The 58,446-nt window shown below is 42.9% G+C and overlaps 2 protein-coding genes across 5 annotated transcripts in view; both read right to left on the bottom strand.

Moving 5' to 3' along the window:
* Positions 1-3,289, bottom strand: part of LOC129811777 (protein LBH-like) — a 5,356-nt gene extending 2,067 nt beyond the window's left edge. Inside the window, exons 1-3 of the mRNA XM_055863377.1 lie at positions 2,694-3,289; positions 967-1,057; positions 79-277 (exon numbers count right to left, since the gene is read on the bottom strand). Coding sequence (XP_055719352.1) covers positions 79-277; positions 967-1,056 — 289 coding nt within the window. The 5' untranslated portion in view covers position 1,057; positions 2,694-3,289. The remainder of the gene's footprint in view (positions 1-78; positions 278-966; positions 1,058-2,693) is intronic.
* Positions 3,290-17,361: 14,072 nt separating this feature from the next.
* Positions 17,362-44,987, bottom strand: LOC129811778 (neuroblast differentiation-associated protein AHNAK-like). Of its 4 annotated transcripts, none has more exons than XM_055863381.1 (8): positions 44,638-44,987; positions 36,225-36,274; positions 35,961-36,071; positions 35,788-35,874; positions 35,529-35,673; positions 31,115-31,278; positions 26,027-31,007; positions 17,362-25,624 (listed from the first exon to the last, which is right to left on the bottom strand). In XM_055863381.1, the coding sequence occupies exons 1-8, from the start codon at positions 44,690-44,692 to the stop codon at positions 18,237-18,239; spliced, it is 12,981 nt and encodes a 4,326-aa protein (XP_055719356.1). In that variant the 5' UTR covers positions 44,693-44,987; the 3' UTR covers positions 17,362-18,236. The 4 variants fall into 4 exon arrangements, with proteins under 4 accessions (XP_055719356.1, XP_055719357.1, XP_055719355.1 ...); XM_055863382.1 differs by having other exon boundaries at positions 17,362-24,712; positions 25,115-31,007; XM_055863380.1 differs by having other exon boundaries at positions 17,362-22,888; positions 23,291-31,007.
* Positions 44,988-58,446: the final 13,459 nt, after the last annotated feature.

Below are 58,446 nucleotides of genomic sequence, written 5' to 3' on the forward strand. Positions count from 1 at the left end.
GTGTCACACTCAGATAGGGAAAGAGTTACACACACACTTTGAATTGGGGTAATAGAATATCATGCCAGGTTATCCTACCTGCAGTCTGATCCTGTGTGGTCTGAAGAGTTGTGTGTTTGTAGGGCTGTATCCCACTTGGGACCTCAGCAGAGTTGGGATCCTTAGGGGGCCAGCGTAGTTCCCCACTCTCCACATTGCCCCCATCAGAGGGCTCCACCACAATAGAGGGAAGTCTCTTGGACAGCTTGGGATTCCGCTCATGGGTATCTGGGAAAATCTGGACACAAGAAGTATTACAATTTAGTAATTTAGCAGACACTCTTATTCAGAGCGACTTACAGTTAGTGCATTAATCTTAAGATAGCTAGGTGAGACGACCACATCAAATCAAATTTTATTTGCCACATGCGCAGAATACAACAGGTGTAGGTAGACCTTACCGTGAAATCCTTACTGACAAGTCCTTAACCAACAATGCAGTTAAGAAAATAGAGTTAAGAAAATACTTACTAAATAAATAAACTTAAGTAATAAATAAAAAGTAACACAATAAAATAACAATAAACAGGGGTCCAGGTTAGTCAAGGAATTTGTAAATTTAGGTAGGGGTAAAGTGGCTATGCATAGATAATAAACAGTGAGTAGCAGCAGTGTAATAACAAGGGCAGGGGGGGGGGTGTCAATGCAAATAGTCCGGGTGGCCAATTGATTAATGGTTCAGCAGTCTTATGGCTTAGGGGTAGAAGCTGTATCTCAGTATGGTGTATTTATTCTTTATTAGAGTGTTTTACTGTTTTTAATAGGGATTTGAAATCCTTGCAATGAGAGCTCATACAACATTTTACAAGAAAGATCCGAAATGAAAGGCACATTTGTAATTGTTTCATTGGTAGGATGTCAATTAATCTCTTGGTTGAGTGACTGGTGGATTGATGGATGGATGGATTGAGGCAATAGTAGACTCACCTGAAAGGATCTGCCCTGATCCCCTGACACAGCTCCAGCTACACTGAAGTCCTCCATCACAGGTTCCTGTGTGTTAATCACCTTAGTCATCCTATGAACAACAAGGCAATACCATTGTTGTACACATTTCCATGTAAATAAACGGATGTGGTTTATGTCTACCTATAATACATTCACATAGTGCTACTCACTGATACTCATACTTTTATAATCTCCCCTCTTGGTTGCTCTCTCCTCCCTCCCTCGCTCAGCTCTTGCTTATTTTTTGACAACCTTGATCAGAAAGACACGTGAAGTGCAAAGCCAGCCTGTGGTCCAACGAGACAGCCAATCATTGCCCTTGAAGTTGAAACTAAGTACAGTGTACTGTACTTAGTCTCATATGCAAATAGGCATAAAGCAAGCTGGCACTTCAAAAACAACAAATTCACAAAATATTAAGACTGTGTAGAAGAAACTTATCTGAACCAGGATTATTTTGACAGAGTTTTCATGAGAACGTAAGCAGCATACTAAATGGATATCATGATGTCTAAACCCTGTTTTCATGACTGTTGAAGACTCACTCTCACTCATTATTTATGTATGCAGTTGTCCTTGAAATCTGATGTAGTGCTAGAGCAACAGCTGGCACAGGGAAACGGAGCAGACGCAGGCCATCTAATATAAAGGCATTCATGAAGTGCCACTGCCAACTCAACAGAATCAACAGAACATATTTAAACAGACAGACCTTGCTACACTCGGAGTCCAAGATATTCTGGTGAGCATTAGTTCACAAATTACCCCAGTCAGGCGGTTGGATTGACAGCTATGGCTTCCATGGATACATGAGGAGATGTAATCTCTGTGTGATTGTCTGAGTATTGGCAGTGTGGAAAAGGACAGCTGATTTGGGTGTTTTCATTTATGCATTATAGCAATTACTGATGATTACTACTTGTAACCTTGATGTGTTTTTTTATTTATTCCTTGTACTGTGGTACATTTTTAAGACAATTGCTCCTTTATTCCTACTCAAAAGCACATCTTGTCCCTAGACGTAATTCCAGTGGTCACTTTGTGTCTTGACCTCTTGGCCATACTAGGTCCAAGGGAAAGGCTTCTCTTACTCATTACCAGTTGTGAAGTCATCTTTACCATGGTTCAATGCGATTGTGAAAGCTTGGGTAGGCCAACACATTGCTGAGGGTTAAGATATGGTATGTAGTGTTACTCCATACAAACACACCTACCTAATTATGGCATGAGTGTGAAACTGTGAATCACATCCTGTGAAAATAAAATATCACAGCCTGATGTAACTAGGAGGAAGGGTGTGTGTGCAGGATGAACGCAGATGAAAAGAATGTCATCAAGGTGCATCCAACTATTCAAAAGAAAAGTCTGCATACCATTCCAACCCAATAAAGTGTTTATCCTGTCACTCAGAGACACAGGCTCAAAAACAGTTGGTGTTAGTTATATTTGTCCTATTTGAGGCCCAAGCAATATTGTTTAGCTGGAGTGACTGATAAAATGCACTCACTTATAACCAATCCTTTCATATTAGTGAGGCCTACGAAATAAGACATAGGAAAGGAGGCGAGTCTGGTATTGAGATACACCCACGTCCATCTATGACACAATATGGTTGCAATAATTGTCCTAAACCATTTGTTGTTAATTAAACAAACTTTTTACAGGCTATTAACTGTAACTGTGCGCACTTTAATAATCATGCCTACCTGTTTGGAGCGTTAATAAACGTATTATGTCCTTTCAAACTGAGTTGAGGTAGGCTAGATGTCCAGTGAAAACACTGCAACAAAATATATTTTCTTCAGAATGGCTTTTTTTTCAGAACAGTGATAGAAATCCGGTAGACATGTGTCCGTATACACCGTGACGTCCCCAATGAAGTTTCCCACGCACGCTAGTGCTGGAGCATGCGCACTTTCGCACTCGGTCGAGTCGACTTCACACCAAAGCCTACTTCAAATCAAAATAAAATAAAATTGTATTAGTCGCATACACATATTTAGCAGATGTTATTGCGGGTGTAGCGAAATGTTTGTACTGAGACAACGGGTAGGATAGAGAGAGCCGAGCAATTGATTATTCTGACTGTACACTATGACTATATGCAAAATTATGTACTGAGTAATTTGAGCCATGAATGCTGATTGGCTGGCAAATTCATGAAAACACAAATGTGTTTTTCTTTGTCTTAATCTAAGGTTAGACATAAGGATAGCAGTGTGGTTAAGGTTAGTGTTACAGTTAGGTAATAAATCACATTTTAGAGAGTAAAATTGTAGAAAAGTGTGATTTAGCCAAAATTATGACTTGGTGGCAGTGATCACTACAAACCAGGTTTCCAACCTTTTTATGTGAGTAAAGTAGCCTACATGTTGGATAAAACAGTAATGACAGGCCTGGTGGAAACTTTTTGGTAAACTTTCCAAATGTCGACAAACAAAATTTGCTGGAGGAGATTGTAATTTTTGTTTAGATACAGTTCTTGATAGGTCCTCTGATAAACTCTCCCTTCTTACCAAAGCCGTCAAGCTCAACATGTTATTCATGAAGGATTTCAATTCACTAGACATTAGGAGACAGATGCACCCACAGGATAGGGACAACTCTTTTTATTCACACCCACACAGCACACACACATACCTTTTTTTTTTGTTGCTATCAACCCAACTGTTTCATAAAGTGTTAGATACCGATTATCTCCCCAGATTGCTTTGTGACCATTCTCCTCTGGTATTATCAATCTCCATTCCTACCAAGGCAAATGGAGCATATAGATGGAGAATATATTCTATACTCTTAAAGCAACCTGAATTGTGTGCATTTATCAAAGAGCAGATCAATATTTTTACTTTGACAAACTGCTCCTGACAGTTTCATTCTTTGGGACGCATTGAAAGCCTATCTGAGGGGACAGATCATTGCCTATAATAAAGGGTTGAAGAGAAAACACAGTGCTGAACTGAATGTCCTTTCTCTGATCTAGAGAAAACCTACCAAGAGGCCCGACTAAAGACCTAGAAGAAAAAGTACTCAATTGTCAAACTTGAGTAAAAGTAAAGATACCTTAATAGAAAATGACACAAGTAAAAGTGAGTCACCCAGTAAAATACTATTTAAGTAAAAGTCTAAAAGTATTTGGTTTTAAATATACTTAAGTATCAAACGTAAATGGAATTGCTAAAATGTACTTAAGTATCAAAAGTAAACGTAAAAGTATGAACCATTTAAAATTCCTTATATTAAGCAAACCAGACAGCACAATTGTATTTTCTATTTTTATTGACGGATAGCCAGGGGCACACTCCAACACTCAGACATAATTTACAAACGATGCATTTGTGTTTAGTGAGTCTGCCAGATCAGAGGCAGTAGGGATGACCAGGGATGTTCTCTTGATAAGTGTGTGAATTGAACCATTTTCCTGTCAAAAAGTACTTTTGGGTGTCAGGGAAAATATATGGAGTAAAAGGTACATTTTTTTCTCTCGGAATGTAGTGAATTAAAAGTAAAAGTTGGCAAAAATATAAATAGTAAAGTAAGTACAGATACCCCAAAAATCGACCTAAGTACTACTTTAAAGTATTTTTACTTAAGTACTTTACATCACTACCCACGTATTTTCCAGAAGTTGAAAATGTGTATTTTCCAGATGTTGAAATTAGGCTCATTTTTGGTTCTGAATTAAAGTTGAAAATAAATAATTTATAGACGTCTATGTTTGGGCGAAATCAAGGCTGGTCCAGACCGGACAAAATCTGAACCAAACATAGAAGTCTCTGATTGGTTCAGATTTGGTCTGGACCTGACCAAAAAATTATATCCGTGGATGTGGAAATCAAGGCCGGTCCGGGAGTAGCCTACAGTGTTGCCTGAAATTGGATTTTATGAATGCCCATCTATGTGGTAAGCCTACCGTTTGCAAAACACAAAAAAAGACTTCCGGACAGGACCAAAAAAAGTATTGTGCTTACTGGGGTGCAACCTACCATGTTGGCCCACAATGGAATTTTATGAATGACCATCCATGTGGTAGGCTCACCGTTTGTAAAACAGGCCATAGCATTGGCTTTATTAGTCCTGACTAATCAATTTGGCTATTTAAGCTCTGAATATCAGATACCCAACTTTATCAGGAGTTATCATGTGCCTATTTGCAATGTGTTTACACAACAAGAAATGCAGAGTATTTTCTTTTTGGCTATGATCAGCTTGTCAAAAATGTACGGATTCAAACTTGAATCCACTGATCATGACAATGGGGTGAAACACCTGGACAACAGTTGTGATTGTCTATTCCATATTGTCCATTTTACTTTGACCTGTCCTATTTTTAGGATATGTTGTTTATTAACATGACAGCACATTTTTTATTTGATTGAGGGCCATTTAGGTTAAGATATTTGATCTGAGAATCTGGCATTATGTAAAAATTGTCCGTCTCATTAAATTGTCATACATTTATCTCCAGCCTATAGGCTATAGAAAAGGTCACACACTATTTGTACCATATCCTATTTGCTACATGATTTATGTTAGATCATTTTTGGGACGTAACATTGGGAAGCGTTGCGATGCGTCTCTCCAACAGCACCCTGGAGAGGCGCACTAGGAATGGAATTTTGCGCCCCTGCCTTTGACAAAGTGGGCTCACCTAAAAAGCCCATATGCCACTGGTTGAATGAAATTGTCATTGTTTTGGGGTAGAATTATGTGAGGTTTTATGTGTTGTTGTTGGAGATGCGTCTTGGTCAGTTTATCTCATAAAATGCCGCCCTTGTCAATCTGCCACCAAAAGCGGCCGCTTAATCCTGCTTAATGAGACGGCCGACTGTGTGTGTGTATCTATCTATCCATCAAAAAAACACAAAAGCCCCCCCAAAGCAACAAAAAAGTTTAAAAAAAAGGGTTAATATGGGCTATGAAGGGCCAAGATGTTTCTAATCCGGTAACATGTTGTTGTTTTTTTAACTAGGCCAATGTTGTCTAGTCAGCCCAAGTTTAAATATAAACCAAATTTGATCCCGTTCACGTTTTCTAACAAACAAATTGGATATAAATACACAATGTTACTGCTTCATTTACCCTGACCAGTGGGACAGGGCGCATAGTAGGCTGGAGTCAGACTATGCAGCTGCTGTTGTTAGTAGTCTACAGTTGATCAGACAAAAAAAAATAGTATGGCAGATTGCTAATGTTCAGGTGTATAGGCTGCTAAATTTCTGTAAGAGTTTTTGCTTGTGTCTGTCAGGACGCGGAGTGATGCGTTATCACCAATACTTTATATATACACTAGATGACTCTCAAGGGGCTCTGTTTTGAAGCCCCATGCCGCCATCTTGGCACTTCCCCGTCGTTGTAAAAAAATATATTTTGGAAGCTATAGAAATGCATTTATCAATGTCTACATTTGTTTTTGCCACGTTTATTATATTACAGACACCTTAATGCATACTTTTACATTATATTACGTGAGCTAAACATACAAATAAAAAATACAAAAATATATAAAAAGATTTTCCTTAATTAAAGTATAATTTTTTGAAAGTTCTAATGTTACTGTCCCCACTATAGCAAAATAATACCTAAATACATGTAATTATGTCCTTGAAAATTTAATTGAAATACTGTAGAATTCCATCCATTCCGATGGAAGACTGCTCCTTCTGTGGTGAGCCAATATGGTCAACCAGTGGCTTCAAAGGCTCTCATTGGCCAGAACATAGCTCCAGCAATCCAGGGTTTATATACATAATTGGTTATCATGCTTGCTAAATAAATACAAGAAAGTAGGGAGCACGCCTTGAGCTTTGTGTGTTGTGCCCGGCCCCGACCTGCGATTTCCGTGAATCTGATTGGTAAAGAGAATGTTACAGCACTACGATGTGAAGGACAGAGAAATTGTGTGCAAATCGAACCTTTTAAGACCTTGCGTCAATATATTTCATTAAACTAAAACAAACTGATTGAATAGTGCTGTGGCAAATGCCGCCTCGCTACACAATTTCCGGCAGCCCTGATACGATGTGTGAATTCAATAGGCCTACTCGATTTTTTTTTTCTTCATAGGTAGGTTTCCATTGACCCAGTTTCAGTGGTGATTTTAGCATGTACATCTTGTAGGGGGAAAAAAAAGTGGGATGCATGCCAGAAAAGCCACTACACAACACAACACTAAACAATACATTAATTGCACTATAATGGTGACAAACGGTGCCCACAAACTGTTAGGGCCTACATAAAGCTGTACCAACAGCAGAGTCCCAACAGCAGTCCCAACATCTTACCACTGTTACACCTGGCTATCAGCGGAGCCTTGTCTGGCAGCAAAACAGTTCATCCAGCCTCATTTACTGCCTTTTTAAAAAACATAGCTTTATTTAACTAGACAAGTCAGTTAAGAACAAATTATTATTTACAATGACGGCCTACATACACTTACTATTACTTTCTTAGCTACAGTATACATATCTCCCTGGCATGTTACATCATTTATGTAGCAACATACAAGCCATTTTTGGACTCACATTGTTGTGCTGTGCTCACTTGAACAGGAAGGTGGTGCGGGATAAGAGGCAATCCGTAATATCGATAAAGACATTAATGAGAGAGCTAGGACGGACGTAGTCAAAATAACTATTTGTTCAGCACTTTTGAAATGTACCGCTACATAGTTCAGAACATGGGCCGTTCTTACAGTATTCTTGCTGTACAACAAGTCAGAACCGTAGAATAAATAAAGGTGGCATATAAGCAGACAATGAAAGCTCTTACAATATTTGATAATTACATTTCTCAAAAACAGGTTATAGGCTACATGTGCACCACCAAGTCAGAACAGTAGGCGAAATGAAGAGGTGAGAATTGACCAAATTATTAGGGTGAGCCACATGGGCTACTAACAGCTTACTACACAACATACACTTTGTATTACTTGTATTACTTTCTTAGCTACAGTATACATATCTCCCTGGCATGTTACATCATTTATGCAGCAGCATACAAAACATTTTTGGACCTTGTTGTGCTGTGCTCACTTGAACAGGAAGGTGGCACGGTGGTCCTTCGTGGGCAAATTTTGTCATCAAACTTTGTCATCAAAGTCTGCCATTCTCTGGATGTATGGTGTTTTCAAGACAACTGGGAACAAAACAAAAAAAGCTTGACTCTTGATGACATCAGTGATCTTCATGTCATAGCTCTAGAAAGAGGATTGAGTTCCAGATTTACAATTCCGAGTTGGATGAAAGTTCAAAACGTATTTCCCCAGTCGTAGCTCGTTCTTCCCGAGTTCCCAGTTGTCTTGAACTTACTAAAGTCAGATTTTGCAGTTCCGAGTTAACAGTTGTTTTGCTTCATTGACACCATGGCCAATGTTGAATGTTTATAATATTAAACTAGGAAAACAGACCTTAAATCTTAGACTTGGGACTACACAGCCATTCCACTGAATATCAGGCTAATGATTACTATGCAGTACTTGCAGTTAGCCACTGATTCCTTGCAAACCGCTCATTGTTGAATTTGCGATTTCCAGCTTGTTGTGTAATGTTTATGTCCAATGGTCTATGAGTACCGATACGTTTTATCAATTATTTCTCTTCATATGACAAGGATTAAAAAGGATTTGCCAGTAGATTGTCGACTTGATTCATGATAATGATTGCTAGCTAAGATTTTGACATGATCAGTCCAATCAAAGCTACTGTAAGTATAACGTGATTTGATGTCCTTATATCTGTGGCCAATGACCTTGAGTCTTCTTGGATGGGCACTTCTAACGTAACTGTAATAGGTCCTAGGTGTAGCTGGTGTAGAAAGTCAGGCGCAGGACAGCAGATATGAGTAATCAACATACTTTTCCTCAAAATGTCAAAAATACAAAGTAACAAATACACGCACACCATGACAGACTGAAAATACAATAAATAATCACTCACAAATACAACATGGGGAACAGAGGGTTAAATAATAAACAAGTAATTAGTTGAGTGAAGCCAGGTGTGAAAAGACAGACAGAACAAATGGAAAATGGAATAGTGGATCGGCGGTGGCTAGAAAGCCAGATACGTCGCCCGAACGCCGCCCGAACAAGGAGAGGAACCGACTTCGGCGGAAGTCGTGACAGTAACTCTATGGCAGTACCCAAGGGGCTTGAATTTTTTAGCTCTACCCTTATACTTGGCGGTGACGTAGTGTCCCCATGAGTGACAGAATACTGAGCCAATCGTGGCACAATGCTCCATATTTTCTGCTGGCTTGCCCCACCACCACCACGGAAGGCATTGAGCTAGGCTGAAACACCTTCATTTGGAGCTGCGTTACTCAAGAAAACAAAAAAGAGACCATGTTTGCATGATAATAATGACATACAGTATATATATTTTTACATTGTTTGCAAACTGATATGTGACATGTACTGATGCCAAAATAACATTCAAAACAGGCAAGCCCCCATTGGGGCTCAAAACCCTGAATGACATGTCACCACTGCCCAAGTTTACTCAAAAAAATCAATGTTGCATAAAAAAAAACATTGTGACGTGTAATGGAAACGGTAGAGAAATGTTCTAAAGATCACCAACATGTTATCCATTTGACAGGGCTGTATTTTTCTTTTGTCTAACTTTCTTTATTGCTTCAAATTATTATGGAAACAGTGTTTTTCGAATAAATTATGATTGCCTAATCATTTTGAAGGTACATGAGGAATTTGATGTCATCATGTAACTATAAAGCTACACTCCATATTTAATTCTAAATGCCTACTGCTTGCTAAATCTATTTTCAACTCTAAAAATAATGTTTTATTGCAGGAAAAGGATTGTCTTGACTTTCAAGAATGCCTGAAGAACGCCTTGCTTTTCTGGTTGGCTGGTTGTAAATTTCACAATCCAATCATTTCAGATTAATAGGAGTGCAAATCTCACACGGACCATGGCGATATTGTGGCACATGAGAAGGATTAGAATATGGCATATATCCGTCCATTCTTGCATTCTATCCATACTGGTTTTTGCGGGCTACCTGAGACATGAGAATAGAATAGGGTATTGGAAACAGCTAGTGGCGCAGGTGTTCTGTTGTGGCGGCATGGTCGACATGGCGCATTCTTTAGGCCACAGGTGTCAAACTCATTCCATGGAGGGCCGAGTGTCTGCGGGTTTTCGCTCCACCCTTGTACTTGATTGATGAATTAACATCACTAATTAGTTAGGAACTCCCCACACCTGGTTGTCTAGGGCATTATTGAAAGGAAAGACCAAAAACCTGCAGACACAAGGCCCTCCGTGGAATGAGTTTGACACCCCTGCTTTAGGCTATAGGCTACACATGTTTTATGGTCGTCACTAGCTAGGTTTCTATCAAAATGGCGACAGATTTTCATGCGAATATTCTAAAATCCACATAAAAACAATATGCACATTTCCCACCCAAAATGTGTTTCCGTCAAATTGACTTGTTGCAGATAAAATACTGTGCGTGATAACATATTTCAAATAAGAAAATACCCTTTGCGGTTAAATTCCCATGTACCAAAATAAACTCAAGTCAAATGGGTTTCCATCATATTTTCAACTGTACTGATGGTTTTCTCACAAAAAAAATTACGTTATATACAGCAGTGTGTGCCCACTCTGATACTGGCGCTATTGGTTAGAGCAGGGTTTCCCAAACTCGGTCCTGGGGCCCTCCCTGGGTGCACGTTTTTGTTTTTGCCCTAGCACTACACAGCTGGTTCAAATAATCAAAGCTTGATGATGATTTATTTGAATCAGCTGTGGTGTGCTAGGGCAAAAAAACTAAAATGTGCACCCGGGTGACCAGGACCGAGTTTGGGATTCCCTGGGCTAGAGAGCATGTGTAGCCTACATGATGAGATTGTTATGGACAAAGAGCGACATCATTTTTATTTGACAAAACACAGCCAAGCATTGATGATCATGCCACCAGAATAAGACCTTCACTATTTATTGGAAAGGAGCATCAAGCTCATCACTTTGCACTTTCACCACCCTGTGAATGAACATAAATGATTTAATCTGTAGCCTAATAAACTGCATGAGTTGTAGTGGGAGGACCACAGTACATGTCATTGCATGACTCCAAGTTTACTTCCATATGATAGTTATTATATCAATATTTGCACATAAAAGGGTTTCCAACAACATTTGTTGCATAATTCCATTTACCAACACTAAAAGATCCCACCTTGTCTAGCCAGTAGCCACCCTGGTGGTGCTTGAGCAACCTGAAGGAAGACATTCTGAAAAAACATATGGTCATCGAATTTAGGAGCATAAATATTCAATAGGGTCCAAGACTCCGAATACATATGCCCCTGCACCAAAACAAACCTGCCTGAGGGATCAGACATGGTGTTGCTGACACAGAAGGGGATATGTCTACTTATAAAAATTGCAGTTCCTTTTGCTTTGGAGTTAAAAGAGGACGCAAAAACATTCCCTCTTTAATTTCTTGTGTTCACTGGCTGTAACATGTGTTTCTTGTAAAAACACAATGTCAGCCTTTAATTTGTTAACTCTTTTGTTAACTCTAGACTCTTTTCCTCTTAACCGGGCTGTTAAGACCTTTTACGTTGAATGTGACATTTTTATGTGGATTAAGCATGGGTTGGGTTTCAAATATATAACTGAATGGTCAGGTAATGTTTCAACTTTAGTTTGAACACTGAAGTAACCTATGTGTCCCTAGGAAGGAAACGACATTAAACATAGAAAGAAAAAAACATAAACAAAAAACATCCTGATTGTCGGACTAAAACCACAATCCTGACAGTCAAACATGAAAACATTTGTAGAAATACGTTGTTGCTCGCAAGTATCTATGACAAATCAGGACAGGTTGTTTCACTGAGCAGCCATTACGAACACTGGCTGTAAAACAGGGATCACTAAGGTCATTACAGAAAACACCAGACTGATACCTATCAGGATTACTTGTGAGGATAACATTGAGGGGAGTAGCCTTTTCTGGGTGTTTGGAGTCATACCTTGTGGGATTGGTGATAATCTGGGAAAGATTTAGGGAGTCCCATTGCTTTAGGACTTAGTCAGGTGGTTTAAGCATGTCCCAGTTTAGGTCACCTATCAGGACAAATTCAGACTTAGTGTAAGGGGCCAAGAGAGAGCTTAGGGCAGGTAGGGTGCAAGCCGGTCCTGATGGAGGACGATAGCACCCAGCAACTGTCAACAAAGAGCTATTTGAAAGTGTAATGCTTAAAACCAGCAAATCAAATTGTTTGGGGACAGACTTGGTGGAGACAACCGAGCACTGAAGGTGATCCTTGGTAAAGATTGCCACTCCTCCACCTTTGGAATACCTGTCTTGCCAAAAAAGGTTATAACCTGGTTAACATCAGTATTCAAAACACTCTTTCTTAACCACGTCTCAGTAATAACCAACACATCTGGAGCTGTGTACCCACACTTTCAATTGATCCATTTTAGGTAATAAGCTTCTAGTGTTAACGTGCAGAAAACCCAGGCTTTTACGAGAGCAGAAATCAGTGAAGCAGATATCAGAGCACAAGTCAGAATTGGGGCTAGCAACAGTAGGTGGGCCAGGGTGTACATGCACATTTTCAGATATCATCAACAGTAATACAATCAAGGCACGGCATAGTATAGGGAGAGCTCTGCAGTTGTCACGACTTCCCCCAAAGGTGGCTCCTCTTCCTGTTCGGGCGGCGCTCGGCGGTCGTCGTCACCGGTCGACTAGCTGCCACCGATTCCCTTTTCTTTTTTCTGTTGGTTATGTTTTAATTGGTTTCACCTGTTTCATGTTTCGGTGTTATTGCAGGGCTATTTAAGCCTTTTATGCCCGCCTACTTTTGTGCGGGCTTGTTCTCTGTTTTGTTCGTGGATCGTTATGTTTGTGTATTTTTCCGGACTGTTTGGTGTCCTGTTTTGAGTCGGTCTTTATTTTTCACCTGTTGCTTTTGGCGTGAGCATTTCAACTGAATAAATACGTTTTTCCCCGAAACCTCTGCTCTCTGCGCCTGATTCCACACCCACCACTCCTAGATACTTGACAGCAGTGCTGATTTTGACATCTGAATGTGCATCAGATGGCAACAAGATCATATTGTACAGCAATTCCATCAGGTAACATGAATACAAAGCCGGCGAGAGGTGGTTAGAATGGGATGGGAGGCCAAAGGTCTGTGTAACCAATAGAGAGTCAGAGTCCCGAGTGTGGGAACAAACATAGTCTGTCCCATGGTTGGGTAAAGAAAGTTTGTAGTCAACAAAGTATGCAGGAGTCATGAGGCAAATAGCATAATAACAAAATGCACAATAACAAAATAAAATATACAACGACTTGGGGCTAGCCATTGAAAGTTCAGAGTCACTCGCACCAACAGTGTATGTGTGCTGGAGGCGAGCGAAAGCTCGGGAGAGAGGGGTGAGTGTGGCGGAGGTACATGTACCAGACAGGGGGAGACAGGCCAGGGCAAACAGTGAACAGATTTCTAGGTGGAATCCAAGCAGCAGTGCAGCAGGCAATGGGAGTAGGTGTCACACCCATTTGGATAGACATAATACTGGGGGGTCATTGACAACACACACACATGTTAGGTTCTTCTATCCTCGTGGGGACCTACAATTTATTTCCATTCAAAATCCTATTTTCCCTAACCCCTAACCCCAACCCGTACCTTTTACCCTAACCCTAATTATAACCCTAATTATAACCCTTATTATAACCCTAATTATAACCCTTATTATAACCCTAACCCCTAATCTTAAAATAGCCTCTGTCCTCATGAGGATGTGAGAAATGTCCCTGAGGTAGAATTTTACTTGTTTTACTATCCTTGTGGGGATTTTGGGGGATTTTAGGTCCCCCAAATAAAACTGTTGTCAATCTTTAGAACATTTCACCAATAGCTGCCGTTTGCATTACACATGTCACAATGTTTTTTTTAAAATAAACCTGGGATGAATGGAAACCTGCCTAGTCTCTGGTAGGCTATCCTACGTACTTCAAGTTTCAAGTCATGCTAATTGCAATTTAAAGGCCAGACATTCTTCAGTTGCAACACCACATATCTGGAGCTCATGAGATTTCCTTATCTGATCTTAAATTCAAATTTGATCATCTCACTTTTAATTTAAACAGATCTCAGAAATGGAGATGACATCACATTATTGGACATCACATACAGCCTGCACTGTGTGCTGCACCATTCATCTTGGTATTACATGATGAAGCTCACTCAATTCCCCTCAGAGCAGGTGAAGAGTTAGTTGACAATCTACCTCTTTTTATGTTATATGGAAAGAGTAGGGTACATTAGGCTACTGTAGGCCTACAGTTACAACACTTCAGGTATTTGTTTATGTTGTGTGTAGATTGAACGGGTAAACGGTCGGACTGTCTGACTGATTCATTGTGGAGCCACAGATGTAGCTTGGAGATATCACTCACTGCCATCCCTGATGCCATCCTCTCAGGCACTTTACTGACACTGCTCTTACACAGCTGAGAGTTGTATTCATTCTGAGCTGTGTGAGTAGAACACTACCAACCTCTAGTGACAGCATTCAGGTACTACTGCATCTGTGGTTACCTGCAACATGCCTGCAACACTTGAACTTCAAGGGCGTTCCCCAAACATACAGCTTTGCACATTTTGTGTGTGGGTTCTCCAGGCCATCAGACGGTTAAATAATCACCACTAGCCGGCCTCCGCCCAGTACCCTGAACTTAGTCACTGTTACTAGCCATCTACCACACACTACTCTACCCTGCACCTTAGAGACTGCTGCCCAATGTACATAGTCATTGAACATTTGTCACTTTAATAATGTTTACATACTGTTTTACCCACAGCATACTCTATGTATATACTGTATTCTAGTCAAGACTTATCCTACATGACTACTGCTGTACACACCTTTTATATTCATATACATGTCCATGATGTATATACACATCATCATATACACTACCGTTCAAATGTTTGGGGTCACTCAGAAATGTCCTTGTTTTTGAAAGAAAAGCACATTTTCTGTCCATTAAAATAACATCAAATTGATCAGAAATACAGTGTAGACATTGTTAATGTTGTAAATGACTATTGTAGCTGGAAACTGCAGATGTTTTATGGAATATCTACATAGGCGTACAGAGGCCCGTTATCAGCAACCATCCCTCCTGTGTTCCAATGGCACGTTGTGTTAGCTAATACAAATTTGTCATTTTAAAAGGCTAATTGATCATTAGAAAACCCTTTTGCAATCATGTTAGCACAGCTGAAAACTGTTGTCCTGATTAAAGAAGCAATAAAACCGTCCTTCTTTAGATTAGTTGAGAATTTGGAGCATCAGCATTTGTGGGTTCGATTACAGGCTCAAAATGGCCAGAAACAAAGTGCTTTCTTCTGAAACTCGTCAGTCTACTCTTGTTCTGAGAAATGAAGGCTATTCCATGCGAAAAATTGCCAAGAATCTGAAGATCTCGTACAACGCTGTGTGCTACTCACTTCACAAAACAAAGAAAACTGGCTCTAGAATAGAAAGAGGAGTGGGAGGCCCCGGTGCACAACTGAGCAAGAGGACAAGTACATTAGTATGTAGTTTGAGAAACAGACGCCTCACAAGTCCTCAACTGGCAGCTTCATTAAATAGTACTCGCAAACACCAGTCTCAACGTCAACTGTGAAGAGGCGACTCCGGGATGCTGGCCTTGTAAATTAAATTGATTGGGCATGATTTGGAAAGGTGCACACCTGCCTATATAAGGTCCCACATTTGACAGTGCATGTCAGAGCAAAAAACAAGCCATGAGGTCGAAGGAATTGTCCGTAGAGCTCTGAGGCAGGATTGGGTCAAGGCACAGATCTGGGGAAGGGTACCAAAAATGTTCTGCAGCATTGAATGTCCCCAAGAACATAGTGGCCTCAAATCATTCTTAAATGGAAGAAGTTTGGAACCACCAAGACTCTTGCTAGATCTGGCCGCCCAGCCAAACTGAGCAATCGGGGGAGAAGGGCCTTGGTCATGGAGGTGAAACCCAATGGTCACTCTGACAGAGCTCCAGAGTTCCTCTGTGGCGATGGGAGAAGCTTCCAGAAGGACAACCATCTCTGCAGCACTCCACCAATCAGGCCTTTATGGTAGAGTGGCAAGACGAAAGCCACTCCTTAGTAAAAGGCCAAAATGCACCTAAAGATTCTCAGACCATGAGAAACAAGATTCTCTGGTCTGATGCAAACAAGATGGAATTCTTTGGAGGAAAGCTGGTACCATCCCTATGGTGAAGCACGGTGGTGGCAGCATCATGCTGTGGGGATGTTTTTTAGCGGCAGGGACTGGGAGACTAGTCAGGATCGAGGGAAAGATGAACGGAGCAAAGTACAAAGAGATCCTTGATGAAACCGTCTCCAGAGCTCTCAGGAGCTCAGACTGGGATGATGTTCACCTTCCAACAAGACAACGACCCAAAGCACACAGCCAAGACAACGCAGGAGTGGCTTTGGGCCAAGTCTCTGAATGAGTGGCCCAGCCAGAGCCCGGACTTGAAGCCGATCGAACATCCCTGGAGAGACCTGAAAATAGCTGTGCAGCAACGCTCCCCAACCATCCTGACAGAGCTTGAGAGTATCTGCAGAGAAGAATGGAAGAAACTCCCAAATAAAGGTGTGCCAAGCTTGTAGCGTCATACCCAAGAAGACTCGAAGCTGTAATCGCTTTCAAAGGTGCTTCAACAAAGTACTGAGTAAAGGGTCTGAATACTTATGTAAATATAATATTTACGTTATTTATTTTTAATACATTTGCATATAATTCTAAAATCCTGTTTTTGCTTTGTCATTATGGGGTTTTGTATGTAGATTGATAAGGGGGGAAACAATTCAATCCATTTTAAAATAAGGCTGTCACGTAACAAAACTTAGAAAATGTAAAGGGGTCTGAATACTTTCCGAATGCCCTGTGTATAGGGTTGGCTACACTTCCAGAATGTCAACCTAGCTAGCTAGTTACCTTGGAGGTTTCTCAGATGATCTGATGAGAACCTGAGGAAGATATGTAACTTGTCACTCTGATCTTAAAAGCGTGTCTCGAAAGAAATAAAGAATAAAATAAAATAAATTAATATAGGGGAAACACTATGCACTCTGTAATATGTGCACACATACCACCAAGAGTGGGCCTACCGCTGTAATGAAGTTGAATTATTCATAGATAGTCTGTAGCTAGCCAGCATACATGATCCACTATAATGCCCAGAAGCCTGCTATAGAAACTAGCTAACGACTAGGTTGCAGGATATGATATGTCTGTGGAGAAGGTACCAGAAATCTGAGTGGCATTTAATGTAGATACATATTGCAGTAAGGAAATGCACTTCTTAATATTTTAGAAGATTTATTATGTGTAGTTTTGCTAATACATTGATTACATCAGTGGAGAATAAGAGCAACAATCAAAGTAACTCTGCAAAAGAAGTGATCAAAATCAAGTACAGTATATACATAGGCATTTTATATTTTCCTACTATACACAAATCCAGAAATGTTTTCGTTAGGTACAGTATACATTATGGAAAATTAAATCTATGCATAATTCTAATCAAAATATAGTTGCATCAATATATTTTTCTTTCTTTTTTACTATGATTACAAGCATTACATTTTAGCAACATATATTTATTTCATGGTAATAAGTGTTCAGATTGCAATTCTTCCTTAAGTGTTCTGTGTTTTTGTTCTATTAATGTTGCATGGTTTGTATTTATATCACTACGTATTCATTAAGTATTTTGTATGGTTTTACAGTGAAATAATTGTAAACATATTTTCAGAGTCATAATCATTGATTCCTTATATTTATACATTGCTGCCCAGAAGTGGAATAAAGAGCAGAAATCGGAGGTAATTTATCAATGTATATGGCAGTGGATTAACAAGTTTCTCTCCATTATATGTACAGCAGGACAACCTGCAGATATGTGTTAAAACAGCAAATTCAGTCAAATGGTCTCAATGGTAGTAATTACAATAAAGTGACAATTTTGGCATTAATATCCCTACCTGTATCATAGGCGTGTACACAAACTTGTGTATATATATATATATAGTGTGTACTAAGTAAACAATCAAAACGTTTAACTGTGTATATTCAAACTCTGTCATAAATTAAAGCACAATTAATTATTAAGAGCACAATAATAATCTGACTGATATTACTTCTCAATTGAGGGATTTATCATATTCCTCCAAGTCACTCCAATTCAGCCCCATCGAAGAATTTCATTTTTTCAGAATGCATAGTTTCTTTCATCTGTTTGATAGATGAGGCTGTTTCATCTGAGATGGGCTCAGCCCCAAACACATGTGTAACTCTTCGAGTTAGGACAACCGTTTCCTTGTCAGTGCCTGACATTTCCCTAACTACATGCCTCTTAATAACTGTTTGCCCATCACTCTGTGTTTTGTTGGTGTCGTCCACTGACCTAGATGCAGAGGAAGCTCCGGCTGTCCCTGTCTGCAATCCAAAATCTGTTAAGAGCGTGGCTTTCTGTGTGTCTGGTATTGCTTGTATATTGGATGTGATGACATGTGTACCAGACTCCAGTTTTAGGGTGTCCACTGATGAGGAGGAAGTTCCAGAGGACATTGGAATGGTGACCTTCTCTGCCAAGTAGGGTTCAAAAGAGATCATTTTTGTCCTTGCTGTGGAGGTAATGATATTACCTTGTATCTCAGTGGCAATAGGGTCAGAGTATTTCACTGTGACTTTGGTTGGAGAGGCCAATGATGGAGCAACTTGTTCGCTTGTGACTGTAGAACTAATATCTGCAAAAGCATCCGATGACTGCACTGAGAAGGTCAAGCTGGAGTCTTGTGCCACAGAGTCACCTGCAGGGCTTTTCTCACTTGCTTCTTTCTCAGAAGCTTCTTTTTCTAAAATCTTAGAATATTCTGAAGGAGAAGATGGTCCAAATGTGGGAAACTTAAACCAAACAAATTTAGATTTTTCTTTCACTTCTTCCTCTTCTTGGACAGACTGGGTTTCAGCACTGGGTTGAGCATTTAATTTAGTTTTTCTTGAGGCTGTTATTTCTTCCCTTGAGCCGGTGAGCTTTTCTTCCACTTCCTCTAATGCAGGGACATAAAATTCAACATCAATGCTTCTTAATACCTCCCCAAATGTTGTCAAAGTCAACTTTGGTGAAATCTCTGGTCTTTGTGGTTCCACATGAATTTCATAATTCTCCAAAATAATATTTGGACTTATATCATCATGTTCATGTTCATTCTGAGGTTTGGATTTTGAAATGCTCAATTTGGGCATTTTGAAGGTCGGAAGTTTGAATTTACTTGGTGAGCCTTGACCTTTGATGGGTAAGCCATGGCCTTTATCATCAATTGTCAGTTCTGAACTGTCAACATCATGAACATCCACATCGGCTATTGTCATTCCTTCTTCAACTGAGGGCCCTTCAGATCCAGCAACATGTAGCTGAAGTTCACTACATCCTTTAATGTCAACTCTATCCCCGGGTTCTGTTAAATCAACTGGAATGGAAGCTCCTAGTGTTTGATCTATAATTTCTACACCAGGCACTTCAATATCCTTCTCTTTATCAGAGACATCTACTGCCACCTTTGAAGTTGTACCAAAGGTAGGCAATTTGAATGTTGGCATTTTGAATCTTGAGGGGGAGCCAACAGCGTCTTTAACGTCAACTTCAATCTCTGGAGCTTTCATTTTCACTTCAGGCACTTTGAACTCTTTTCCCTCTGGGAGTGAAATGTCTACATTTGGAGGAATCACAACAATCTCAGGAGCCGTAATTTCAGATCTTGAAAAAACACTTTTTGGAAAGGTTATCAGTGGTTTCTTCACCCCCATTTCAAATATTTTATCCTCTATGTCTGGTGTTTGTAGTTTTCCATCAACTGAAAAACCTTCATTTTTCATTTCAACTTGACTCTCTGGAGCTTTAATTTCTACATATGACTCTTTGACCACCTTTCCTTCTGGAAGAGAAAATTCCACCTTTGTAAGACTGACATCAACCTCAAGTGCTTTCGCTTCTGGTTTTGAAAACCATCCAAATGACATCCTGGGCTTTTTCATTTTTACATCCATTTCTGTAGCAGCTCCCTCAGGCATTTCAACTTCACTAGAAGGCACTTTGAGTTCAATGCTAGGTGGTTGGACGTTCATCTTGACCTCTGGTAAAGTGACATTTTCAATTTTTTTACGATTGATATCTATAGATGGACCTTTAAGGTCAACATTTGGCTTTTCGATGTTAATTGCTGATATTGTCAGCTTGGGTTCAGGTATTTCAGTTCCATGAACCTTGATATCCTTGTCCAAATCAGGTACCTCCATTGTGACATTTGGAGAAGGTGCTCCAAATTTAGGGAATTTTAAAGTTGGCATTTTGAATCTTGAGGGGGAGCCTACGGTATCTTTCACATCAACTTGAACCTCTGAAGTTTTCATTTCCACCTCTGGCTCTTTGAGCTCCACATTTCCTTCTGGAAGCGAAATATCCACGTTTGTAAGACTGATATCAACCTCAGGTGCTTTCGCTTCTGGTTTTGAAAACCATCCAAATGACATCCTGGGCTTTTTCATTTTTACATCCATTTCTGTAGCAGCTCCCTCAGGCATTTCAACTTCACTAGAAGGCACTTTGAGTTCAATGCTAGGTGGTTGGACGTTCATCTTGACCTCTGGTAAAGTGACATTTTCAATTTTTTTACGATTGATATCTATAGATGGACCTTTAAGGTCAACATTTGGCTTTTCGATGTTAATTGCTGATATTGTCAGCTTGGGTTCAGGTATTTCAGTTCCATGAACCTTGATGTCCTTGTCCAAATCAGGTACCTCCATTGTGACATTTGGAGAAGGTGCTCCAAATTTAGGGAATTTTAAAGTTGGCATTTTGAATCTTGAGGGGGAGCCTACGGTATCTTTCACATCAACTTGAATCTCTGGAGTTTTCATTTCCACCTCTGGCTCTTTGACCTCCACATTTCCCTCTGGAAGAGAAATATCCACCTCTGGAAGACTGATATCAACCTCTGGTGCTTTCACTTCAGGTTTTGAAAATCCAAATTTGGGGAATGACATTCTTGGCTTTCTCATTTTCACATCAATATCTTTAGAACCTGCTTCTGGTATTTGGACTTCAACAGAGGGCACTCCGACTTCCACATCAGGTAGTTGGAGGTCTGCTTTTCCCTCTGGTAAGTCGACATCTACATCTGTCTTTGACAGACTTAAGACAATTTCAGGACCTTTACCTCTTGGTAATGAGAGTCCAAATTTTGGTAATTTAAATTGACTTCCTTGTCCCTCAAGCTCAATATCATGTTTCATTTCAATTTGAACTTCTGGAGATTTCATTTCCATGTCTGGCTCTTTGACCTCCACCTTTCCTTCTGGAAGCGAAATATCCACGTTTGTAAGACTGATATCAACCTCAGGTGCTTTCGCTTCTGGTTTTGAAAACCATCCAAATGACATCCTGGGCTTTTTCATTTTTACATCCATTTCTGTAGCAGCTCCCTCAGGCATTTCAACTTCACTAGAAGGCACTTTGAGTTCAATGCTAGGTGGTTGGACGTTCATCTTGACCTCTGGTAAAGTGACATTTTCAATTTTTTTACGATTGATATCTATAGACGGACCTTTAACGTCAACATTTGGCTTTTCGATGTTAATTGCTGATATTGTCAGCTTGGGTTCAGGTATTTCAGTTCCATGAACCTTGATGTCCTTGTCCAAATCAGGTACCTCCATTGTGACATTTGGAGAAGGTGCTCCAAATTTAGGGAATTTTAAAGTTGGCATTTTGAATCTTGAGGGGGAGCCTACGGTATCTTTCACATCAACTTGAATCTCTGAAGTTTTCATTTCCACCTCTGGCTCTTTGACCTCCACATTTCCCTCTGGTAGAGAAATATCCACCTCTGGAAGACTGATATCAACCTCTGGTGCTTTCACTTCAGGTTTTGAAAATCCAAATTTGGGGAATGACATTCTTGGCTTTCTCATTTTCACATCAATATCTTTAGAACCTGCTTCTGGTATTTGAACTTCAACAGAGGGCACTCCGACTTCCACATCAGGTAGTTGGAGGTCTGCTTTTCCCTCTGGTAAGTCGACATCTACATCTGTCTTTGACAGACTTAAGCCAACTGCAGGACCTTTACCTCTTGGTAATGAGAGTCCAAATTTTGGTAATTTAAATTGACTTCCTTGTCCCTCAAGCTCAATATCATGTTTCATTTCAATTTGAACTTCTGGAGATTTAATTTCCATGTCTGGCTCTTTGACCTCCACCTTTCCTTCTGGAAGTGAAATATCCACGTTTGTAAGACTGATATCAACCTCAAGTGCTTTCGCTTCTGGTTTTGAAAACCATCCAAATGACATCCTGGGCTTTTTCATTTTTACATCCATTTCTGTAGCAGCTCCCTCAGGCATTTCAACTTCACTAGAAGGCACTTTGAGTTCAATGCTAGGTGGTTGGACGTTCATCTTGACCTCTGGTAAAGTGACATTTTCAATTTTTTTACGATTGATATCTATAGATGGACCTTTAAGGTCAATATTTGGCTTTTCGATGTTAATTGCTGATATTGTCAGCTTGGGTTCAGGTATTTCAGTTCCATGAACCTTGATATCCTTGTCCAAATCAGGTACCTCCATTGTGACATTTGGAGAAGGTGCTCCAAATTTAGGGAATTTTAAAGTTGGCATTTTGAATCTTGAGGGGGAGCCTACGGTATCTTTCACATCAACTTGAATCTCTGAAGTTTTCATTTCCACCTCTGGCTCTTTGACCTCCACATTTCCCTCTGGAAGAGAAATATCCACCTCTGGAAGACTGATATCAACCTCTGGTGCTTTCACTTCAGGTTTTGAAAATCCAAATTTGGGGAATGACATTCTTGGCTTTCTCATTTTCACATCAATATCTTTAGAACCTGCTTCTGGTATTTGGACTTCAACAGAGGGCACTCCGACTTCCACATCAGGTAGTTGGAGGTCTGCTTTTCCCTCTGGTAAGTCGACATCTACATCTGTCTTTGACAGACTTAAGCCAATTTCAGGACCTTTACCTCTTGGTAATGAGAGTCCAAATTTTGGTAATTTAAATTGACTTCCTTGTCCCTCAAGCTCAATATCATGTTTCATTTCAATTTGAACTTCTGGAGATTTCATTTCCATGTCTGGCTCTTTGACCTCCACCTTTCCTTCTGGAAGCGAAATATCCACGTTTGTAAGACTGATATCAACCTCAGGTGCTTTCGCTTCTGGTTTTGAAAACCATCCAAATGACATCCTGGGCTTTTTCATTTTTACATCCATTTCTGTAGCAGCTCCCTCAGGCATTTCAACTTCACTAGAAGGCACTTTGAGTTCAATGCTAGGTGGTTGGACGTTCATCTTGACCTCTGGTAAAGTGACATTTTCAATTTTTTTACGATTGATATCTATAGATGGACCTTTAAGGTCAACATTTGGCTTTTCGATGTTAATTGCTGATATTGTCAGCTTGGGTTCAGGTATTTCAGTTCCATGAACCTTGATGTCCTTGTCCAAATCAGGTACCTCCATTGTGACATTTGGAGAAGGTGCTCCAAATTTAGGGAATTTTAAAGTTGGCATTTTGAATCTTGAGGGGGAGCCTACGGTATCTTTCACATCAACTTGAATCTCTGAAGTTTTAATTTCCACCTCTGGCTCTTTGACCTCCACATTTCCCTCTGGAAGAGAAATATCCACCTCTGGAAGACTGATATCAACCTCTGGTGCTTTCACTTCAGGTTTTGAAAATCCAAATTTGGGGAATGACATTCTTGGCTTTCTCATTTTCACATCAATATCTTTAGAACCTGCTTCTGGTATTTGAACTTCAACAGAGGGCACTCCGACTTCCACATCAGGTAGTTGGAGGTCTGCTTTTCCCTCTGGTAAGTCGACATCTACATCTGTCTTTGACAGACTTAAGCCAACTGCAGGACCTTTACCTCTTGGTAATGAGAGTCCAAATTTTGGTAATTTAAATTGACTTCCTTGTCCCTCAAGCTCAATATCATGTTTCATTTCAATTTGAACTTCTGGAGATTTCATTTCCATGTCTGGCTCTTTGACCTCCACCTTTCCTTCTGGAAGCGAAATATCCACGTTTGTAAGACTGATATCAACCTCAGGTGCTTTCGCTTCTGGTTTTGAAAACCATCCAAATGACATCCTGGGCTTTTTCATTTTTACATCCATTTCTGTAGCAGCTCCCTCAGGCATTTCAACTTCACTAGAAGGCACTTTGAGTTCAATGCTAGGTGGTTGGACGTTCATCTTGACCTCTGGTAAAGTGACATTTTCAATTTTTTTACGATTGATATCTATAGATGGACCTTTAAGGTCAATATTTGGCTTTTCGATGTTAATTGCTGATATTGTCAGCTTGGGTTCAGGTATTTCAGTTCCATGAACCTTGATGTCCTTGTCCAAATCAGGTACCTCCATTGTGACATTTGGAGAAGGTGCTCCAAATTTAGGGAATTTTAAAGTTGGCATTTTGAATCTTGAGGGGGAGCCTACGGTATCTTTCACATCAACTTGAATCTCTGAAGTTTTCATTTCCACCTCTGGCTCTTTGACCTCCACATTTCCCTCTGGAAGAGAAATATCCACCTCTGGAAGACTGATATCAACCTCTGGTGCTTTCACTTCAGGTTTTGAAAATCCAAATTTGGGGAATGACATTCTTGGCTTTCTCATTTTCACATCAATATCTTTAGAACCTGCTTCTGGTATTTGGACTTCAACAGAGGGCACTCCGACTTCCACATCAGGTAGTTGGAGGTCTGCTTTTCCCTCTGGTAAGTCGACATCTACATCTGTCTTTGACAGACTTAAGCCAACTGCAGGACCTTTACCTCTTGGTAATGAGAGTCCAAATTTTGGTAATTTAAATTGACTTCCTTGTCCCTCAAGCTCAATATCATGTTTCATTTCAATTTGAACTTCTGGAGATTTCATTTCCATGTCTGGCTCTTTGACCTCCACCTTTCCTTCTGGAAGCGAAATATCCACGTTTGTAAGACTGATATCAACCTCAGGTGCTTTCGCTTCTGGTTTTGAAAACCATCCAAATGACATCCTGGGCTTTTTCATTTTTACATCCATTTCTGTAGCAGCTCCCTCAGGCATTTCAACTTCACTAGAAGGCACTTTGAGTTCAATGCTAGGTGGTTGGACGTTCATCTTGACCTCTGGTAAAGTGACATTTTCAATTTTTTTACGATTGATATCTATAGATGGACCTTTAAGGTCAATATTTGGCTTTTCGATGTTAATTGCTGATATTGTCAGCTTGGGTTCAGGTATTTCAGTTCCATGAACCTTGATGTCCTTGTCCAAATCAGGTACCTCCATTGTGACATTTGGAGAAGGTGCTCCAAATTTAGGGAATTTTAAAGTTGGCATTTTGAATCTTGAGGGGGAGCCTACGGTATCTTTCACATCAACTTGAATCTCTGAAGTTTTCATTTCCACCTCTGGCTCTTTGACCTCCACATTTCCCTCTGGAAGAGAAATATCCACCTCTGGAAGACTGATATCAACCTCTGGTGCTTTCACTTCAGGTTTTGAAAATCCAAATTTGGGGAATGACATTCTTGGCTTTCTCATTTTCACATCAATATCTTTAGAACCTGCTTCTGGTATTTGGACTTCAACAGAGGGCACTCCGACTTCCACATCAGGTAGTTGGAGGTCTGCTTTTCCCTCTGGTAAGTCGACATCTACATCTGTCTTTGACAGACTTAAGCCAATTTCAGGACCTTTACCTCTTGGTAATGAGAGTCCAAATTTTGGTAATTTAAATTGACTTCCTTGTCCCTCAAGCTCAATATCATGTTTCATTTCAATTTGAACTTCTGGAGATTTCATTTCCATGTCTGGCTCTTTGACCTCCACCTTTCCTTCTGGAAGCGAAATATCCACGTTTGTAAGACTGATATCAACCTCAGGTGCTTTCGCTTCTGGTTTTGAAAACCATCCAAATGACATCCTGGGCTTTTTCATTTTTACATCCATTTCTGTAGCAGCTCCCTCAGGCATTTCAACTTCACTAGAAGGCACTTTGAGTTCAATGCTAGGTGGTTGGACGTTCATCTTGACCTCTGGTAAAGTGACATTTTCAATTTTTTTACGATTGATATCTATAGATGGACCTTTAAGGTCAACATTTGGCTTTTCGATGTTAATTGCTGATATTGTCAGCTTGGGTTCAGGTATTTCAGTTCCATGAACCTTGATGTCCTTGTCCAAATCAGGTACCTCCATTGTGACATTTGGAGAAGGTGCTCCAAATTTAGGGAATTTTAAAGTTGGCATTTTGAATCTTGAGGGGGAGCCTACGGTATCTTTCACATCAACTTGAATCTCTGAAGTTTTAATTTCCACCTCTGGCTCTTTGACCTCCACATTTCCCTCTGGAAGAGAAATATCCACCTCTGGAAGACTGATATCAACCTCTGGTGCTTTCACTTCAGGTTTTGAAAATCCAAATTTGGGGAATGACATTCTTGGCTTTCTCATTTTCACATCAATATCTTTAGAACCTGCTTCTGGTATTTGAACTTCAACAGAGGGCACTCCGACTTCCACATCAGGTAGTTGGAGGTCTGCTTTTCCCTCTGGTAAGTCGACATCTACATCTGTCTTTGACAGACTTAAGCCAACTGCAGGACCTTTACCTCTTGGTAATGAGAGTCCAAATTTTGGTAATTTAAATTGACTTCCTTGTCCCTCAAGCTCAATATCATGTTTCATTTCAATTTGAACTTCTGGAGATTTCATTTCCATGTCTGGCTCTTTGACCTCCACCTTTCCTTCTGGAAGCGAAATATCCACGTTTGTAAGACTGATATCAACCTCAGGTGCTTTCGCTTCTGGTTTTGAAAACCATCCAAATGACATCCTGGGCTTTTTCATTTTTACATCCATTTCTGTAGCAGCTCCCTCAGGCATTTCAACTTCACTAGAAGGCACTTTGAGTTCAATGCTAGGTGGTTGGACGTTCATCTTGACCTCTGGTAAAGTGACATTTTCAATTTTTTTACGATTGATATCTATAGATGGACCTTTAAGGTCAATATTTGGCTTTTCGATGTTAATTGCTGATATTGTCAGCTTGGGTTCAGGTATTTCAGTTCCATGAACCTTGATGTCCTTGTCCAAATCAGGTACCTCCATTGTGACATTTGGAGAAGGTGCTCCAAATTTAGGGAATTTTAAAGTTGGCATTTTGAATCTTGAGGGGGAGCCTACGGTATCTTTCACATCAACTTGAATCTCTGAAGTTTTCATTTCCACCTCTGGCTCTTTGACTTCCACATTTCCCTCTGGAAGAGAAATATCCACCTCTGGAAGACTGATATCAACCTCTGGTGCTTTCACTTCAGGTTTTGAAAATCCAAATTTGGGGAATGACATTCTTGGCTTTCTCATTTTCACATCAATATCTTTAGAACCTGCTTCTGGTATTTGGACTTCAACAGAGGGCACTCCGACTTCCACATCAGGTATTTGGAGGTCTGCTCTTCCCTCTGGTAAGTCGACATCTACATCTGTCTTTGACAGACTTAAGCCAATTTCAGGACCTTTACCTCTTGGTAATGAGAGTCCAAATTTTGGTAATTTAAATTTACTTCCTTGTCCCTCAAGCTCAATATCATGTTTCATTTCAATTTGAACTTCTGGAGATTTCATTTCCATGTCTGGCTCTTTGACCTCCACCTTTCCTTCTGGAAGCGAAATATCCACGTTTGTAAGACTGATATCAACCTCAGGTGCTTTCGCTTCTGGTTTTGAAAACCATCCAAATGACATCCTGGGCTTTTTCATTTTTACATCCATTTCTGTAGCAGCTCCCTCAGGCATTTCAACTTCACTAGAAGGCACTTTGAGTTCAATGCTAGGTGGTTGGACGTTCATCTTGACCTCTGGTAAAGTGACATTTTCAATTTTTTTACGATTGATATCTATAGATGGACCTTTAAGGTCAATATTTGGCTTTTCGATGTTAATTGCTGATATTGTCAGCTTGGGTTCAGGTATTTCAGTTCCATGAACCTTGATGTCCTTGTCCAAATCAGGTACCTCCATTGTGACATTTGGAGAAGGTGCTCCAAATTTAGGGAATTTTAAAGTTGGCATTTTGAATCTTGAGGGGGAGCCTACGGTATCTTTCACATCAACTTGAATCTCTGAAGTTTTCATTTCCACCTCTGGCTCTTTGACCTCCACATTTCCCTCTGGAAGAGAAATATCCACCTCTGGAAGACTGATATCAACCTCTGGTGCTTTCACTTCAGGTTTTGAAAATCCAAATTTGGGGAATGACATTCTTGGCTTTCTCATTTTCACATCAATATCTTTAGAACCTGCTTCTGGTATTTGGACTTCAACAGAGGGCACTCCGACTTCCACATCAGGTATTTGGAGGTCTGCTCTTCCCTCTGGTAAGTCGACATCTACATCTGTCTTTGACAGACTTAAGACAATTTCAGGACCTTTACCTCTTGGTAATGAGAGTCCAAATTTTGGTAATTTAAATTGACTTCCTTGTCCCTCAAGCTCAATATCATGTTTCATTTCAATTTGAACTTCTGGAGATTTCATTTCCATGTCTGGCTCTTTGACCTCCACCTTTCCTTCTGGAAGCGAAATATCCACGTTTGTAAGACTGATATCAACCTCAGGTGCTTTCGCTTCTGGTTTTGAAAACCATCCAAATGACATCCTGGGCTTTTTCATTTTTACATCCATTTCTGTAGCAGCTCCCTCAGGCATTTCAACTTCACTAGAAGGCACTTTGAGTTTAACGCTAGGTGGTTGGACCTGCACTTTGAATTCTGGTAAAGTGAACATTTCAAGTTTTTTAAGATTGACATCCACATCTATAGATGGACCTTTAATATCAACACTTGGCTTTTCAATTTTAATTTGTGACATTGTCAGTTTTGGTTCTGGTATTTCAGTTCCTTGAACCTTAATGTCCTTTTCCACATTAGGTACATCTACGGCAACATTTGGAGCAGGCATTGACATCTTTGCTTTCTTTGACTTCTTATCTAATCCTTTAGTGTAAGGAATAACATTTGACTCCTCAGCTTTGATGGTTGGCCACTCAGGTACTGGTACTGCCAACTCTTTTACCCTTTCCACTTGGTTGGGAGATCCTTTTTGAATTATATTTTCCATTCCAGGTATCTCTACGTCCTCTCGTTTATGGAGTTCAATTTGGATTTCAACCTCATTGGTCCTTCCAGCTTCATCTTTTCTTTTTTTATGGTATATTTCTGTCATAGTAATAGGTTCATGAGCACCTAGATCAGAAAGTTGGTTCTTTGGCAATTTGATTGTGGTAACTGAGCTCCTGCTCAACTTTTCAGGTGAAGCATTTATGTCAGTCTTTTTGACATACGTGTCCATCTGTGCCTTTATGTCTGTGATTTTAGACAGGGCGGTATCTACTGTCACATTTACTCTTTCTGCATTCACATCTTTCTTTGTGATTTCTTGATGAGCAGGCAGTCCTACAGTGTCACCCTTCGGCAGCTTGAACCCTGGCAATTTGGAGACAGCCACTTTAACTCTGTCAACGTCTATAACCATCTGAACAGTCTGCGCCTGAATTTCTTCAACAGGAAGAGTGAATGCTGTTTTAGGCTGTTTGATCACTGGGGTTTTGGTGCCAGTTGATGATGCATCTTCCATGCCTGGGATCTCAATATCATCACGGTTTGGAAGTATCTTCAACCCCTTATCCTCAATTTTAAGGCTTTTCACAGCCATTTTTACAATCTTCACGTCTGTCATTTTTATAGGTTCGTCAGTAACAAAGTCAGCAAGGTCCACCCTTGGCAGCTTGAACTTGGTAGCAGTCCTTTTACCAATTTGTACTAAAACGTCATCAATGCTTGTCTCTGTAGGTAACTTTAAAGCCTGTATTTCCATCTGCAAGTCAGGTTCCATTGTAATACTGGTGACCTTAGCATGCATTTCCTGTGCATTTAAATTTGTTTTAACATATGTTTCTTTCAAGTCTCGTTCTTGTCCAATCTGAGGGGATTTCCTGATAAGTCCTACATCTGACATGTCAATTGGGAGTTGATGCTCCCCCAGCTTAGTATGTGATACTATAGTTGGAATCATCAAGGTATTGTCATGTGCAGACAGATCAGATGTTATGATATCTGCTCCTGGTATCTTCATGCTTTTTGGGGATGATTTTACATGTATGTCTTGCTTCTGTTTGTCTTTTTTCTCCTTTCCCTTGATCCTAAACTTTAGTTCTGACCTCTCTTTCTTCTCTTTCTTCTTTTTCTTTTCCTCCAGAGATTTCTTGGTTAAGGAACTTTCTTGATCAGAAAAAGCAACTGTTATGTCTGTGGTTTTCAAAGTTTTGTCCAGTCTGATGAGTTCTACCTTGTGCTGTTTGGTTTCCGAGCATGTCAGGTCTGGAAGAGAGCATTCATTTTTTATCTTGGTGGATTCCATTTTTTCTGATTCTGATTCAAACACATATACTTGAGGTGTTTCTCCTGATGTGCTCTCTAGACCATCCGGTGAGTATAGTTCATCTTGACTCTGTTGGATTTCCATAACTTGCACACATTCTACAGTTAGTATGTCTGTGTCCTGGTCCGACTGTTCAACAGATCTGCTCTTGCGGCCCTTCATCTTTAGACTTGACAACTTTATCTTCTGCTTCTTTGTCCTGCCCTTGACAGCCTCCTGAGATTTGATAGGCGACTCTGTGTCACTTGTTGTTGGGCTCAGCTCCAGCTTCCTCTGATCATCTGCATCTGTGGTACTGTGAGACCTCTTAAAATGGGACTTTCGACTTTTGTTGAAGGAGGGGAAGTAGGGCCAAGAGATTCGGTCACCGTGCCTTTTTTTCTTTGAATGTTCCCTCATTTCCAGAGAGGAACCTTGTTCCACCTGTAGGATAAAAAAAAGTGAAATGTTGATTGATTGCTTCATGAGAAAAAGAGCCAAAGACATAACACTACTCTACAGATCCAGAAAAAGAACATAGTGATAGTTACTTGGGTAAATTCAAGGGCTGGTTCACTCTCAAGGGTGGATATCTTTATTGGTTTGCGTTTCAGAAGTAACTCCATCTTGTAAGGCTGTGCATGTTCCAATATCTGAAGGGCATCTTCATATTTAACATTGTCAAAATACACTGTGGCACTGAGTATCTGATCACCTGAATGAACAAAAGGAAGACATAGAAAGATCAATAAATCCCCATTTGAACTGTTGAACAAGCATATCAAAGAGTCATATCAAAGAGTCTCTCACCCTGGATAGCAAAAACAATCTTGGCTCCATTACTTCACATTTCACCCATTTCACTCCACATTTCACCAATATGTCCTTTGCTTTCAGATTACCTATTTGGTCAATACTATAGACTCTTGACTACCGTGGTGGCATATTTCTGCTTTACCAAATGAGGAGAGTTACAAACTACACACCAGTCAGAGTTATAGTTAAACTACATCTTTAATAATAATACGCTTTGCAATAGCATTTGACTTTCAACAATTCACTATTTCTAATGAACCGTTGAGAAGTGACTACAGAAAAGTACAAAGATCTTTTATAGCCAAGATACACCCCTCTCAACTTACATGACGAATCACAGATCTTAGGAACAATTCACAAAGGTTAAGATGTGTATGAAAGATATCTATAAAACATAGTAGACAGTTACTGGTGTGTCAACATTTTTCATTGTAAAGACCTGTCACGATTGTCTTGAGGATAATGAGTGGACCAAGGCGCAGCGTGTGAAAAATACATTCTCTTTTATTAGAGAATGAGTGAAACACGAAACGAACTCTTAAAACAAAACTAAACAAAACAACAAACGACCGTGAAGCTACAAACGTAAGTGCAATACAAAAAAGCTACAAACGTTCTACATAGACAATTACCCACAAAACCCAATGCCTATGGCTGCCTTAAATATGGCTCTCAATCAGAGACAATGAACCACATCTGCCTCTAATTCAGAACCAATCTAGGCAGCCATAGACATACAAACACCTAGACAAGACACTGACCCATTTAACATACAAACCCCTAGACAATCCAAAAACACATACATTCCCCATGTCACACCCTGACCTAACTAAAATAATAAAGAAAACAAAGAATACTAAGGCCAGGGCGTGACAGTACCCACCCCCCTCCCCCCAAAGGTGCGGACTCTGGCCGCAAAACCTAACACAGAAGGGGAGGGTCCGGGGTGGGCCTTCCTATGGCGGCGGCTCGGGTGCGGGACGTGACCCCCACTCCACCATTGTCAATACCAGCTTTAGTGTCTCTGGTAGATCCTGGCTGACTGGCGGCTCTGGAAGATCCTGGCTGGCTGGCGGCTCTGGAAGATCCTGGCTGGCTGGCGACTCTGGCTGCTCATGGCTGGCTGGGGACTCTGGCTGCTCATGGCTGGCTGGCGACTCTGGCTGCTCATGGCTGGCTGGCGACTCTGGCTGCTCATGGCTGGCTGGCGACTCTGGCTGCTCATGGCTGGCTGGCGACTCTGGCTGCTCATGGCTGGCTGGCGACTCTGGCTGCTCATGGCTGGTTGGCGGCTCTGGCAGATCCTGGCTGACTGGCGGCTCTGGAAGATCCTGGCTGGTTGGCGGCTCTGGCAGATCCTGGCTGACTGGCGGCTCTAGCGGCTCCTGACTGACGAACGGCTCTGACGGCTCGGGACAGACGGATGGCTCAGATGGCTCGGGACAGACGGATGGCTCAGACGGCGCTGGGCAGACGGATGGCTCAGACGGCGCTGGGCAGACGGATGGCTCAGACGGCGCTGGGCAGACGGATGGCTCAGACGGCGCTGGGCAGACGGATGGCTCAGACGGCGCTGGGCAGACGGATGGCTCAGATGGCGCTGGGCAGGCAGGCGGCTCAGACGGCGCTGGGCAGACGAGCAGTGCAGGCGGCGTTGGGCAGACGGCCGACTCTGACCTGCTGAGGCGCACCGTAGGCCTGGTGCGTGGTACCGGAACTGGTGGTACCGGACTGGAGACACGCACCTCAAGGCTAGTGCGGGGAGCAGGAACAGGGCACACTGAGTTCTCAAGGCGCACTATAGGCCTGGTGCGTGGTACCGGGTGGTACCGAACTGGTGGTACCGGGCTGAGGGCACGCACCTCAGGGCGAGTGCGGGGAGAAGGAACAGTGCGTACAGGGCTCCGGAGATGCACAGGAGGCTTGGTGCGTGGTACCGGAACTGGAGGTACCGGGCTGGGGACACGCACCTGAAGGCTAGTGCAGGGAGAAGGAACAGGGCATACTGGACCCTGGAGATGCACATTAGGCCTAGTGCGTGGTGCCGGCACTGGTGGTACCGGGCTGGGGACACGCATCTCAGGGCTAGTGCGGGGAGCAGCAACAGGATGCACAGGACTCTGGAGACGCACAGGAGGCTTGGTGCGTGGTGTAGGCACTGGTGGTACTGGGCTGGGGCGGGGAGGTGGCGCCGGAAATACCGAACCGTGCAGGCGTACTGGCTCCCTCGAGCACTGAGCCTGCCCAACCTTACCTGGTTGTATGCTCCCTGTAGCCCGACCAGTGCGGGGAGGTGGAATAACCCGCACTGGGCTGTGTAGGCGAACCGGGGACACCATGCATAAGGCTGGTGCCATGTATGCCGGCCCGAGGAGACGCTCTGGAGACCAGACGCGTTGAGCCCGCTTCATGGCACCTGGCTCAATGCCCAATCTAGCCCTGCCAGTGCGGGGAGGTGGAATAACCCGCACCGGACTATGCACACGTACAGGAGACACTGTGCGCTCTACCGCATAACACGGTGTCTGCCCGTACTTTCGCGCTCCACGGTTAGCTCGGGGAGTTGGCGCAGGTCTCCTACCTGACTTCGCCATACTACCTTGTAGCCCCCCCCCAAGATTTTTTTGGGGCTGACCCACAGGCTTCCTACCACGTCGTCGTGCTGCCTCCATTCGCCGGTATCCCTTCTCGCACTGTTCCAGAGAATCCCAGGCGGGCTCCGGGATTCGCCCTGGGTCGATCGCCCACCTGTCGATCTCCTCCCACGTAGTATAGTCCAGATCCTGCTCCCATTGCCATAAATCCTGTGTATGTTCCTGCTGCCGCTTGACACGCTGCTTGGTCCCGGTTTGGTGGGTAATTCTGTCACGATCGTCTTGAGGATAATGAGTGGACCAAGGCGCAGTGTGTGAAAAATACATTCTCTTTTATTAGAGAATGAGTGAAACACGAAACGAACACTTAAAACAAAACTAAACAAAACAGCAAACGACTGTGAAGCTACAAACGTAAGTGCAATACAAAAAAGCTACAAACGTTCTACATAGACAATTACCCACAAAACCCAATGCCTATGGCTGCCTTAAATATGGCTCTCAATCAGAGACAATGAACCACCGCTGCCTCTAATTCAGAACCAATCTAGGCAGCCATAGACATACAAACACCTAGACAAGACACTGACCCATTTAACATACAAACCCCTAGACAATCCAAAAACACATACATTCCCCATGTCACACCCTGACCTAACTAAAATAATAAAGAAAACAAAGAATACTAAGGCCAGGGCGTGACAAGACCAGTGTCTGGCCCTCTTGCTCCAAAAGTGAACCGTCTCTCCCTGGTACGGCATAGAACAGAACCATTAGCTTGTAACGGTCCTGACCTGTTTTATGTTGTTTTTTGTATGTGTTTAGGTCAGGGCATGTGTTTTGGGTGGGCAGTCTATGTTATCTGTTTCTATGTTGGTTTTGGTTGCCTGGTATGGCTCTTAATTAGAGGCAGGTGTTTTGCGTTCTCCTCTAATTAAGAGTCATATTTAGGTAGGGTGTTCTCACTGTTTGTTTGTGGGTGATTGTCTCCTGTGTCGTCGAATGTATGTACCATACGGGACTGTTTGGCTGTTCGTTTATTTTGATGTCGTCTGTTTCCTGTCCGTGAGTTTACGTTTAGTTATGTAAGTTTATGTTCAGGTTTCGTCAACGTCGTTTTTTTGTTTTGTATATTTGAAAGTGTTTTTGTTTCGTGTTGCCATCGTCGTGTTAAATAAAAAGATGGCTTATTTCCCGAATGCTGCATTTTGGTCTGATGATCCTTCTCTCCTCTCCTCGTCCGAGGATGAGGAGAGAGACAGCCCTAACATAGCTCATGTTCTCTGGAATGCTCTTTAGGTTTTATCACCCAAAGACATCCTAAATCTCCTCTGTCAGTGTTATCTCATAGAGGCACATCCTCAGTGGAACACACACACAATAGTCTATTCTGTCGAATAAAACAACCATTATAATGCAATACAAGCATTATAATATAATCTTACAAGCATTATAACATAATCTTGCAATTTTCCACGACACTACAGACTCTAAAGGCTATTTTATTTTTTATCAACTTCTGAAAGAGCATGGTATGAGCTAGTTGTCTGCTTACCCTCATGTACACTAAGAAGCTTTGAGGCTGGGGACTCTGGCCTCACTTCCTTAATGAAGATGCCCTCCTTCCCTCCTCCGCTCAAAACAAGACCCTCGGCACATGTCTCTTTTGCCATTCTCACAATCACTCCCGACTCTGAGTTCTGAGTTTACAGGAAAAAATTAAGAAAGAAAAAAAATTAACACGTTATGTACCACCAATGACAACCTGAAACAATGCTTCTGCATGAGTTCAATATAACGCAGACATGTCTGACCTCCAGTTGACTCATCTTGGCAGGGGAGCGCTTTTCAAAAAGGGACCCAAAACCCCTCTTTCCTTTCTTGCCACTCCCACCTCCACCCTAAAAGGAATGTTAAATGAATCAGAGTGTCTGACAAAATTCAAACTACAAGTCACCATGGTTGGTTGAAAGATAAAGTATTGTACCTGTTTATCAATGTCAGTGTATTTGTCAGTCTCAGGGTATTCATCTACAGGGGAGGATCCTTGTGGGCGAGGTCTCTCCCCCTCTATAAATTCAGATGGCTCTTCACATATCTGGAACAAAAATATGGATAGTTCATTTTGTTGCTATATAGGGATTAATAAAAAATTCTAATTTAAGTTGTGTGTCTTTCCCATAGTCTTTAGTATTCACATGATGTCCACACATGCAAGCAATAGGTTTTTCATATCAGTAGATCCACTCACTGAATCATCCACCGTGTCAGGCTCTGGTCCCTTCAGCCTTCGTCCGGCCCCTATTCAAAACCAAGAAGAAAAAACAGCAAGAGCATATTTATTTCAAGGTAAACCACTACAGTTGTCAAAAGGTTAAGTCTCAGAATATCTATCATTAGATAATCAGGTATTAGAGAGGATTTCAATGTTTTGTTCACATGTATAGTGAATATTATCTTGATATTACAAGAACAAAATAATTCAGATGTATTTGACAAAACCGAGCCCTGGACTGACTGTTCCTCTCTGCCTGTCTTACCATGGGAGCAGAATTGGTTTGAGAAACTGGAGCCCAGGAGGAGATTATTGGAAGTTCTTCCTGGCAAGAATTCCCAAAGGAACCAGCTTCTGCAGCGCCTGTTAAGTGATCCACTCTATCGATCTGAAGATTTGACTTACAGCCAGTGTGGCTGGCTAGCCTTAAAGTCTAAAGTAGGTAAGGGAGTGTAGTTTTGAAATGGTATAATCCTGATCAATGCGATTGTTATTATTACCATCATCCATGATACACAATCATGCTGTGATCATATTTTCTGTTGTTAAGTTACCCTGCCGTGATGCCACAATTATATACAATACTATTCAAAAACAAATGATGGTGTCAATAGGGTCATATTAGCTGCTGAGTACCCTCAATGGTTGGACAAATCTGAAGCTTCATATCACAATAGGCCTCCTAAGTCACTGGTCAGATCACTGCAGTGGTGAAAAGCAGTGGTGAAAAGCAGGGGTGTCTCACAAAATCAGATGTTGCATTAGGCTGAAGTAGCAGTGGGGTTGTAGAAACACTTTTCATGTTGATGTGAAAATCAAGAATATCTATAAAATATGCTGTAACATGGTTACAGTCGAGACCACTTCCCCGCTCAGCATTAGGCCTATCCAATGCTGAGTTTGCGTTCTGAGATACTGTATGTGATATCGATTGACTTAGTCAAGTAAACATGTTTGATATGTGTTCCGTTCTAAACGTTGCAAGCAATAAAATGTACAAGAGCGTTCAACGGTCTGAAGGTACCTATTACTTTTCTACAAACAGTTTCTCTCATCAAAATGCAAGTGTAATTTGCTTATACATTCTGAGCAATCTATGGTAATATCCTTTTAAAGTCAATGTTGTGCCTACTGGGTGAACAATGATCTGTCTGTAACCACCAGTGGTCAGTGCTTTCAGTATAACTGTGTTGCAAAAACAAGTGTTAATTAACAAAAATCTTTCCTATGTTCAACAACTTCCTCATTGAGTACAAATAGTTCTTACCACAGTATTTTAGATCTCAGACCTCAGACCTTAGACCTCACACTTTTCTGTGTACACAATCTTATGTGTGCACTTGTGAGTTTGTGTGTATAGGTGTGGGAACTTCCTATGGAAAGGGTGTGTCATTCCCCTTTCCATATGAGCAGTGGTAAGTCATTTTTTGGGGTATCTGTTCTTTACTTTACTATTTATTTGTAAAAATTGACCCTCTGTAATCTTGGGGGTATGATCTTTGACCCTCTCTATCTTTTTCACTCAACATTATTCACGATTCTAATCAGAAGTATCCATAATCATGGTAGCATCCACATTAATGTAGAAGTGTTCAAAAACATTCTATCCTTATTTATAATAAAAGTGACTCAAAAATGACACTACATTATTTACCATTAATTTCTATTGGGCACAAAATAATCTGAAACACAATCAAAACTAACTGCAAATGCATCCAACAAATTTGATGTAGTCATTGCTAGGAATATGGGACCAAATACTCAACTTTTGACTACTTAATTTATAAGAATCTTTAGGGGTGTTAATAATTTGGACCCCTACCTTTTTGAGAAAAAAATATATAACTTCTTAAACAAAATCTCTTTTTCTGAGCAATTATATTAGTCTAAAAGAATATAATTTCCCCATTTTTTTAGCATACAATATAGCTCAGTATTTGAATTAGTTATTTTATACAGTCATTATGGCTCATTTTTATCAAGAGTATCAATAATTTAGGACCAAACTGCATCAATATAATGCCTTGTCATGCCTACTGGCTCTGATCTGGCGTACTCACTGAACACAGATACTGCGTTTGTAAATTATGTCTGAGTATTGGAGTGAGCCCTGTTGGTCCTTAAAAAATATATTATAATATTTGTGCCGTCTGGTTTGCTTAAAGCTACAATTTGTAAGTTATTGTGTGACCTGACCAAATTCAAATAAAAACGTTGGTTATAGATCTGTCATTCTCATTGAAAGCAAATCTAAGAAGCGGTAGATCTGTTCTATGTGCGCTATTTCTATGCTTCCCATTCTTAAGTTTTGTCTTTTGCATCTTTTACTTTTCGGTTTTATACATCTGCATAGTGCACCTTTAATATAAAGAATTTGATGTGTAGCATTTACTTTTTACTTTTACTAAAGTATGACAATTTAGTACTTTTTCCATCATAGTACTTAAGTACATTTAAACCAAATACTTTTAGACTTTTACTCAAGTAGTATTTTATTGGGTGACTTTCACTTTTACTTAAGTCATTTTCTATCAAGGTACATAGCCGCGGGAAGTAGGAGTGCTGAGGGTGTTGCGGCACCCCCTGAAAAATCTGGAATAAGAAAAAGATTAATAATAAAATTTTGTATTTTTTTCACAAATGTTGTGCACTGGGCATTTACTAGTCCTGTATTAGCAGACCAATATAACCTTCTGTAGCTCAGGAAAAAATGCTGCCCCTCAGTAATAGAAGCAAAGTGTCTGCTAAATGGCCATCACTACTACTACGTTTGCTTTTCCAACACAGCTAATCCAAGCACATGAAAACAATGTCATAAAGAAATTATTATATAGAGAGCGCTTACCTGAAGGAAAAATGTCACCCTCTAAGCTACACTAGCAACCTGATTTATCCTGTTAATACTGCCTCACCCAGATTCCACTGTGGACCAACAGACTGAATGAAACTGCCAACATAGCTGTTTTGTTTTTGCTCCCAGTGACCAGCCTCTGATAGACATATAAGGGTGGATACGGCCTTTTAATCTAGATCACTCTTGTAACAGTATGAGTATCACAAGAGGAGACAGTCAGGATTGGACAGTTTCAAATCATATATTAAATTAATTCTCAGAAAGGTGTGGATGTTCTCCAACATAAATGTAAATTGACCGGATTTATGTCTGTGTATTATAACCCTTTCCCCTCCTACAAGGAATGTACACTGCAGCTATGAATAGAAAAACTATGTAAAGTTTATGGTCTTTAGTAATTTCCACTCTAATCTCAAAGGGACTTATTTACACACATTTTTCTTCATATTGAATGATTATCAGCATCTGTACATGATCAGAGGGGAGGGTAATGCTGGAGAGGGTTATGACTGTAGAGACAGTGGGTTCAGTGTTCTCTGAGGAACAAGGGAACTCTACCTGTGTGAGCTGAACAGAAGTGGATGCTTAAAATCAATTTGCTCCCTTTATAACTTGTATCAAAATGCTAAATACAACTACATGCAATGGTAGAGAGAAATAGATTTGTACACTATAAAGCAGTGTTCCCTCCTAAGAGAATTCCCTTCTCAGGATAATTCCTTTATTGTGGTATGAAGCTGGACAATCCTACAAATTGATATCTCCATTAAAAAAAGACCAGAAAATGCTGATGTTCATGTTATATTCTATTTCCTTTGCAGGGGCTGGCATATATTCCTGTACCTAAAACTGGCACTAAACGTGAAGAAACTCCTTACTCAAATATTTGTCATATGGGTGCTGCAGAAAGGTGATATGGTGACACACACTATTTACCAAATTATCCACATGAATTCACTTTCTGCCCTACTTTAAGCGAGGTGTCCCTACAAATTGTGTTGACATAGTAATTGCATACTGTACGGCAGGTGTAATTAGTTACACAGTTTTACAATGTGGTTGGTGTGATTGCACATTGAGGTTTATGTGATTACAAACAAATATATTTTTTGCATGCTTTAGATTTTCCATCAATCTCTCCCTCACCGTACAAGATAAAAAAAAAGGTCTCCTCAATGTTCAAGTTTATTTACAAATCTCTGAAATTGTGCAACATTTCATGGAGTTAATCTTACATGACTCATGTGGGGTGCAACCGTACCATTGTCTTTGGGTGTGGTCACTCTCAAGGCCACGTCTAGCTTGAAATAATGTGGTAGGGAATGGGCTATTCTACTATTGCCTGGTCTCCTCGCTTGTTAGGCTGGAAAACCAAATGCTACTGTTAGTCTAAAACACAGGGCCAAAACCAAATAGTAAATAGTCATGTGCATTTACCTGTAAATAAATGGGATTGCACCTTGAAATGTGGAAGGCCATTCATAATCTCATAATCTCATGATCTATGAATACATTTGTATCAACAGTGGCTAAATAACTATTTTGTAATTTTATATACCCTCGAGGAAATGATGTTATACTAAAAATCCTGGATTACTACGGCATACATTTTCCTCTAACAACTTTATCAAACAACTTATTTCTGAACATAACCAGCGACACATGACCACTTTTATAACCATTAGAGTTTGTTTTTTTCCTCATAGGCCCTGCACCTGGTAGGACCCTGAGCTCAGCTCATTAACCAAACTCATATATTAGCCAAACTAATTACATGTTCCTCATTTACAGAGAGACAAGAAAAAATTCCTACCCAATTTGAATGAGACACAAGCTCCTTCTTCTGGGGGGTGGCTTGTTTGCATTCAAATGGAGGAAAAAAATCTAAATTGTATTTTCCCCATGGATTATGTGGACATGGAACTATGATCCCACATGCTTTAAATTGAGCAGTCCGGAACATTAATTCAAATCAAATCAAATCAAATCAAATCAAAATTTATTAGTCACATACACATGGTTAGCAGATGTTAATGCGAGTGTAGCGAAATGCTTGTGCTTCTAGTTCCGACAATGCAGTAATAACAACAAGTAATCTAACCTAACAATTCCACAACTACTACCTTATACACGCAAGTGTAAAGGGATAAAGAATATGTACATAAAGATATATGAATGAGTGATGGTACAGAACGGCATAGGCAAGATGCAGTACATGGTATAGAGTACGGTATATACCTATGAGATGAGTACTGTAGGGTATGTAAACATAAAGTGGCATAGTATAAATTCATTCTCACCTAACGTGATAGGAGTTTCATCATGGTTTTAGAATTCAACTATCAGAATTTTCCCCTATTCCCACATATACCCTCCCAATGCGATTTTAAAGAATTGCCCCACAGGGAGAAGCTATTAAGATACTGGAGACAATACATCTCATAGGCATAGATTGAAAAAGCAAACAATTGTGTGAACACCCATCCTCTAATGGGACCAGTACTGCTTACCACCACTTCTATGCAGAGGGGCAAAGTACAATAATATGTCTATAAAAGTCAGCAATATTCCCCAGACTGTCTGTAAGAGATTGTCAATGTCTATGGTGTATAATGGACTTTCAATGGGCTTTAATGCTAAGTGGACCACCTATCACACTAAATCTGGGCCAGTATTTGACACAGGTTTCTGCTCAGGGGAGAGGGCAATTACTGTATCTCTCATTCTATCATCCCTATCTCTGCCCCACCTCGACTTCTGTCCCTCCCAGACCTAGGAATTACATTTCCTGCGGGAACTTTGAACCTGTCCCCAAGTACAGCACTTTTTGTACAAAAGAATGACACATTAAACACTGGTGTACACAAGAAGGCACACCTGTTAATTGAAATGCATTCCAGGTGACTACCTCATGAAGCTAGTTGAGAGAATGCCAAGAGTGTGCAAAGCTGTCATCAAGGCAAAGGGTGGCTATTTTGAAGAATCTCAAATATAAAATATATTTCGATTTTTCTAACACTTTTTTGGTTACTACATGATTCCATTCAAGGCACACTTAACCAGCATGGCTACCACAGCATTCTGCAGCGATACACCATTTCCTATTCAACAAAACTGAATATGAGTATGAATAAGGCTTGAAATTACATATATAGGAATTCTAAATAGAGTTTAATCAAATTCTAAAATGACTAACTATAAGATTTCACCTTCCTTATTTTCTAAAGGTCTCTCATGAACAAAACGTCTGCCCCCATCGCTGTGAAAGTCTCACAGAGCTCTAGCTTGGCTTCCTGAACTCGTTAAGAACTCACCTTTCATCTCGTGTTAATGATAATGTTAATGTTAATGTTAGATTACTGGCTATAATTCTATCTCCGAATGTGCTAGAGCAGGGGTTGGGAACCTATGGCTCCCGAGCCAGGTGTGGCTCTTTGATGATTGCATCTGGCTCGCAGATAAAACAAAATATTCTCACTTAAAAAAAATTTAAAAAATTATCCCCTTTTCACCCCAATTTTCGTGGTATCCAATCGCTAGTAATTACTATCTTGTCTCATCGCTACAACTCCAGTACGGGCTCGGGAGAGACGAAGGTCGAAAGCCATGCGTCCTCCGAAGCACAACCCAACCAAGCCGCACTGCTTCTTAACACAGCGCGCCTCCAACCCGGAAGCCAGCCGCACCAATGTGTCGGAGGAAACACCGTGCACCTGCCCCCCTCGGTTAGCACGCACTGCACCCGGCCCGCCACAGGAGTCGCTGGAGCGCGATGAGACAAGGATATCCCTACCGGCCAAACCCTCCCTAACCCGGACGACGCTAAGCCAATTGTGCGTCGCCCCACGGACCTCCCGGTCGCGGCCGGCTGTGACAGAGCCTGGGCGCGAACCCAGAGACTCTGGTGCTCTAGACCACTGCGCCACCCGGGAGGCCTATTCTCACTTGTTTTAATCCATCCATCGATTTTTCACTGATCATGTCCTGTTCAGGGCTGCAGGAGCAATTGTCTATTATTTTAATTAAATGATACTGGCCTACGTTGGCCGTTGCTAGGTAAAACAGGTAAACGCCTCCTTTTGAATCAGTCTGCTCGGTCATTAGCTCAAAGCTAACCCTTCGACGAAGAAGATGGCGATAAGAAAAAAAGATGACGAGTATCGTACATTTCAGGACGAATGGACCGAAGAATTCGCCTTTGTGGAGAGAGCAGGTTCTGCGGTGTGTCTAATTTGCAATGACAAAATTACATCGATGAAACGGTCGAATGTAAAGCGGCACTTCGACAAATTCAGATGCTTATTATACTGACATTTAGTTGAATTCACTTTTAAAATATATTATATGGCTCTCACTGAAATACATTTCCAAATTTTTTGCTTTCATGGCTCTCTTAGTCAAAAAGGTTCCCGACCCCTGTGCTAGAGCGACTAAACGACTCTCTCCTGCTGCGCTACGGTGTAAGGATTGCAGACATATGCATTATTAGGCACTGTGACGTAGCGTTCAGCCAGGAGTGGATGGGCAGTTGGAAGAGCGAATGAAATGGTAGGAGGAACATCCCAGCTTCAAGTGGTGTCCGATTTCACATCCTGCTTCACACAGTCAAAAGAGCCTTACTCCTGTGTCCATGAGAATCAGGGCTACAGCTCAATGCAAGACATTTCTATCTATGGTGTCCACAGATTGATTTATAAGCAAAATTGCAGGTCAGAACCGGTATCAGAACCACACAGGTTCCCAAAACATGGGACTTTACACCTGAGGTTTTAAATTGAAAACAATCCCAGTAAGGTACTTAATTGTTACCCAGAAAGGATTTGGTATTGACATAAAAACATCTGCATTGGAACCTTTTAAGGTCAAGTGAATGGAATTATTTAAGTCAAGAGAATAGGCTAAAATAAACATTATTTGAACACGTCAATGACACAAGATTTACGTTTGTAAAAATCTAAGAACAATGTCCACAAATCTAGCATCTAAAGAAAAACAAAGGCCATTGCTAACATTGGAAGGCACAACATATTCTCATTGACCATAAAGAATGTTTTATTATCACAATTTCAACTAAAGATAACATAAATTACTTCTTAACCTTTCAACAAAATGCTTGCAAAACGGAATACACTTTAGATAGTTCAAGCAAGCACGGGCTGTGAATTTGCTTCTATATAAAACCTAAATTAGTTATGTTTACATTGTGAATGACAGATTGCACTCGATACATTCTGCATGGGCTCTCGGTTAATGACTATACACCAGGAAAAAGTACATCAACTTATGTAAACACATCAAGCGCATCCCTATGAAGTATGCTCACCCAGACAACACACTGCAGACACACCCATCCACACACTGCAGGCAGGCAAGCAGCAGGTCAGCAGCATGACTCAGCACTCCACTCTCAGCAGCACCAGCCTCCCAACACACTCACTCACTTACTCATACAGCTCTGCTGAGCTCGGGTGCTAAATCAGGGAATAGTTTAGGACCACATAAAAACAGAGAGATGAGAGAGAGAGGGATGCCCACCCATGCCCGGCGAGCCGTGCCAGTTGGGGAAGGCCAGGTGCAAACAGTCGCACATGTTGTCAGTCCACTGGGGTCCTGGGAGGGAGAGGGGTCCTGTCCTCGGACAGGTATTCGACAGTGCAGCGGCCCTGGCTGCTGATGAGCTCTTGCCTGTTCTGGAGTGGCTAGCGCTGCAGCCTCTTCCTCAAACTGCCTCCACTCAGTCAGTCACAGCAGGGAAGGAGGCAAGAGTCGCAGGACCAGAGAGAGAGAGAGTAGAGTGAGTGAGTGAGCGAACGAGCGGCGCGCGTAAGAGAGTGATTTCTGCAGCATCCACGCTCAGAGCAGTCCACACTGGAGTGAGGCAGGGCTCTCCTAATCTCTCCTGTAAACATAGACCTTCAGAGCAGCATGCTAACCGAATTAAGGGAGGGCTGCCCCCACCCTCCCTCTCACCAGCAGCATTGATCAGACCAATCAGGCAAGGACATTCAGAGACATGTCCCAGCATAGAGATTTATGCTGGAAAGACCACCTTCTTGTTTGGGGGGGGGGGGGGGGGGGGGGGGGGCACGTCATTGAATTTGACACAGTACAGTACATGGTTTATCTTTCACAGGACAAGATGCTATATATTACAGTTGTTGGGAAACGTGTATAAGAGGGAAAGGCAAAAGGGGAGCTAAACACAGACTTTAGAGAGTGTGTATGAAAAACCTGAGGTGCCGCAGTGCTGCCTGGTCACATTGTCTGAGTCAGGGTGTGTTTTCAAAGGATGCTTCCTGTTAAATTATTTAAGAGCTAAAACAGAGTATGAGCTCACAGCAAGAGAGAAAGAGAAGGGATGCTGCGTAGTAACCCAGGCCAGACAAGCAGAGGACAGCATCACATACAAACACACAGAGGGAAAGCACAGTATTAGGCACTAAAAGCCATTCATAAACAAAACCTTTGTGCAATAGATTGTCAGTTGCTTATGATGATACCTTGTTTGTAGCTTGTCTACTTGCTATACTTGTATGTATTGTTGATAAGACTGACTACTATGGTCTGGTTAAGCGAGTGGGACTGTTCATTGGCGGTGTGATGTGCATTAAGGTGTGGACCTGTGACCAACATCAAATAACATATACTTACAGTGCATTTAGAAAGTATTCAGATTACTGAATAAAAAAAATCCTCATCAATCTACATACAATACCCCATAATGACAAAGCAAAAACAGGTTTTTAGGTATTTTTGCAAATGTATTAGAAATAAAAACGGAAATATCACATTTATCACAATATCACATCAGACCCTTTACTCAGTACTTTGTTGAAGCTCCTTTGGCAGCGATTACAGCCTCGAGTCTTCTTGGGTATGACGCAACAAGCTTGGCACACCTGTATTTATGGAGTTTCTCCCATTCTTCTCTGCAGATCCTCTCAAGCTCTGTCAGGTTGGATGGGGAGCGTCGCTGCACAGCTATTTTCAGGTCTCTCCAGAGATGTTAGGTTCACGTCCGAGCTCTGGCTGGGCCACTTAAGGACATTCAGAGACATGTCCCAAAGCCACTCCTGCATTGTCTTGACTGTCATTGTCTTGTTGGAAGGTGAACATTCACCCCAGTCTGAGGTCCTGAGCGCTCTGGAGAAGGTTTTCATTAAGGAGCTCTTTGTACTTTGCTCCGTTAATCTTTCCCTCAATCCTGACTAGTCTCCCAGTCCCTGCCTCTGAAAATCATCCGCACAGCACGTTGCTGCCACCACCATGCTTCACCGTAGGGATGGTGCCAGGTTTCCTCCGGAAGTGACTCTTGGCATTCAGACCAAAGAGTTCAATCTTGATTTCATCAGACCAGAGAATCTTGTTTCTCTTGGTCTGAGAGTCCTTTAGGTGCCCTTTGGAAAACTGCAAGTGGGCTGTCATGTGCCTTTTACTGAGGAGTGGCTTCCATCTAGCCACTCTACCATAAAGGCCTGATTGGTGGAGTGACGCAGATATGGTTGTCCTTCTGGAAGGTTCTCCCATCTCCACAGAGGAACTCTGGAGCTCTGTCAGTGACCATTGGGTTCTTGGTCACATCCTTGACCAAGGCCCTTCTCCCTCAATTGCTCAGTTTAGCTGGGCGACCAGATCTAGGAAGAATCTTGGTGGTTCCAAACTTCTTTCATTTAAAAATGATGGAGGCCACTGTGTTCTTGGGGACTTTCAATGCTGCAGAAATGTTTTGGTACCCTTCCCCAGATCTGTGCCTCGACACAGTCCTGTCTCAGAGCTCTCTTTTTTCTCTGACATGCACTGTCAACTTTGGGACCTTATATAGACAGGTGTGTGCCTTTCCAAATCATGTCCAATCAATGAGCTCAACTTCGAGTCTCATAGCAAATGGTCTGAATACTTATGTAAATAAGGTATTTCTGTATTTATTTTTAATACATTTGCAAACATTTCTAAAAACCTGTTTTCGCTTTATCATTATGGGATATTGTGTGTAGATTGATGAGGGAAGAAAATGTATTTAATCAATTTTATAATAAGGCTGTAACATTACAAAATGTGGAAAAAGGGAAGGGGTCTGAATACTTTCCAAATGCACTGTACATAGCGAGAACAGAGATTAAACATAACTGTTCATTTACAAACCAGACCACTGATTTATTAGCCCATCTTTAAGTGCAGTCAACACTAAGTGATGTTTTACCGCAGAGTGAGCCATGCATTAGACATGATGTTTTGGCCCAGGGCATTAGTTCAATACTACGCAAATGCAAGGCAGTATACTTTAAATGCAGGGCAATAATGTACATGTACAATATAGGGGACATCCAAGGGCTAGGTTCACTGTCCATAAGCCTTTCCTGCAATCTAGAGACATAATCATTATGCTTAATTCTATTTTAAAAATATATATTTTTTTCTGTATATCTAAGCATACATTTTGAGCTGTGTGTATTAAATAAACTAACTATGCTTCTCTGCATCTCTGCTAAAATCTGGGTAAAAGATTGAAAGGAATGTGGGTCTTATTCAGGACATTTAGTTATTGCTTGCTTTTCTAAAGTCTACCAATCTTGCCAGCAGGCGTACCAGATACACTATATACAGGGTTGGGGAGTAACGGGTTACAAAACAATGTAACTGTAATCTGTTACATTACCAGCAAAAATAGTGTAATCAGATTACAGACACCTTTGAAAAAGTAGATGATTACTTCAAGGTTTACTTTTAAATTTAGAAAGGATGTTTGCGGAAAGAAATATTGGACACTTCTCTGTTTTCTCACTGACATTCAAATCAGCATTGAAAAAAGGCACAAGTTTAAGTTTGTTCCACCTGAGCGAGTCTGAACACAAGTCAGAGACCACTATGATGACATACCAAATGTGTTTGATGGATCACGAGAAAAGAGCAGGAATAGGCTTTTGTAGGCTACAGTCCAAGTTATATCTTCAAATGGTGCGACTGCTGTGCCGAGCCGAATCCAGTAATGTGAAGGGGTGTCCGCATATTTTTGTATATATAGTCAGGGTTGGATAGGTTACTTTCTAAATGTAATATGTTACAATTACTAGTTACCTGTCCAAAATTGTAATCAGTAAAGTAATTTAAGGATTACCCAAACTCATGAGTTTAGCTCAATCTAATTCATGCTGATAAAAAACAAAATCCATAGGCCTAATGGACAGATGCTCAAACTTGCACACTTTTGATAGACTTAAAGGAACAATCTGTAGTTGCTACATCCTTTTTGGACTTATAAATTATATACAGTATACCAGAGGTGGGACCAAGTCATTGTTTTACAAGTCACAAGTAAGTCTCAAGTCTTAGCACTCAAGTCCCAAGTCAAGACAGGCAAGTCCGAGTCAAGCCTCAAGTCCTAAACTTTGAGTTTAGAGTCCTAAAACAAGTCATAATGTGTTCTTCACCAAATGTATTTGTAATGGGTCCTAGGTGTAGCTGGTGTAGAGAGTCAGGCGCAGGACAGCAGATATGAGTAATCAAACGTACTTTACTCAAAAATGAAAATATACAAAGTAACAAATACATGCACACCATGACAGACCGAAAATACAATAAACAATCACTCACAAAAAAACATGGGGGAACAGAGGGTTAAATAATGAACAAGTGATTGTGGGATTGAAAACAGGTGTGTGAAACAAAGACAAAACAAATGGAAAATGAAAAGTGGATCGGTGGTAGCTAGAAAGCCGGTGACGTCGACCGCCGAACGCTGCCCGAACAAGGAGAGGGACAGACTTCGGCGGAAGTCGTGACAGTATCTCCCCCTTGATGAGCCGTGCGCCGACACCGACCTCGGGGACGACCCGGAGGATGAGGCGCAGGGCGATCCGGATGGAGACCGTATAAATCCAGCCACCACCGGCCTATGGACCAGCCACCACCGGCCTGAGGAGAGACACATGGAACGAGGGATTAATACGATAATCTGGGGGAAGCTGTAACCTGTAACATACCTCGTTCAGTCTCTTTAGGACTTTAAATGGCCCAACAAACCGCGGACCCAGCTTCCGGCAGGGCAGGCGGAGGGGCAGGTTTCGGGTCGAGAGCCAGACCCGGTCCCCCGGTGCAAACACCAGGGCCTCGCTGCGGTGGCGGGCAGCGCCGTCTTTTTACCGCCTCACGGCCCGTTGTAGGTGCACATGGGCGGCGTCACAGGTCTCCTCTGAGCGCTTGAACCATTCTTCCACCGCAGGAGCTTCGATCTGGCTCTGATACCCCAGTACACACTGGAAAGGAGAGAGGTTAGTGGAGGAGTGGCGGAGTGAGTTTTGGGCCATCTCTGCCCAGGGGATGAACGCCGCCCACTCCCCCGGCCGGTCCTGGCAAGAGGACCACAGAAACCTACCCACATCCTGGTTGACTCTCTCCACCTACCCGTTACTCTCACGGTGAAAACCTGAGGTGAGGCTGACCGAGACCCCCAGACGTTCCATGAACGCTCTCCAGACCCTGGACGTGAACTGGGGACCTCAATCAGAGACTATGTCCTCAGGTACCCCATAGTGCCGGAAAACATGAGTGAACAGGGCCTCCGCAGTCTGTAGGGCCGTAGGGAGACCGGGCAAAGGGAGGAGACGGCAGGACTTAGAAAACCGATCCACAACGACCAGGATCGGGGTGTGGCCCTGTGAGGGAGGAAGTTCCATCAGGAAGTCCACCGACAGGTGCGACCACGGCTGTTATGGAACAGGTAGGGGTTGTAATTTCCCTCTGGGCAGGTGCCTGGGAGCCTTGCACTGGGCACACACCGAGCAGGAGGAAACATAATCCCTCACGTCCTTGGCCAAGGTGGGCCACCAGTACTTCCCACTAAGGCAACGCACCGTCCGCCCAATGCCAGAATGACCAGAGGAGGATGACGTATGGGCCCAATAGATCAAACGGTCGCGGACAGTAGACGGAACGTACAGGCGCCCAGCTGGACACTGGAGGGGAGTGGGCTCTGTGCGTAACGCCCGCTCGATGTCCGCGTCCATCTCCCACACCACCAGTGCCACCAGGCAAGATGCAGGAAGTATGGGAGTGTGATCCATGGACTGCTCCTCTGTGTCATACATCCGGGATAGTGCGTCTGCCTTAGCGTTCTGGGAACCTGGTCTGTAGAATAGGGTGAAAACAAAACGGGTAAAGAACATAGCCCACCTTGCCTGGCGAGGGTTCAGTCTCCTCGCCGCCCGGATGTACTCCAGATTGCGGTGGTCAGTCCAGATGAGAAAAGGGTGTTTAGCCCCCTCAAGCCAATGTCTCCACGCCTTCAGAGCTTTGACAACAGCCATCAGCTCCCGGTCCCCCACATCATTGTTTCGCTCCGCCGGGCTGAGCTTCTTCGAAAAGAAGGCACAGGGGCGAAGCTTTGGTGGCGTGCCCGAGCGCTGAGAGAGCACGGCTCCTATCCCAGCCTCGGACGCGTCCACCTCCACTATGAACGCCAAAGAGGGATCCGGATGAGCCAGCACGGGAGCCAAGGTAAACAGAGCCTTCAAGTGACCAAAAGCCCTGTCCGCCTCAGCCGACCACTGCAGCCGCACCGGTCCTCCCTTCAGCAGTGAGGTAATGGGAGCTGCTACCTGGCCAAACCCCCGGATAAACCGCTGGTAGTAGTTGGCAAACCCCAGAAACCGCTGCACTTCCTTTACCGTGGTGGGAGTCGGCCAATTACGCACGGCTGAAATGTGGTCACTCTCCATCTCCACCCCTGACGTGGAAATGCGGTACCCTAAGAAGGAGACGGACTGTTGGAAGAACAGACATTTCTCAGCCTTGACGTACAGATCATGCTCCAACAGTCTACCAAGCACCCTGCGCACCAGGGACACATGCTCGGCGCATGTAGCGGAGTATATCAGAACGTCATCAATATACACCACTACACCCTGCCCGTGCAGGTCCCTGAAAATCTCGTCAACAAAGAACTGGAAGACTGATGGAGTATTCATCAACCCGTACGGCATGACGAGGTACTCATAGTGCCCAGAGGTAGTACTAAGTGCCGTCTTCCACTCGTCCCCCACCCGGATACGCACCAGGTTGTAAGCGCACCTGAGCTCCAACTTTGTGAAGAAGCGCGCCCCGTGCATTGACTCGATCGCACTAGCTAGAAAGCAGGTGACGTTGACCACCGAACGCCACCCGAACAAGGAGGGACCGACTTCGGCGGAAGTCGTGACAGTATTACCATTTCATATTTTTAACAAGAGTAATAGTTAGTATATTACATTTACTCAAATCATGAATGCTTTTAAAAATATCTATATATTTATTACTTTCCTATAAACGTTATATTTCCATGGAAATACATGGGTAGCCATGAGAAAGACCCTCCCCAATAGTGATCGACTATTGAGGATGGCTATGGGGCGCAATCGGGCGATGTAGGCTTGTACACAACCGGCTAACATATGTCAATGGTTTAAGGAACAGCAGTAACATCAGGCAGGATTTAGGCTACCAAATGCCTAGCCAGTTGTAGCTCAATCTTGGGTGCAATGATCACGTTCCCGCACTGACTGACTGTGTGGATGCTCATTGATTTAACGTTAAGTTAGCCTACATGATACACTAGTAAAGTAATAAAATATATAGCTGTCGGCTATATTAGCCCCGACTTACCGTTCTTTTTGCAGCTTCAAATGTCGAACAAAGTTGAAAATGGTTGCACCTCGTTCTGTAATTTTCTTCCCGCATGTTTTGCACCATAATTTGCAAATAAATTCATTAAAAATCCTACAATGTGATTTTCTGGATTTTTTTTCTCATTTTGTCTGTCATAGTTGAAGTGTACCTATGATGAAAATTACAGGCCTCTCTCATCTTTTTAAGTGGGAGAACTTGCACAATTGGTGGCTGACTAAATACTTTATTGCCCCACTGTATTTGTGACTCGAGTCCGACTCAAGTCCAAGTCATGTGACTCGAGTCCACACCTCTGCTGTATACATATATACAGTTGAAGTCCAAAGTTGACATACACCTTAGCCAAATACATTTAAACTTAGTTTTTTCACAATTCAAATCAATCAAATCAAATCAAAAAATGTATTTGTCACATTCACTTGGTTAGCAGATGTTAATGCGAGTGTAGCGAAATGCTTGTGCTTCTAGTTCCGACAATGCAGTAATAACCAACGAGTAATCTAACCTAACAATTCCACAACTACTACCTTATACACACAAGTGTAAAGGGATAAAGAATACGTACATAAAGATATATGAATGAGTGATGGTACAGAACGGCATAGGCAAGATGCAGTAGATGGTATCGAGTACAGTATATACTGTATTCATTTGAGATGAGTAATGTAGTGTATGTAAACATAAAAGTGGCATAGTTTAAAGTGGCTAGTGATACATGTATTACATAAAGATGGCAAGATGTAGTAGATGATATAGAGTACATGTATATATATACATGCATTATATTAAGTGGCATTGTTTAAAGTGGCTAGTGAAACATTTTTTATCAATTTCCATCAATTTCCATTATTAAAGTGAGCTGGAGTTGAGTCAGTATGTTGGCAGCAGCCACTCAATGTTAGTGGTGGCTGTTTAACAGTCTGATGGCCTTGAGATAGAAGCTGTTTTTCAGTCTCTCGGTCCCTGCTTTGATGCACCTGTACTGACCTCGCCTTCTGGATGATAGCGGGGTGAACAGGCAGTGGCTCGGGTGGTTGTTATCCTTGATGATCTTTATGGCCTTCCTGTGACATCGGGTAGTGTAGGTGTCCTGGAGGGCAGGTAGTTTGGCCCCAGTGATGCGTTGTGCAGACCTCACTACCCTCTGGAGAGCCTTACGGTTGTGGGCGGAGCAGTTGCCGTACCAGGCGGTGATACAGCCCGACAGGATGCTCTCGATTGTGCATCTGTAGAAGTTTGTGAGTGCTTTTGGTGACAAGCCGAATTTCTTCAGCCTCCTGAGGTTGAAGAGGCGCTGCTGCGCCTTCTTCACAACGCTGTCTGTGTGGGTGGGTGGACCAATTCAGTTTGTCCGTGATGTGTACGCCGAGGAACTTAAAACTTACTACCCTCTCCACTACTGTCCCGTCGATGTGGATAGGGGGGTGCTTCCTCTGCTGTTTCCTGAAGTCCACAATCATCTCCTTTGTTTTGTTGACGTTGAGTGTGAGGTAATTTTCCTGACACCACACTCCGAGGGCCCTCACCTCCTCCCTGTAGGCCGTCTCGTCATTGTTGGTAATCAAGCCTACCACTGTAGTGTCGCCCACAAACTTGATGATTGAGTTGGAGGCGTGCATGGCCACACAGCCGTGGGTGAACAGGGAGTACAGGAGAGGGCTCAGAACGCACCCTTGTGGGGCCCCATTGTTGAGGATCAGCGGGGTGGAGATGTTGTTACCTACCCTCACCACCTGGGGGCGGCCCGTCAGGAAGTCCAGTACCCAGTTGAACAGGGCGGGGTCGAGACCCAGGGTCTCGAGCTTGATGACGAGTTTGGAGGGTACTATGGTGTTAAATGCTGAGCTGTAGTCGATGAACAGCATTCTCACATAGTTATTCCTCTTGTCCAGATGGGTTAGGGCAGTGTGCAGTGTGGTTGCGATTGCGTCGTCTGTGGACCTATTGGGGCGGTAAGCAAATTGGAGTGGGTCTAGGGTGTCAGGTAGGGTGGAGGTGATATGGTCCTTGACTAGTCTCTCAAAGCACTTCATGATGACGGAAGTGAGTGCTACGGGGCGATAGTCGTTTAGCTCAGTTACCTTAGCTTTCTTGGGAACAGGAACAATGGTGGCCCTCTTGAAGCATGTGGGAACAGCAGACTGGGATAAGGGTTGGTTGAATATGTCCGTAAACACACCAGCCAGCTGGTCTGCGCATGCTCTGAGGACGCGGCTGGGGATGCCGTCTGGGCCTGCAGCCTTGCAAGGGTTAACACATTTAAATGTTTTACTCACGTCGGCTGCAGTGAAGGAGAGTCCGCAGATTTTGGTAGCGGCCCGTGTCAGTGGCACTGTATTGTCCTCAAAGCGAGCAAAGAAGTTATTTAGTCTGTCTGGGAGCAAGACATCCTGGTCCGCGAGAGGGCTGGTTTTCTTTTTGTAATCCGTGATTGACTGTAGACCCTGCCACATACCTCTTGTATCTGAGCTGTTGAATTGCGACTCTACTTTGTCTCTATACTGGCACTTAGCTTGTTTGATTGCCTTGCGGAGGGAATAGCTACACTGTTTCTATTTGGTCATGTTTCCGGTCACCTTGCCCTGGTTAAAAGCAGTGGTTGGCGCTTTCAGTTTCGCGCGAATGCTGCCATCAATCCACGGTTTCTGGTTTGGGAATGTTTTAATAGTTGCTGTGGGTACGACATCGCCGATGCACGTTCTAATGAACTCGCTCACCGAATCAGCGTGTTCGTCAATGTTGTTGTTGGACGCAATGCGGAACATATCCTAATCCACGTGATCGAGGCAGTCTTGAAGCATGGAATCAGATTGGTCGGACCAGCGTTGAACAGACCTGAGCGCGGGAGCTTCTTGTTTCAGTTTCTGTCTGTAGGCTGGAAGCAACAAAATGGAGTCGTGTTCAGCGTTTCCGAAAGGAGGGCGGGGGAGGGCCTTATATGCGTCGCGGAAGTTAGAATAACAATGATCCAGGGTTTTACCAGCCCTGGTTGCGCAATCGATATGCTGATAGAATTTAGGGAGTCTTGTTTTCAGATTAGCCTTGTTAAAATCCCCAGCTACAATGAATGCAGCCTCAGGATATGTGGTTTCCTGTCACGATCGTGTGGCGGATTGATGGACCAAAACGCAGCTTTTGGAAAGTAAGCCATCTTCTTTTATTATAAAGATGACGAAAAATAAACACGAAACACTTAATACAAACTAACAAAACAACAAATGATCGTGAAGCTAAATAACGATGTGCACACACTGGCTACAAACGTTCTGACATAGACAATTACTCACAACCAATGAGAGCCTATGGCTACCCTAAATAAGGCTCCCAATCAGAGACAACCGAAATCAGCTGTCTCTAATTGGGAACTCATTCAGGTAACCATAGACTCTCCTAGACAACTAAACATACATAGACAACACTAGACACATGTACTCCACACAAACCCATATACTATACCCAACAACCCCTTTACCATAAAAACACCCAAAACCAACAAAACACAAACATTCCCCATGTCACACCCTGACCTAACTAAAATAATAAAGAAAACAAAGAATACTAAGGCCAGGGCGTGACATAACCCCCCCCTTGAGGCGCGAACTCCGGGCGCACCATTACACAGTCTAGGGGAGGGTCTGGGTGGGCTTCCATCCACGGTGGCGGCTCCGGCTCTGGTTGTGGTCCCCACGTCACCACAGTACCTAACCACCTCCTAGGCTTCCTCCAAACGACCCCCCTCCACATTAACCCCATTGCATGAAGGGGCAGTTCCGGACTAAGGGGCAGTACCAGGGTAAGGGGCAGTACCAGGGTCAGGGGCAGTACCAGGGTCAGGGGCAGTACCAGGGTCAGGGGCAGTACCAGGGTCAGGGGCAGTACCAGGGTAAGGGGCAGCACCAGGGTAAGGGGCAGCACCAGGGTAAGGGGCAGCACCAGGATAAGGGGCAGCACCAGGATAAGGGGCAGCACCAGGATAAGGGGCAGCACCAGGATAAGGGGCAGCTCCGGACTGAGGAATGGCAGCTCCGGACTGAGGGACTGCAGCTCCGGACTGAGGGACGGCCCATGGCTGGCTGACAGATCTGGCTGCTCATGGCTGGCTAACGGATCTGGCTGCTCATGGCTGGCTGACGGATCTGGCTGCTCATGGCTGGCTGACGGATCTGGCTGCTCATGGCTAGCTGACGGATCTGGCTGCTCATGGCTAGCTGACGGATCTGGCTGCTCATGGCTAGCTGACGGATCTGGCTGCTCATGGCTAGCTGACGGATCTGGCTGCTCATGGCTAGCTGACGGATCTGGCTGCTCATGGCTAGCTGACGGATCTGGCTGCTCATGGCTAGCTGACGGATCTGGCTGCTCATGGCTGGCTGACGGACCTGGCTGCTCATGGCTAGCTGACGGATCTGGCTGCTCATGGCTAGCTGACGGACCTGGCTGCTCATGGCTGGCTGACGGACCTGGCTGCTCATGGCTGGCTGACGGATCTGGCTGCTCATGGCTGGCTGACGGATCTGGCTGCTCATGGCTGGCTGACGGATCTGGCTGCTCATGGCTGGCTGACGGATCTGGCTGCTCATGGCTGGCTGACTGATCTGGCAGATCCTGTCTGGTTGGCGGCTCTGGCAGATCCTGTCTGGTTGGCGGCTCTGGCAGATCCTGTCTGGTTGGCGGCTCTGGCAGATCCTGTCTGGTTGGCGGCTCTGGCAGATCCTGTCTGGTTGGCGGCTCTGGCAGATCCTGTCTGACGGACGGCTCTAGCGGCTCCTGTCTGGCTGGCGGCTCTAGCGGCTCCTGTCTGGCGGACGGCTCAGTAGGCTCATGGCAGACGGGCGGCTTTGCAGGCTCATGGCAGACGGGCGGCTTTGCAGGCTCATTGCAGACGGATGGCTCAGATGGCGCTGGGGAGACGGATGGCTCAGATGGCGCTGGGGAGACGGATGGCTCAGATGGCGCTGGGGAGACGGATGGCTCAGATGGCGCTTGGCAGACGGGCAGTTCAGTCATCGCTGTGCAGACGGCAGACTCCTGCCGGCTGAGGCGCACTGTAGGCCTGGTGCGTGGTGCCGGGACTGGTGGCACCGGGCTGGGGCCACGCATCTCAGGGCTAGTGCGGGGAGCAGGGACAGGGCACACTGTATTCTCAAAGCCCACTCTATAACTGATGCGTGGTACCGGCACTGGTGACGCCGGGCTGAGGACAAGCACATCAGGATTAGTAGGGGGAGAAGATACAGTTTGTACAGGGCTCTGGAGACGCACTGGTAGCTTAGTGCGTGGGGCCGGAACTGGAGGCACCGGGCTAGATACACGCACTACAGGGAGAGTGCGTGGAGGAGGAACAGGGCTCAGGATACGCACTGGTAGCCTAGTGCGTAGTGTAGACACTGTAGGTACTAGGCTGGGGCGGGGAGGTGGCGCCGGAAATACCGGACCGTGGAGGCGTACTGGCACTCTTGAGCATTGAACCCGCCCAACCTTACCTGGTTGAATGCTCCCGGTCGCCCGACCAGTGCGGGGAGGTGGAATAACCCGCACCGGCCTATGTAGGCGAACCGGGGAAACCATGTGTAAGGCCGGTGCCATGTATGCCGGCCCGAGGAGACGCACTGGAGACCAGACGCGTTGAGCCGGCCTCATGACACCTGGCTCAATACTCAATCTAGCCCTACCAGTGCGGGGAGGTGGAATAACCCGCACTGGGCTATGCATTCGTACAGGAGACACCGTGCGCTCTACTGCGTAACACGGCGCCTGCCCGTACTCCCGCTCTCCACTGTAAGCCTGGGAAGTGGGCGCAGGTCTCCTACCTGCCCTTGGCCCACTACCTCCTAGCCCCCCCCAAGAAATTTTTGGGAATTACTTACGGGCTTTTTTGGCTTCCGTGCCAGACGCGTTCCCTCATAGCTCCGGTTCCTCTCTCCGGTAGCCTCTGCTCTCCTCAGTGCCTCCAGCTGTTCCCATGGGAGGCGATCTCTACCAGCCAGGATCTCCTCCCATGTGTAGACACCTTTTCCATCCAATAAATCGTCCCATGTCCATTTCTCCTTCTTCTCCTGTCCCTTACTCCGTTTAGTTTTCCCTTTCCGCTTGGTCTTAGCGTGGTGAGTAATTCTGTCACGATCGTGTGGCGGATTGATGGACCAAAACGCAGCTTTTGGAAAGTAAGCCATCTTCTTTTATTATAAAGATGACGAAAAATAAACACGAAACACTTAATACAAACTAACAAAACAACAAATGATCGTGAAGCTAAATAACGATGTGCACACACTGGCTACAAACGTTCTGACATAGACAATTACTCACAACCAATGAGAGCCTATGGCTACCCTAAATAAGGCTCCCAATCAGAGACAACCGAAATCAGCTGTCTCTAATTGGGAACTCATTCAGGTAACCATAGACTCTCCTAGACAACTAAACATACATAGACAACACTAGACACATGTACTCCACACAAACCCATATACTATACCCAACAACCCCTTTACCATAAAAACACCCAAAACCAACAAAACACAAACATTCCCCATGTCACACCCTGACCTAACTAAAATAATAAAGAAAACAAAGAATACTAAGGCCAGGGCGTGACAGTTTCCAGTTTACATAGAGTCAAATAAAGTTTGTTCAGGGCCATCGATGTGTCTGCTTGGGGGGAATATATATATGGCTGTGATT

This window comes from Salvelinus fontinalis, chromosome 15, assembly GCF_029448725.1.
Source record: "Salvelinus fontinalis isolate EN_2023a chromosome 15, ASM2944872v1, whole genome shotgun sequence".
Lineage (NCBI taxonomy): Eukaryota > Metazoa > Chordata > Actinopteri > Salmoniformes > Salmonidae > Salvelinus > Salvelinus fontinalis.

Coding starts and splice junctions, on each gene's coding strand:
- LOC129811778 (XM_055863379.1), bottom strand. CDS start 44,692: ATGTGCGACTGTTTGCACCTGGCCTTCCCCAACTGGCACGGCTCGCCG. Junction 36,275..44,637: donor GCACGGCTCGCCGGGCATGG/GTGGGCATCCCT, acceptor GGTTTTGAATAG/GGGCCGGACGAAGGCTGAAG. Junction 35,674..35,787: donor CCAAGATGAGTCAACTGGAG/GTCAGACATGTC, acceptor CTGTAAACTCAG/AACTCAGAGTCGGGAGTGAT.